Below are 72,089 nucleotides of genomic sequence, written 5' to 3' on the forward strand. Positions count from 1 at the left end.
GTGGTGACTGGCACTGGCACTGGACACAACGTTCCCGTTCGAGGAGAATTTCAGGGAGGGATTGGGAAGTAGGTAACCGATGCAACTGCTCAATAAAATGGTCCACAATTGTTTGTCTCCTTGTTGCAAACTCAAATTGGCGATGGCTGCTCCGATGACACAATACACCACGAAGATTTGGCAGAAAAAGACGATTTGCGTTTTAGGCACACGTTCTCCACACCACACCCACAAGGGTTGTTTTTGTAAATCTTGCACAGAAGAACTAGGGGAAGAAGGACTGGTCGACGTAGCTGCGTCTGCTGCTGTGTGAAAGGGCATGATGGTCACTTCTTCTTTTTATAGTCGATGACTTGCGAAGCGTCGATCCAAGAATCGAAACTGGGTGGATATCCTTTCCAACGTACTTTGACTTCTTTGACACGTCGTTTGCCCAGTTTACGGGTTCTGCGTTCGAGAATGCTTTCGATGTCGTACACGTCGTCTTCTTTTTTGGTGACACGTTGTAACTCGGGCAAATAAAACGTTCCTTTGAGTACTTCTCCGTTCATGTCTTCCAATTTATAGACGGCAGGATGACGGCCATGCACTCGTCCAGTGACGCGAAACAATTCGGTCGTCCAGTTAGGTAAGTAACCTTTGTCGAAAGTGCGTTTGGTTTTGCCAATGCGCACCCAATCTCCTACGGCCAACTCTCCACTTTTCTTAGGGACAGCCCTCGTCGGGGACGTACCAAACAGGCGCTCAAACACCAGCACTTCGTTGTCGGGAGTCACGTCTTGCGGGGCACGTCCGATGCTTCGATGGTAAGATTGGTTGTACGCTTGCACCAGGTGCGGTAAGATGTCGATGTACTTCAGAGTGTGGTGATGCGTAAAATATTTCCACATGCGTTCTTTCAAAGTGCGTTGAAAACGTTCCACGATGCTGGCTTTGGTTTCGGGATTCTCGGTGGTAAAAAAATGAATGTCACGTTTCTTTAATTCTTTTTGGAAAGCTTGATTCAGAAATTCGGTGCCTTTGTCCGTTTGCCATCGAAGAGGGCGACGACCGCTTTGTTTCAACACCCGTTGCAGGGCTCGCACTAACTCGCTGCTGGATTTGGAAGTCAAGGGTACGACCCAGGCAAATTTGGAAAAGACGTCGATGACACAAAACAAATATTTGTAACCACGATTGTAGCTGGCCAAATGAGAGACATCGGCTAAATCGGCTTGCCATTGATGATCGATACCTTCCACTCGGGTGCGACTTCTGGCAAACTTGCGTCGAATGGGTTTGTGTAAAGTGTAGGTAGCTTGTTCTTGTAACCATCGTTGCACTTGAGGTAAACGGAGACTTTTCAGTCGCGTTTTGGCAGCACGATACAATTTTTGAACTCCTGCGTAACCTGCAGGATGGGAGGGATCGTAGTAAATGCTAGCTAAGACTTTTTCCATTTTTTGTGTTGATTGGTGTCTTAATAAGGCACCCACTCTTGGAAGAGGCTACTCTTTTTCTCTTGGGGTATTTTCTTGGATTGCAAGGCTTTGCGTGTGCGGCCAGCAATAGGTGTCGAAGAGGAGGAGGATGTCTGAGCAGGGGATATCGGTTCTTGTTTCACTTCTGTCTTCACTTCTGTCTTCACTTTCTTTTTCTCTTGTGAGGAAGAAGGGGTGGCCATCATCTTTTTAATCCATCCAATTCTGGAGGTAGGTGGTGTTGTTAACTTGCGTACTTTTTCTGGTGGAGTTTGAAACCCTTCTTCTTCTTCTTCTTTTCCTTTTTCTGTCTTGGTCACGGGTACTGGTGGTACTGGTACTGGTGATGGTGCTGGACTTTTCATCAAGGTCTTAAAATCTTTCAAAGTGGGTAGAGCTGTTTCGTCTAAAGCTTTCTGGTGAAAGAGTTGCAGTCTTTGTAAGAGTTGACCGTACTTTTGCGATTTTTCTGTTTCGGACAAATCTTGGCGATCCAGCAAGGATTGCAATTCGTGTTGTAACTGGGACATCTCGCTCAAATTGGGATTGGGAGGTAAAAACGGGGTGCGTTGTTCTTGCCACCGATGGTATTCCATCCATCGTTTGTAAGGCACTAAAGCTAGTTTTCGTCCTTCCATGGGGTTGTCAGGGGTGAATTCTGAGATCTTGGGACTTCCGAAGGCCTTTTTATCTTGCTCCCACCAGTCCTCCCAACATGGTTCCCAAGACTCCTTTCAGTATGGGGCCTAACAAGAGAGGTAAAATGCCTCCACGTTGGACCAACATCTTCTTTTTTTGACGAATGGGAATTTTCTTTTGAACCATTTTCCGAAGAACGTGACGATGTTTGCCTAAGCATTGTTTCTGGTGTTTGGACAAAGGGATAGTGCCTTTCAAAACGTTCAAACAACATTCGCACACGGTATCGATGACCTCTTTGGAGGCCGTTTGAATGAGTTTTTTTCGTAGGGGTGGAGAAGCTTTGGACAGGACAGATAACAGGTCCCCATGTTTGGCTAAACGTGGTGGTAGTCCTTTCCTTTTCTTTCCTTGGGGTTTTCTGGAGGGTGACATCTTTGAGTCTTTAGGAGCACCTAAAAACACTGATACCCTACTCGGTCACAGGCCTTTTTTATACTGGAACGCGTCGCCACTGATTGTCTTTACGTTTTATCAGTTTGAGGACAGGCATGACACGTCGTGCAGGGGTACGTAACGGACTAAATCGAGCCAGTTCTTGCTTGGACAAATCCAGTAAACTTTGTAACATGCCCGATCTTTCTTGAACTTTGATTTTGGGAGAAGGTACTTTGTGAGCAGCAGCCACTGCTGCTAAATGGGAAGGTCCTGCCACTGGGGAAGCTCTTTTGGGGGTCATCAACGGAGAAGTTCTTGGTGTGATCAACGTCTCCAAGTACTCTTCAGTTCCTGGTGACATCAACGGAGAAGTGGACAAACGTGAGGCTACCGGAGACGTTGTGGCAGGTCGTGGCTTGCGAGTGTAAGGTTGCGTCCTGGCTGAAGTGCCTCTCTTGCGACTAGTTTTCTTCTGTGGACTTTTCTTTTTTTGAGGACTTTTTCTCTGTTTCTTTTTCTTGGGGCTTCTTTTCTTTTTCCGGGGTGATGGTGGTGGTGTCTGGTAAGAGGAGGGTCCTGCCACTGGAGAAGTTATTCTTCTTGGGGACTTGGTCTTTTTCTTTTTCTTCTTGGGGCTTCGTTGAACTTTTGTCTTGGGGATAACTTTGGGGGCATTAGGATCCCATCTTAAGAGTGAGCGAATGATGACCCCTCCTAGAGTACCGCTCCCTCCAGGTTTCAAAATGATTTGTTTTTTGGTTTGAGTGTCGATGCGGGGATCGGCCAGTTGGACCAAAGCGACTTTGTTTCGATCGAAAAAGCGTTGGGTTTGATGAGGAATCTGAATGATTCCTTGGAGTAATTGACGTGCCGTCACCGTGAACCATCGTAAGACTTCTTTGAGACTAGCTTCTAAGACACGGGCTCGTGTTTGTGGATCTTTTTCTCGGCTGATGCCATACAAGGCACGAATCAATTTGACGGGAAGATGTGACTGAAGGGACGTCATGTTCACACTGTGTGAGACAGACGAAAAAGGGTCCGAGGTTTTTATAGATTTTTTTCATGGGAGGAGTGAAATGAAGTCGAGGACGGAGACGTGTACAGGACAGGTCCTCCGTCTTGGCACCAGTGGTGAAACAAGTGGGTACGAAATCGCAAATCCTCGGGGGTCGTAGGTTTCAAATCGACGAGTAAATAGGCGTGTGGAGTTTGAGTGGCATCGTCGTACGCCTGAGTCAGCCAAGGCGTTCCTAACTGTTTGGCTAAGACTTGCACTTGCGATTTATCTCGAGGGCTTTTAAACAAGACCACGTAATGCGCATTGAGACTGATGGTGCGATGGGCTTTACTTTGTTGAAACAAATTTTGGGTGATGTAAACGACACTGGCATTACGGTGATGCCCTTTGCGCGTGAACCACAATTTAATTTCTTCTTCGTCTTCTCCTAACATGTCGTCGAAAATGACCAAATGGGTTAGACGGGAGTCAGAGACGATGCCATCGTCTTCTTTAGGAATGCCTTCCACAAACACGATGGAATCGCCTTGACTTTCACGCAAGAGGCTGTACGCCGATTGCCACTCTTTGTAACACCACACGATCCGTTGAGGTGGCCGATCGATCAAATGATGTTTATGTTCGATCAAACGTTTGACGAATTCGGTTTTGCCCGAACCGCTAGGTCCAGCAATGAGCATGTTAAAGGGATGGCGAAGATACAAAGCCTCCCAACTGGCACGATCTAAGTGTTCGTCGATGACTTTGACAGTAGAGGAAGAGGGAGCAGAGACAGCAGAGGTAGCCATGGTATGAGAAATGTCACTTGTGACACGAAAAAACAAACAAGACAAGAGTTTATATACTTTTTCAGAACACGTTTATTGAATGTTTTTTTCAAATATGAACACGAAAGACAAAAATACATACAACCCAAATAGTGATGTACAGGAATATAAAACACAGCAAAGCGATCAAAGTGGAATATAAACAAGTGTCTGTACAACATGTTTTGGTTAACCAAGATGTCCTAGGGACAGTGTGTAATGTTCTTACAGTTTCTACATGAGGTATTGTCACACAAGTGTCCTCCCGGAATGACCTTTCAGGCATGTCCATGACAGTCCTGTCCTGAAGCGAGTGGTTGTTCTCGGTGACGGGTTCTTCTGGCACCGTCACTAACACGGGTTGAAAAGTAACTTTTTTCCTTGAACAACTCTTGTGCATACTGGGCCACTTCTTGGGTCCAAACCTCAAAACCCCCCTTTTTCCAATCACGAACATCTGTCCAATGAGGGTGTAAGTCACAAGCTACACACACATCGTCATACACGTCTTGGGTCGCTAAAAGTTGACGAATCTTTTTTTCCTGTTGAGGTCGAGAAGTATCCAGATGAAAACGCAAGGCTTTGAACAAAAGGAGTTTTTCGTGACCATTTAAGGCCATGGAGGTGGTAAGTACTGATCGTAAAGAGTCCACAAAGAATCGGCTGGTAAACGAAATCCCAGAAAACAAGTCACTAAGACACACACCACTTGTCGTCCAAAATTGAATGGATACAGTTCTTGTAATAATTGATGGTAATGATCCACGGTTTGAATATGGTCATTGAGTTCCTTCCACGGAATCTGTTGGATGACATGTGACATAAGTCGTGGCATGGCAGCCTGTTTTTATAGTCTCTTTGTTTCGGAAACAATACACGTACTTTCTAGCCAGAGATCTTCGTTCTCCAGTAGGGAATCTAAATCTTGCATACTGTAACCGAAACTTCAGAGTTCGTTTAGAAGTTTCCTCTTCCTCTAAGTAGATTCCACGTAAAATATGTTGATAATCCTTTAACTTGTCTTCCTCAATGTATTGCTGTAGGTGAATCTCGAAGTAACCAAAATAATGAACGTTTCGATCATTCACTAACTCAAAGTGTTGAACAAGGTCTGACCACTGAAACAATTTCTGACGAATCAGTTCTCTTATACCATTCAGGTACCAGTGGTTAAAGATCTGGTGACGTAACGGATGCAATTGTTCTTTACGTTTGACTTGTATTTTCACCAGCTCTCGGTAAATGCGTTCTCTCAACTCCACAGGCAAAGCACGAATGTTCTCTAGCAAAGTATCCATGAATAGGTCATACTAAATCCTCTTTGGTCTGACACAAGAAATGTACTCTTTGCACAAACATGGTTTCACTTCAGTGTCGAATTTAAATCGTTGAGTCACTAATCTACACATTACAATTCGTTCAGAAGTTTCCTCTTTCACCAAGTTGACATTGTGTTCAAGATGTTGGTAATTCGTTAACTCTTCCTCTGGAATTCGATGCAGTACGTTTACAATGATGTAACTACAATCGTCCATACCAAACCAATCCTTTTTAAAACTAGAGGATCGTTGATCAATGTCTGTCCGATGGAACACTTTCAATTGAATCAATCCTTGTATAGCCTTCAGGTACCAGTGGTTCAAACACCGGTGACGTATCGGATGCAATTGTTCTTTACGTTTCACTTGTATTTTGACCAGTTCTCGATAAATGCGTTCTCTCAACTCCACAGGCAAAGCACGAATGTTCTCTTGTAAAGTATCCATGAACAGATGATTATGGTAAAAAGTTACTTCAATGTCTCGGTCCCACTAAGGGTAAGTAATGACAATTCGGTGACCATCGAGCATGTTCAACGAAGGCCGAATCTTGCGGTTCCCAGTGGTGAAGTGACACACCGCAACTGAAGCACTTGACTTTATCTCCTTCGCCCAAGTAGAAAAATCCGGCTCTGGCTAATTCTTCGGGGGTCGGTCCTCCCAGATACTTTGGCCATTTTCCTTTGAACGATTGAAGACGATTTTCAAAGTCGCAGTATTCCGACGAACGCACAGGAAACGAATATTCGTTTTTCACAGGTTCGTTTCGATGAGGGTTGAGTGAAATGGGTAGGAGTTTGCTCAGGGCTGGATGACATCCGTAGGGAGGTAAACGTGAAGGTCGACATTCCCCTTTAAAACGAAACCCAGTAAAATGTCCAAGAGGACGAGCAGCATCGCTTTCGCATCCCACAGGTTTGACACGCACAGCATCACTTTCCATGACAGGGGTAGGGGTACTAAAGTTCCCATGATGCTTTACGGCATCCCTCAGGTCACAAGGTACAGCATCGGTCCCATCGCAAGGCTCACAATCGCACTCGTCTGCAAACTCCGTTACGCAATTACAATGGTAACCACATGGACAATCGCAGTTTCCTTCCGGACATTTTCCGTCGCAATGCCTGGGTCTTATCCATCCAATATTAGTCACACTAGAGGAAGATACAACTTTTTTACAATCCCCAAACTGGAACGATGTCTTTTTCAAAGTATTCATCTTGTTCGCTCGGTCTTGGTAGTCACAATGAACTATCGATCTTGACCATAGCCCCCTTTTTATACTAGTCGCAATGCAGTCTCCAGCTTGTAGATCTTTCCTTTTTTACGTTTTTTATGTCTTGTTTCGGAAGGTACCGTCTCTAAGGTACCGTCAACATTGTACCGTAGTGTAATGGGTGGAAAGGCCATAGAAAGGTAAGGGCAGTGAGGAGACCATCGAGTATGTTCCAGAATAGCTGAATCTTTATAGATACATAGATCCATTCGTAACTTCAGTCCGCAAGCGAAACACTGTACCTCGTATCCCAATCCTGACTCAGGTCCCAAGTAGACAAATCCTGTTCTAGCTAAAACATGCGAAGAAGGTAATCCTTCCCTATCCGTAGGCCATTTCTGAAACGTGTCCAATCGACGGGCACAATCACAATAGTCAGGTAAGAAGACTGGAAAATGGTAGGGTTTGAACTTGGAGTTCTCATCGGGTTTCTCACTCAATTCTTGCTGTGGCGAAGTCATCTTTCTGGTGGGGTAACTATCCTCTTACAACCAATGTTTTATACCAACGTGTCCATACGGTAAGGTGAAATGATTGGGAAGTCGAACTCGCTTCTGGTACACGATTTGATAAACTTTTTCCAAAGGTCGACTGACGATGTGGTGAGTGGGTAAACGTACAATCTTGTTCGGTTGGTGAGTGGTCACTTTAAAGTTTCCATCCTCTCCCGATTGCAAGGCTTCTTTCAATACCCCAAAGTTGACCACTCGACTGGTACGATAATTCAGAGTCAGTCCTTTCACTTTGCACGTCGTGTGCACTTCTCCTTGTTTGTCCCGGTATTCGTAGCCGTAATTTTTGGGACCGCCACTGACGAAACTTAGAATCTTGTCGTCGGGATGCTCGTCTGTCCAGGCTCCTAAACGGTCTCCTTCGATGTTAGGGTGATGTTGAATCGGGTGATGGATGTAAATGCAACTGTCCGTGTCAAAGTACAGGACGCGTTCTTCTAACAGTTCTAAAGCTTCGTACAATTTTAAGCGAGCATGGGCTGTCACGTAAGCCGCAATGATGACATTTCCAAAAGGGTCGTCTTGCACAAAGTCCAGATCTTCTTCGTAATTGACCAAGATCAAATTCTCTCGAACGACGTCCACGTGTTTCATGTATTTGGTTTTGTCGTGAATCATCTGGAAGTAGCGGGAAGGTTCTGTCAAATATTCCGTCTTGGGTAAACACGGTCGTTGTGCCATTTTGCCCCACAAGCAATTTAACATCACTTTGGCAAACGATCGCCTGCCTTCGTTTTTCTCGATGTGGTCTAAAGTGATACCTTCTTGTTCGTAATATTTCTCTTTGAATTGTATTTGGTCTTTGGGAGTGTGACACCAGGAAGGATAGCCGCTGGCTTCTTGTTTCAGTTTCAAAAAGGCATCCACGTAGTCGGCGAAAATGCCTTTCTGCGTGGGGTCACCCTTGCGGTATTGTTGTGTCTTGGGAAAGTGGCAAATTTCGTACACTTCTAACAGTTGGTATCCCATGTCCAGAGCTTTGAACAATTCTACGCTGACCCAGGTTCCCGTCAAGGCACGTTCTTCCTGGCTGTGCTGACAAGGTTGGTCTTGGTTGCACGTTTCGGCACAAGTACGGCACAAGGGAAACATCAGTTTGCCTTGACAATGGTGAGGTAAGACGGGGTGGTATAGGTTCGTGGGAGGCAAAACTTTGCACTTGATCAAGCCTTCGTATTGTCGAATGTTTTTCAGGTCGATGTGTTCCGTCAGCAATTGCGGGTGCCCTACAGGAAAACGACAATATTTGCACACGTAGGGATACAGCGAACACACGTCCAAGTATTTGATTTCTTCTCCTTTCTCTTCGTCGGCTTGGTACAGCAAACAGGTGGCATTGGTCCTTCCTCCGTACAAACTATCCCTCGGGTTCAGCGGGTCCACGAACTGGTAACTTTCCACGAGGCGTTTAAACTCGGGATCGGTTTTCATACGGTGATCGTACTCGTGTTCCCACATTTCCACCACTTGGTATCCTTGCTGTTCCAACTTTAGGCGCCGCTGACAAGTGTCCTGGTACAAGTCTTCCATGGTTCGTTGCAAAAACTGATTTTTAGTGCCACGGTCAGGGTAACAGACGGGACATCCGTGAAATAAGCAACCGTTAAACTCGTACACGATCTTGGGGTTTTCTAAGTCCCAGCCATCGACCGAATACGTTCCGATGGTCTTTTCGCCCCCTCCGTTGCGGGCATGCTGAATCCACTTGTCTTCCTTGTCGCACAAGTAATGTAACCAACGTAGGGCTTTGACCGAGTATTGACGTTTGACAAAGTGGGTCGTTTGAGGACTGATGACAGCCACGGTCTTTTCAGGCATGAATCGTTGTCGATACACTAAGGAACACGCTTTGGCAATGGTGCAAGCTTCTTTCAAAGGATCGACCCCTCCGTGTTCCATGAACAGTTCTCGAAATTTTCCACAGCAACGCCGTAAAATGTCCACGTCGGAACGACAATACTTTAGCATTTCTTCCTGAAAGTCGAAAGGGTCCGAGGCGTGAGCCTGGTACCAAGCGTAGAAAGCTTCTCGTTGTTCGGTACGCATGTTGTCGGGGTCGTAATAGTGAGCCTCAGGCAAATGGGGTAGAACGGCATGTTGATTGGCTTCCGTATTGAAAAAGTGTGGAAAGTACCCTTTAGCCATTTCTGTCATTCCAAACGTTTTAGGCATTCGACTCAAAGGCATGGCCAAGTAACTCATCGAATCTGTAAACTGCACTTGTCCCACTTGCATGAAAATGATTTTGGCTCCGTTCAAAGTCACTTTAGGACGCTCGGTGCCTTGTTCCGTATAGTGCCTCAAAAGAAACTGTCCATCGTATCCGGAGAAATTGTGAGCCATCACCGTGGCATGACGATGACAATCTCCGTAACGTTCGATGTCCTCTTGGCTCCACGTCTTGTCGACGGGGTCTAAGGCCCATTGGGCAAAATCGGCTAACGTGTTCGGTCCCCGAAAGATTTTTTCACGCCCTCCGGGTATCTTGCTGCAGTGAGGGCAATGACTGAAGATAGGTTCTTGAATGCACTTCTCGCACGCTCGATGAGCCACGCAGAAATTAGGAATGTGAATGCCAGTTTCTTGCATGCATTCGAAATCGAAAAAGATGAAATTGCCTTTCTTCTTGTGACCGTCCTCTTTCTCTGGTGGGGGTTGGTATTTTTGCACGTAACATTGGTGTTCCAAGTCCACGATGTGGTGACAAATGTGACATTTTTTCTTTCCTCGACATACGTGTGCCTTGGTATTATTGGTACGTATGACTTGTTCACACGTAGAGCACAATCTCAGCAGTTGACAAGCGCATTTCTTCTGTGAACCTTGCGTTTGCAGATGTTGTTGGTAACAGGTAGGGCTGACAAACGTGCGCAGACAAGTGGAACAAGGCACTGGTTCTTCGCTCAGACAGGGTGAAGAGGCCAAACATCCTGTGCATTTCGATCCACAATGCTTGTGTTGCTCTCGATTGTTATAACCATGGTCACATTTCTCACAGTAATAACCGTATTTCAGGAATCCGGTGATACTGGTAATGGTATCGAAATGTTCATCGTGATAATAGACATGAATGTATTTTCCGTCCTTAAAGTCTTGGCCTCGAAACAACAGAGGTCCGCGCACTTCTTGAGGGTGCACTTTCAAGGTGTAGCGTGGAACTAGGGCATCTTGCAATTTTTGCATCTCAGGAATGCCACAGGGTGTGTCTTTGGACAGGCCAGCTTGTTGCAACAGGAGTTCTGCTTCGTTTCGTTGCTTGGCTCGATGGGAACGTTGAATAGTGTCCCAGGTTCTTTTCCATTCTACCGTGTCGTTCTTGTCGGCATAGGTTCGTCCCACCACGATGGCACGGGCTAAACACATCTGGTCATGAGAGTTGTTAATTCGGACGAGACTCTTTTTGGTGTTGCGAAGGTCGTCCACCAATAACATCTTTTTGCGTCCTGTCCCTTGAGGAGGAGAGACGTGGGTCATGTCCAGTGTGGCTTTACCATCGGTGATGTCAAACTGATCATTAGATTGTTGTACGTGTTGAATCTTGTCCATGACTTTGGAAGCAGTCAATTCTGCAGGGGTGCTAAACTCGATCCAAACAGGGGATTTCAAACCGTCGTGTTGTATGGAAAGTCTCAAACGATCGTCTTCTTTGGGTTGACATTGTCGCTTGAGTGCAGTGAGCAAAGAATCCCACACCTCAGTGATGAACACTTCTGCTTTCTCTAACGGCACTTCAGCCTTGAAATCTTTAAACTTCACCGTGTATTTGTAAGCCGTGGTTCTAAATTTTCTAGAGGAGCGCTTTTCCGTCTCTCGAATGTGATAGTACTTTTCAGGGTTGACAAAGGGTGGTGAACTTGGTTTAGAGGGTTTGGATTCTGGTTCACTCATGTCCTCTTCAAAATCACTGGCATGAATTTGTGCCAAGATTTCAGCCCTGGTACGAGGCGATAGATCACGTTTCTGCCTCTTACTTTCTTCTTCTTCTTTCTTCTCAAATGAATGGGATCGTTTCATCTTGAAAGCAAAAAGTCAAATGACTCAAGTTCAAACACCATAAACTACTTTATAGTCCTGGCAGACCAGCGTATATAAAAGGGTGTGTGTCTTGTCCTTTCACTATTCATTTCACTCTCAAGCCGAGCACAACGATGGAAGAGACTGACCAGATGGAACGTTTCGTCAGAGCTTTGCGAGGGGTCATTAGAAAATTCTCTTCAGACCAGCCTACGGACTACTCTCCTTCCTTTAGAGATAAAAGTCAAGATACTTGCTATATCTGTCAGAAGAAAGGGCATTGGTCTTCAGAGTGTCCAGACCGTCAAAAAAAAAAAAAAAACAGGGACTAAAAGAGACAAAAGTGAAGATACCTGTTATTATTGTCAAGAAAAAGGACATTGGTCTCCAGATTGCCCAAAAAAGAAACAAGAGGAGTCAGAAGAAAAGAGGAATTCTTCAGAAGAAGAGAGGGATTCTTCAGAGGAAGAGAGGGATTCTTCTGAGGAAGAAAGAAGACAGGTGAAGAAAAAGAAACAGGAGAAAAAAAGAAGAAGGGAAGAAAGCGAGGAGGAAGAAGAGGAAAAGAGTGTGACGGTGAAGAAATTCAAAAAACAGAGAGACTAAACAAGGAGAAAAGAAGAAGTCAATGAACTTATTATTAAAGTGTTGTGTTATAAATTGTGAATTGGATTGTAAAAAATGGAGAAAAGAATAAATGAATGATATAAGGTAAGTGTCTTTGAGTTGTGATTTTAAAATAAGAAGCTACACTCACGCACTCATACACAGACACGTACTATAAGGGTAACATGGGTGAGTTTTTTTGAGTTATTGGCAAATTGAAATTGTATTTCTTTTCGAGAAATGTGGGTGGCCCTGAAAAGGGCCTTTTTTCTTCATGGTGTAGGGGTGAGTTTAAGCAATCAATTTTAACTGCCTTAAGCCTTTGCCACGGCCAAGGCCTACTTCTGGACTGCGTAATGTTGATGATGATAATGATTGGGTTGAAATCACTAAGGGTGGTACGGTAGGCTTAGTCACAGGGTTGACATGTTTGGCTCGGGAAGGTCGTATTCTCTTCGGTCGTGATAAAGAAGTCTGATACATTTGTTTCAGACTTCTTAACTCCGCTAAAATGTCCAACAGTACCGTGACCGTTTGATTTTCACCCTCTTGTTTCTTTGCTGCTACTTCTTCTTGCTGTTGTTGCTGTTGTTTTTTTCTTACCTCTTCTTCTTCTTGTTGCTGTTGCTGTAGGAGAAAAGCCTGTTCCGCTTCCTTTTGTCGTTGTATAAATTTCTCCAATTCTTCTTTCTGTCTCTGTCTAAAATTCTCCACTTGCGGTAATGAAGAAAGTAACGAAGGTTCCGGAACAAATTCTTGCGAGGAGAGAAAATCCACAAAATCCCAATTCACCTCTTCTGAAAGTAAGTCCGAGTTCCCTTGGGCAGTCTCCCCTGCTGGTGCACCCCAATGGACCGTTTTCTGAGTTTCCGTCATGTTGAATCACTGTCGCATAGACTGACTGCACACAAGCGCTAGCGAATCTATATTGACTACGTGACGTCACAGACTGCTCTCTTCGGATTGGATGCGAGCTGACTGAATTCTGTAACGCGTGTTCGGATTGGTAAATGAACTCAATCCGTTTCAATCCTTCCTCCGCCTATAAATAAGCGCCGTTCAGTGCATTGATTCACCTGTTCTCGTCGCTTCAAGATGTGGACTACAGTTGAGTCATCCACCCTTGTGTCTTCCATGATGTTTCGGACAGACTTGCTCATGTATGTCCGATCGAAGTGGACCGTTGTCCACAGGACCAACACCAGCCTGTGGATACGTAGGATCTACGTCGAAAGACAAGGATGCCTGAAAAGAGTGCTGATGTACGGACCAACAGTAAGACGCAGCCTAAGGACAAGAAGAAGACCAATGCGGTGCCATTTATGTTAATGAATACATTAACATAAAACCCAAAGGCCCTTTTCAGGGCCAGCCATATTTCTCGAAAAGAGATAGTCTTTTGAATTGCCTACCCCTTTTTTAAATTTAAATTTAAATTTAAATTTTAAAAAAACTTTTAAAAAAAAAAAATCCCATGTTAAATTTCCCTTGTACGTATAGTATCCCACGATTTATTCCCATGTTAAATTCCCTTGTCCGTAAAGTGTCCCACGATTTATTCCCATGTTAATTCCCCTTGTCCGTAAAGTGTCCCACGATTTTTCTCCATGTTAAATTTCCATTGTCCGTAAAGTGTCCCAAGGGTGTTTTTAATGCTAATTCCCATTGTCCGTAAAGTGTCCCCCTTCACTACTTACGTATGTACAACGAAAAATAGTCAAATAGTTCTAAGGCAAAACCAAGTTATTATTTTGCCTAATTCTGTAACACTGCACATGGGCAGAATCTTTATTAAAATTTAATTTCCTCTAGTGATCAAAATTGTAAATTTGTGTTAGAAGTTGAGGTTGTCAATGAAAATTATTCTTCCATTGAAAAATGCATTAATTAAAGTAACTGTACTGATTCCTTTTTCCTTCATCAGACCAAGATAAATAAGACCGATGTGATAAATAAAGGTTGACCAAACTTATTGCTATGTTGAAGAAAAGAAATCAAAACGTTTAATCAAAGGTAAAATGTAATAAAAATTAAACAGAGGTGAGCAATAGTACCACAATGTCAGTTTACCGATGTATTTTGTTCCAATGGTACGTACCAGGGTGTTTTGCTACGGTAGTAGATTTGTTACGAATATAACGACATTTTAAGGATCCTATTCTTTTAATAGAAAAAGAGTTTAAAATATTATTAATGGTTTTGCAAAAAATAGTTGTATTTTTCATAAATTAATTTGGACTATAACAAAACCATGAATTATATATATATATATATATATATATATATATATATATATATATATATATATATATATATATATATATATAGAGAGAGAGAGAGAGAGAGAGAGAGATAGATATAGATACATATATATAGATAGATATAGATACACACACATATATATATATATATATATATATATATATATATATATATATATATATATATATATATATATATATATATACACGTTTTAGGTGCGTTGTGGGCAGTCATCCCGAAAGTGGGTTTACGGGAAGGACATGATATAGTTTACATTTCAAATCAAAATACATATACATAGGTTGTATTTCTTACATAGTAATTATGTATATGTTGAAAATAAGTATATACACTTATGTTATAGTCCTATTCATGTTTTCGGTTCGTGGGCAGATATATATATTTCATGGGCAGTTTTGACCTTTAGGTTGAAGATGACAAAGTAACTGCCCAAAAATACGTTCACGAAGAACAAACATATAGCATTCTGCCCGTGAATACGGTCACGGGAACAATATATAGCGTACTGCCCACGAATACGTTCACAAGTAACAAATATATAGCATGACTTTCCGGTGTGCGCGCGCAAAATGGTTGTCAAGACACGACGATAAACATTAATCTATTAAAGCATCCTTTGCAATGGCCAGCGTACATATAGCGGACGTGAGGTTCGTTTTTCACAGCTTGTTTGAAATAAATGGATGATTATATATCCAGTGTAACAACTTGTCTTGACAGCTTATGGATGCTAATGTTTGACATTTATTGTGAAGATGATTGTTCACTGCTTGTTGATGAATTCGTAGCTTCTGTTAATCGATGCTATAGCTCAATTTAACTGTCATACACTGATATGTTTAAGTCTGCTTGCACAGTTAACTATGCAGAGTTATGGAAATATAACAAATTGGTTTTAATAACTTTCAGAGTTTGTTTTACTATTACTCAATATTTGTTTCAAGTACTATAAAGGCTGTGATAGGTTGGGTGGCTTAGATTACAAATCAGGCCCTTCTCACTTGGGGGGGTGGGGGTGGGTACTGCCCATTATGAATATTACTGGTCCTAGATGTCCAACCTGATATTTATGACATATAGGTTCAACATCTTACTGCCAGCAGAAATGGTGTTCTGTAGTATTTTTCCCAGTCAATAGTTTATGGATATATTATGTCATGTACTATGCTTGTTTAATTCTCTCATCTCAGTTCTGACGTTACCATTGAATGCTATAATGTTCCCAGACATCCGGTATTCTTGGTTATTAAAATTATATATATACACAGATAACTGAAGGTGAGTTCTCATTATTCCCTAACAATTGTAATTAGTGGGGCTGTAGCAATTGATGGTCTGAGAATTCAAGTTAACTGGTTCAAAACTTGGGTAAACAACAAACTGTTTTCTTCCTTTGACAGGCATCATAAAGTTTTGCATCTTTGTCTCTCTGATGACTGTGGTACACAAGTTACAGACTTTGCCTTAGAATGAGCCTGATTTTTGATACTTGTTACTGAATGGGGTGGGGTAGGGAAGTAACAAAATTATTAAAGGTGGAATGTATGCAAACCATGCTGGAAATAGATATGTGCCAGCAACTGCAATATGTAAGCTTCAATCAATTTGGAAACTATAAGCTTTATCCTGTAAATATTAACAGTTCACACCCTGTATAAAAGGTGATTTTGTGTTTGATTAACTGGAACTGTTAATTTATTATGTTAAGGAATTTATTGTTTTAACCCTAGTAAATGTAATATAATTAGGTCAAAAGTTCCAGTTTGTTTATTGTTTCCAGAGTTGATTATTGTAACTGGAAGAACCTGTTTCTAAGTGTTAAATGAAACGAAAGAGATATTGTTTACTCAAGTGATATAAAGTAAAAGTTTAAAATGAACTGAAAGAAATATTGTTTATTCAAGTGATACAAAATAAATGCAAAAGTGTATATTCATTAAGAAGTGTATTGTCAATTGCAAATAAATGAAGATTTATCTTATTTTGTTCTTTACTTGTGTACAAAATTATACCTGGATTGGGCAATAATTACTTGGACTCCATTTGGAAAAGAAAAATCTATATGTCCTAAATACCTAATGTTCATATCATAATGCTCTTTTAATGGATGATTATGCTTTTCAGCTGACGTTACCATATTGCCAAGTGAACTAATAGTATGGCCTTCGGTGTGGCCCACTAATCACATTTGTAAATGAATTATGCATACAATAGAGAAATAGCTCTTAAAATATCTTATGAGTTGAACAATGTGTGTACAGAAATAAACATGAAGCAAATCTTTGAACTTGTATGCCACACATGCAAGTGAATTGGTGGTTTTCATATGTAACTTGTGTACTCTTATGGCTTTTGTCTATATTACTTTTAGCCATTTCTATTCACACACCAGAACACAACCTTTTTTGTCTGATTCAGGTACTAATGCAAAACTTATTTCAGCTGTAACTGAAGTATACAGAATTTTTCCTGACGTTGAGGCCTACTGTGTAGACAGTATAGCTGTAAGTCATCAAATCAAATGGAAGACAACAGTGTGCAGTTGAAGAAAATGATATATACCCAGTACCATTTAGAGTTATCTTAAAGAAAAGTCACAATGCACACTGATACAAGTAGTTTTAGAAAATGCATTTGTTCCACATACATTTTAACTTAACCCAAAAGTTCAGTCTCTTGCCTAAAATTCAATCAGATGTATGCATTTATTCCATAAAACACAAAGATATAATGAACCAAATCATTTTCATTATTGAGTTAGGTAGTAGGCTATGTTAAAGAGTGCAATCACTTTATCGATTTTTTTTTCCATTACATTTTTATTTATTATAAAATGACATTTCTTAGTGGAGTGCTAGCAACTGTAACTTGAGGAATATTTTGTACATGCTGGCCTAAGTGTCATGAATATACTGTGCTACATTTTGCTTTATTAGGTATAATACTATCATGAGACTTGCTTGATTAAATCCTGAATTTGTCAGTTACACTTACAAGTCCACTGGTAGAATTTAAAATCTGTGACAGTTTGGGAACTTTTTTTGCAGTAACTGCAAATCACTTTGCCTTCACAGTCAATGAATTCAAGCCATTGATAATTGTCAAACCATTGTGACTGAAAATGTGATTGTCTCTTAGTTGTGTCCTATTTGATAATTTTGCTGCCACAGAGTCTGGATTGTGTCTCTGAAGAAATAGTTCATCTAGACTCTGTTGCAGTATTACATTTTATATGTTCAATTTAATGAATTTTCTTTCTTTGAATCATTCTTATGTCATAACTTGCGAAAATAGTTTAGTTAACAATATTTATTCAAACAGAAAAGATAACCTCACTTGACAAATCATCCTACTAAAGTGATCATGGCATACACTTTTATCTTTGAAATTCAAATATTGCCCACTCGTTAATTAACATAACTAATATTGCACATTGAAGGTGATCATATGTATCATCAGTTTTAAAAAAATAAAGACATAATACTATCATTTAATCACTGCATACAGGAAACAGACACTTGTGTCTGTAAAATGCCTTTCATTGGATTACTTTGGTTTATTAAAACCAAACAGCAATCCACTCAGGATTTTCTAGGATAGATACAGAGAATATATTATGGTCATTCAGAACGCTATCAATACATCAGACCAGATTGTTTTTATTATTATTTAGGCAAAATAACTTAGTAAGTCAGATGGCAAACATGAGGATGGTGATAGGTTATGTGGAATTTGCATTGAATCATCTGATCCCAGAAGATTTGATACAATGTCACTGGCTGTGGTAATCATCAAGTGCAGTTGCACGGCACCATAAGACTTATCAAGATACCATAAGCTAGAAAGATGAAGAAAAAGAAAAACGATGACCCAAAGACAAATCCTGCAAACTGTGTGCAAAAATGATTCCACAGATTATAGATGAAAACTTTACTATATTTAGCTTCAAGATATTAATAAATTCGGATTACTTCCTCCAGTCTGCTACAGTAATTCATGCCCATTGCACTCATAAATTGATTATAGTCCTTGCAGTATTTTGTGTGGGCCACAATATTTTAATTGATGCAGCTGATGCTCCATTCTTCAGTTCAGTGTTGATTCAAACATAGCAATGTCCCTTTGGGATGTGTGCATAAATAAAGAATGCCTGTCCCTTCATTACCACACTTGTTGAATTTATCGTGTCTCTCTGAAAACTGTACCATGTGAGAAAGAATTTTATAAACAAACTGGACATAAGTATTGCTAGACATATACTCAGACCTGAGACTTCATAAAAGACTGCTTACTTGTGAGGCATTATTAGTGCTAGGGCTTGAGGTAATAACTTGCTATATGTTTGGTAAGGCAAAATAAGGGGCCTTATGACTTAAATTGAAACTGTGAAAAAACAAAAGGTTCAAATGCAATAAACTTTTGTTTTTCCTCATTTGTTATATTACAGTGCCATGAAAGGTCATTTCTTTTATCTTTTTAATCCCTTGCCAATTTTAAGTCATCATCACTAACCAAGTCTCTAAATCAATTCTTGGCATATTTAGCTAAAATGGTGTCTACTGTTCCATTATATCATTGATTGTTTAGCTTGCTTGTATGGAGCTTAACACCATTTTTCAGGACATCATAGACTTTACATGGCAGCCAACATATTTATTGGAAGAAATCAACACACATAACGCTACTGGCAAGCTTTCTCATATACACACATTGGTTGGACTAGAGAGAGTTGATTAGTGATGTGTATGCCTAGACCATTCTATAATCCAGGGCCCCATGATTGAATACAGCTTAAAGAAATTAACCCTAATTCAATTTCCTTGTTGCATTTAAATCATAACACCCACCATGCAAAGTGACACATGTCTCAAGATTTTCAAATTTGTATATGTTTTGCAACTTTTAATTCTGAGTTGATGCATGTGGATGTGGAAATTCAGTTACTGAATACTTAGCTACTTATATAAGGAGCTCTCACACTGGTAAAAGCATGCAATTGGGATTGTATTTGCAAGAGGGCAATTAATTGTTCAAAATACTGTTTTAGCTAACTACATATGCGAAGGGTTGATGTATAAAAAAGAGGATCAAGAAATCCTAGCTGGTAAAGATAATTGTATCCAACTTGACAGAAAGTGAGAAGGCCTTTTAATTTTGTACAGCAGTTTCATTAAGGAACCAACTATAATACCATTAGAAGTTTATGAGCAGCAAAAACCACATTTAGGACCAACTAGACATCAAAACCATATGCATAGTTCCATTTACGGCCAACCAGACATCAAATAGGTCATCTAGTGAAAGCACAATGTCAAAATGACCAGCCATCTAGGAGAAGTAGCAAGGAAGGGGTTTTCCAGATGCCCATTAAAACAGCCATATTGGAGGTTAGATTGGCACTATTTTCATTTACGTCCAACTAGACATAAGAAGTCTTTCACTGATATGACGATTCATTCAGGAGAAGTAGTTATACCAAGATTTTCAGGATGGCCACATTGGTGGCCTTATAGGATGTCTGTACAGCACCATAATTCTCATTCAGGACCTGCTAGACATCAACATAAGTATTTTGTACACATGTTGACACGCTGACACAATTATCCATTCAGAAGTAGCGATAAAAAGTTTCTTAATATGGCTACTGTGGCAACCACATTGTATGTGTGAGTGGCACCATCTTGTTTTTTCTTCCAGATATTTTCACACAAATATCATATTTAAAGATAACATGAATTCATACAAGATCTTGTCAGTTTATTTCATAACAGATTTTTCCCTCATATTAATATAATCTTTTGAAAACATTTATACATTATAGTTCTAGAAATTTTTCATGCTCTCAGAAACTATTAAAATCACAGCAGAAAGTGTTATGTTATATCTTTATTCAGCACTGAAAAATATTTATGAACTCTTAAAGTTTTTTCCCCTATATTAACTTAATTTAATGAAGATTTTCAGACTATAACCTTTCCATTGGATTTATTTTTTCAAACATGGCGTAAAAAGTATGTTATAGTAACCAATTTTTACATTGCCTTCACCATTGCAGAAATCTCTATAATCAATTTCCTAGTAAAGAAAAGCCAAGAAAATAAATGGACAGTTAATATTCACTTCAGGATCACAGACCTGAGGCAAATATGTCATTGTTAAATCAAACATTTTTATTGTGTTTCCTTAGACCTAAATATATATATATACTTGCTGTTACTCTAAACGAAGGCTGGTGATCCAGTTGATAACCTTTTGGGGGTTTTAAGGATGTCTTTAAAATTAAGGCCTTAAAAATGTTGAGATCTTATATTAAAAATGACAATTTGAGCCTTGCAGATTCATGTCCACAGGTGCCCAAATAAAAAAAAAAGGGGGGGGGGGTGCAAGGGGCAAGCTTGTTGGTGTGTTATAAAATAACTGACTTATCATCGGTGTGCTGACAGGTGATGTGTAATTAAATCACTGTTGTAATATTAATAATGAGTGAGTCTGCACAAAGGAACTTCATACAGCTAAACTAGCTCAACAACTAGAGGCAATTAAGAAATATATCCACATTCGTGATTCTGTCAAATGGCAGATACAACAGCATCAGGAAGCTCAAGTGGCATTTACAGAAGGTAAAGAGCCGCTATACTTGTTATCTTTTTAGGGATGTGCTTGGATTTTGCCCTCAAGCTGGAGCAGTCATAGGATATATAATAAATCGCCACGGTCGGAATTTATCCCCAAGCTGGGGTAATCGATGGGTAAAGTCTTATCCACAGTCGGGGTTTTATTCAAGCTTCAGGTGCAAGTTTTTGTGCATCTCCATGCCCTTGCATAAAACACAGTTACACGTTTTTTTATATAGATATTTTTCAGTTGTAGACAGGAATAATAAGTATTTGCGAGTGTTTGAAATGAATGGGTTCATTATGAATTGAGTGGCACTACATTTCAAAAGCAAAATTGGATTGAAATGCAAGAACTGTAGTACGGAATTAGTGTTGGTTCTGGATCGTAGAATGGAATTGTGTGTGTGTGATTGGATTTTTAACGTAGCTTGAATAATTTTTCAGTCATATTGCTACGATGTCTGCAGTGTGGCAGTTTATAGTGATGTATAGCACTGGGGCATCATGCTGCAAACATGTAGTATGATGTTGCACCCAGTCACATTATCCTGACACCAGGCCGATCAGTCCTAACACTAACCTCTTAATGCTGAGCATCTAGCGAGGTAGCTGTTAATACCATTTTTGTAAGTCTTTGGTATGACTTGGCTGGGGTTTGAACCCATGACCTCCCGCTTCTGAGGCGGACGCTCTAACCACTAGGACACCGGAGTGGTCAGAATGGAATTGTAACAATTACAATGGAAGCAATTTGTATTATGCTTGTTGGGGCATTCCTCACTGATGGCTGTCAGTGACATCATCATGGGAATGTGTAACAGCCACATTTTGTAAGAACAAGGTGTAGTTGGTGAACAATACAGACACTTTTCTGCCATTTCCACTGGCATCATCTCATATGATGTTATTTAAAAAAACTTCCTACAACATACTCACAACATATAAAACCTATATGCAAATCTGATGAAAGCTGCTTGTGTTTCTGAAACACATATTCCATACTGGTGGCAAGAATGTCCAAATCTACATTACAAAAATGAAAACATTACCATCCATCTAGGAGTTGCAAATGTATGAAATCCTCTTGTTGGGTAGTTTTACTAACAGGCTTTACAGCAGGGCCTTCCATTAGATTTAAATGTGGCAGGTAAGTTGACAAAGTAGGGTGGGGGGTTGGGGGGACCTACCCCAATGGGGATAATTCATTTTTTTTTTAAAGTAGCATGGTGTAAAGTAAAAGTAGATGGGCTGATAAGGAATCCACTGAATTTACAGACTAAAGGTTCAGACATTTGTTTTTAAGAGAAAAATGAAAGAAGGAAACAATACAACAGATATTTTAATATGACTTTAATGTTTATTTTCTAGATTTAATTAAGATTATGAATCAGAATCAGTCTCCAACTCCACTGTAAAGTTTATCTATTACTTCTTCTGCTCAGGCACCTGCAAATTAAAACAAAATTGTAATGCTTAAATAAAGTCATATCATCTCAGCACTAGTTACATATGCAGAAGTCATGTTAATCAGCATTATAAAAATGTATGAAATTTTCTTCACTGCACTTGTGCTTCCCTTACTATCGTTAAGCCATGATACATGATAACTTTGCACTTACTTGTCATTTCTGGCAAGTGGATGGTGCAATCAATTTGCACAAAGATGAATTTATTTCATCCAAATATTTCATGTGAATAAAAATTCCAAATGGAGGCACTTGTCCGATCAGACAAGATATATGCATATTGTAGTTAGCTGGACTCTAGCTCTGATAGTCCTGGGCAATAGGATAAGTTGATTTTGTTATCAGTTTAGAAATGCATCCGCTTTGCAAATACTATGCTTTAAAAGACGAAACTGAATCCAATATTGATGAAATAAGAGTCATTTGGATTACCTTGTTTTTTATCATTCTGCGTTGGTTGGGTGCATATTTGAGGGTCTCTGATATGGTCTCTTCCATTCCATTTGCCTTTGCTTTGCCATTAGTTTTCAAGCAGGCTTCTGCATGAGTAATACAATGTTTTAAAATAAGTTTCACAACAAAGGATGCATTGCATTTTTCTAAATGCCAGCAATAATCAATGGAATATTTTTAAAACATGTACTTTGAAATGTGTCTCAAGTTACTTTATCAATTCATTTAAAAATCTCTGGCAAGTCACATGAAAAACACAATTTAAATCAAGCCATACTTACTTATCAAAGACTTTCTCATTCACATCCTTTACCTCACACAATAAATATCAGCAACACCAACATTAAATTCACACAATCAGTACAAAACCTAGGTGTTACTCTGGACAGTACTCTCACATTGCACCAACATGTCATGAACATATGCAAGGCTGCGTATCTTGAGCTGAGACGCATCAGCTCCATTCTCAGATATCTTTCAGTTGATGCCACTAAAACACTTGTGTGTTCATTACTGCTTTCAAGACTGGACTATGGTAACTCAATTCTGTCTGGTTCATCTTAATATCTACTGCAGAGACTTCAAAAAGTTCAAAACATAGCTGCTTGGATCATACTTAGAGTACCACAATCAGAGCACACCTCCCCGCTGCTCTGTACCCAACACTGGCTATCCATTCGATCCAGAATCAAACACAACATTAGTTCTCTGTGCTACGTTTCACTGACAGACTCTAGTCCAACATACCTATCCGACCTCACCTATGTGTACACACAAGCAAGATACTTACACTCCTCTTCCGACAATCATATACTCATTATTCTCACTATGAAAACAAAGTCACATGGACAGCATTCTTTTGCATACCAGGGCCCAGCAACATGGAATGAATTGCCCACTGAACTTAGACACAAAGACGCAGTGATCCCATTCAAGAGTGCTCTCAAAACTACTTATTCTGACTACAAAAACAAACTTAATGACTTAATAATGTTAACTACCTTAAATATTCTCAGCATGTTTTTTATGTTTTCTAATTTCATGGTGTTTGTTTTTGTAATCATATCATTGTGTATGTTTTTATGTTGTCTAATGTTGCAAAGCGCTTAGAGCTTCTGAAGATTAGGCGCTATACAAAGTCCTCATTATTATTATTATTATATTTAGCTTGGATGAATATTTTTTAAATCAGTGGCCATAACTAAAAAATGGGATTTTGTTTTATGATCATAAAAGTATGTTGGACACCATCCATGATGTACAATGCTGTCTGACATTTCTATGCACCTAAGGTTTCCATCTCAAATATTAAAGCAAAATGCATACCGAATTTGACAGATTGATGAAAATAAAAAAAAAGCAATGCTTACCATTTGAAAAGAGGCAATTGTCACTAGAATATTCTATTCAAAATGATATTAATTTTGGACACAGGGGATACCACCCCCATGTTTTCCTGACTCGTGATATGTCGGCCTATTCTGTGCACAGCTTTAAAAGATGTAATGTTTATCCATCGAGCTATAGAAATGAAATACATTTACTGTAGACTGTTTCTGTCAGCAGTTAAGTTGAGTAATTAGGTCAGGTTTATAGCTAGTTTACAAAATTCAATGTAGAATGCCAATAAATGACAAGATGTATTTTTGCAAACTAAAGTGATCTTGAAAAAAGATTAGTAAAGTTTAACATTTTATAAAAAATAAGCTATTATGTGGAAAAGAAACAACAATGAAATAGGATGCAATGTGTTTACGTCTAGTTTTGGAAGGTACCGTCTCTAAGGTACCGTCATAATTGTACCATAGTTTAATGGGTGGAAAGGCCATTGAAAGGTAAGGGCAGTGCGGAGACCATCGAGTATGTTCCAGAATAGCTGAATCTTTGTAGATACATAGATCCATTCGTAACTTCAGTCCGCAAGCGAAACACTGTACTTCGTATCCCAATCCTGACTCGGGTCCGAAGTAGACAAATCCTGTTCTAGCTAAAACATACGAAGAAGGTAATCCTTCCCTATCCGTAGGCCATTTTTGAAACATGTCCAATCGACGGGCACAATCACAATAGTCAGGTAAGAAGACTGGAAAATGGTAGGGTTTGAACTTGGAGTTCTCACTGGATTTCTCACTATATTCTTGCTGCGGCGAAGTCATCCTTCTGGTGGGTGGCTATCCTCTTACAACCAATGTTTTATACCGACATGTCCATACGACAAAGTAAAGTGGGTGGGAAGCCGCACTCGCTTCTGCTACACGATTTGATAGACTTTTTCCAAGGGTCGACTGACGATGTGGTGTGTGGGTAAACGTACAATCTTGTTGGGTTGATAGGTGGTCACTATCTCTAGACTGCAAGGCTTCTTTCAATATGCCAAAGTTGACCACTCGACTGGTACGATAATTCAGAGTAAGTCCTTTCACTTTACACTTCGTGTGCACTTCTCCTTGTTTGGCCCAGTATTCGTAGCCGTAATTTTTGGGACCACCACTAACGAAACTTAGAATCTTGTCATCGGGGTGCTTGTCTGTCCAGGCTCCTAAACGGTCTCCTTCGATGTCAGGGTGCTGTTGACTCGGGTGATCGATATAAATGCAACTGTCCATGTCAAAGTACAAGACACGTTCCCCTAACAGTTCTAAAGCTTCGTACAATTTTAAGCGAGCATGAGCTGTCATGTAAGCTGCAATGATGACATTTCCAAAGGGGTCATCTTCTACAAAGTTCAGATCTTCTTCGTAATTCACCAAGATCAAATCCTCACGAACGACGTCCACGTGTTTCATGAATTTGGCTTTGTCGTGAATCATCTGAAAGTAGCGGGAAGGTTCGGTCAAATACTCCGTCTTGGGTAAACACGGTCATTGTGCCATTTTACCCCACAAGCAATTTAACATCACTTTGGCAAACGATCGCCTGCCTTCGTTTTTCTCAATGTGATCTGAAGTAATGCCTTCTTGTGCCCAGAATTTCTCTCTGAATGTCTTTTGGTCTTCGGGAGTGTGACACCAGGACAGATAGCCACTGGCTTCTTGCTCAGTTTCAAAAAGGCATCCACGTAGTCTGCGAAAATGCCTTTCTGCGTGGGGTCACCCTTGTGGAATTATTGTGTCTTGGGAAAGTGGCAAATTTCGTACACTTCTAACAGTTGGTATCCCATGTTCAGAGCTTTGAACAATTCTACGCTGACCCATGTCCCCGTCAAGGCCCGTTCTTCCTGGGTGTGATGACAAGGTTGATCTTGGTTGCACGTTTCAGCACAAGTACGGCACAAAGGAAACATAAGTTTGCTTTGGCAATGGCGAGGTAAGACGGGATGGTATAGGTTCGTGGGAGGCAAAACTTTGCACTTGATCAAGCCTTCGTATTGTCGAATGTTTTTTAGGTCGATGTGTTCGGTGAACAATTGTGGGTGCCCTGCAGGAAAGCAACAATATTTGCACACGTAGGGATACAGTGAACACACGTCCAAGTATATGATTTCTTCTCCTTTCTCTTCGTCAGCTTGGTACAGCAAACAGGTGGCATTGGTCCTTCCTCCGTACAAACTATTACTTGGGTTCAGGGGGTCCATGAACTGGTAACTTTCCATGAGGCGTTTAAACTCGGGATCGGTGTTCAAACGGTGATTGTATTTGTGTTCCCACATTTCCACCACTTGGTATCCTTCCTGTTCTAACTTTAGGCGTGGCTGACAAATGGCCTGGTACAAGTCTTCCATGGTTCGTTGTAAGAACTGATTTTTAGTGCCGCGGTCAGGGTAACAGACGGGACATCCGTGAAATAAGCAACCGTTAAACTCGTACATGATCTTGGGGTTTTCTAAGTCCCAGCCATTGACCGAATGCATTCCGATGATCTTTCGCCCTGTCCGTTGCGGGCATGCTGAATCCATTTGTCTTCCTTGTCGCACAAGTAATGCAACCAGCATGGGGCTTTGACCGAGTATTGACGTTTGACATAGTTGGTCGTTTGAGGACTGATGACAGCCACAGTGTTTTCAAGCATGAATCGTTGTCGGTAGACTAAGGAACACGCTTTGGCAATGGTGCAAGCCTCTTTTAAATGATCAACCCCTCCGTGTTCCATGAACAGTTCTCGAAATTTTCCACAGCATCGCCGTAAAATGTCCATGTCGGAACGACGATACTTTAGCATTTCTTCCTGAAAGTCGAAAGGGTCGGAGGCGTGAGCCTGGTACCAAGCGTAGAAAGTTTCTCGTTCGGTACGCATGTTGTCAGGGTCGTAATAGTGAGCCTGAGGCAAATGGGGTAGAACGGCGTGTTGATTGGCTTCTGTATTGAAAAAGTGTGGAAAGTACCCTTTAGCCATTTCTGTCATTCCAAACATTTTAGGCATTCGACTCAAAGGCATGGCTAAGTAGCTCATCGAATCTTTAAACTGCACTTGTCCCACTTGCATGAAAATGATTTTGGCTCCGTTCAAAGTGATTTTAGGACGCTCGATGCCACGTTCCGTATAACATCTCAAAAGAAACTGTCCATCATATCCGGAGAAATTGTGAGCCATCACCGTGGCATGACAATGACAATCTCCATAATAATGTTCGATGTCCTCTTGGCTCCACGTCTTGTCGATGGGGTCTAAGACCCATTGTGTGAAATCGGCTAGTGTGTTCGGTCCTTGAAAGATTTTTTCACGCCCTCCAGGAATCTTACTGCAGTGAGGGCAATAACTCAAGATAGGTTCTTGAATCACTTCTCGCACGCTCGATGAGCCACGCAGAAATTAGGAATGTGAATACTGATCTCTTGCATGCATTTGAAATCGAAAAAGATGAAATTGCCTTTCTTCTTCTTGTGACCATCCTCTTTCTCTGGTTGGGATTGGTATTTTTGTATGTAGCATTGGTGTTCCAAGTCCACAATGCAGTGACAAATGTGACATTTTTTCTTTCCTGAACATACGTGTGCCTTGGTACTGTTGATACATAGACCTTGTCCACACATTGGGCACAATCTCAGGAGTTGACAAGCACATTTCTTCTGTGAACCTTCCATCTTCAGATGTTGTTGGTAACAGGCAGGGCTGACAAATGTGCGCAGACAAGCAGGACAATGCACTGGTTCTTGCCCTTCGCTCAGACAGGGTTGAGAGGCCAAACATCCTGAGCATTTCGATCCACAATGTTTGTGTTGCTCTCGATTATTATAACCATCATAAGTCACATTTCTCACAGTAATATTTGTATCCCAGGAATCCAGTGATAGTGGTAATGGTATCGAAATGGTCATCGTGATGATAGAGGTGAATGTATTTTCCATCCTTAAAGTCTTTCCCTCGAAACAACAGAGACCCGCGCACTTCTTGAGGGTGCACTTTCAAGGTGTATCGTGGAGCTAGGGCATCTTGCAATTTTTGCATCTCAGGAATGCCACAGGATGTGTCTTTGGACAGGCATGCTTGTTGTAACAGAAGTTCTGCTTCATTTCGTTGTTTGGCTCGGTTCGATTTTCGAATGTTCTCCCAGGCTCTTTTCCATTCTACCGTGTCGTTCTTGTCGGCATAGGTTCATCCCACCACGATGGCTCGGGCTAAACACATGTGGTCTTGAAAATTGTTAATTTGGACAAGACTTGTTTTGGTAATGCGAAGGTTGTTGACCAATAAGGTCTTTCTGCATTGTCCGGTCCCTTGAGGAGGAGAGACGTGGGTCATGTCCAGTGTGGCTTTTCCATCGGTGATGTCAAACTGGTCATTAGATTGTTGCACGTGTTGAATCTTGTCCATGACTTTGGAAGTGGTCAATTCTGCAGGGCTGCTAAACTCGATCCAAACAGGGGATTTCAAGCCGTCATGTTGTATGGAAAGTCTCAAACGATCATCTTCTTTGGGTTGACATTGTCGCTTGAGTGTGGTGAGCAAAGAATCCCACATGTCGGTGATGAACCCTTTTGCTTTCTCTAACAGTACTTCAGACTTGAAATCTTTAAACTTCACTGTGTATTTGTAAGCCGTAGTTCTAAATTTTCTAGAGGGACGCTTTTCCGTCTCTCGAATGTCATAGTACTTTTCAGGGTTGACTAAGGGTGGTAAACTTTGTTTAGAGGGTTTGGATTCTGGTTCACTCATGTCCTCTTCAAAATCACTGGCATGAATTTGTGCCAAGTCTTCAGCCCTAGTACGAGGCGATAGATCACGTTTCTGCCTCTTACTTTCTTCTTTCTTCTCAAATGAATTGGATCATTTCATCTCGATAGCAAAAAGTCAAATGACTAAAGTTTAAACACCATGGATTAATTTATAGTCATAGCAGACCAGCGTATATAAAGGGTATGTGTCTTGTCCTTTCACTATTCATTTCACTCTCAAACTGAGCACAACAATGGAAGAGACTACCAAGATTGAACGTTTCATCAGAGCTTTGCGAGGGGTCATTAGAAAATTCTCTTCAGACCAGCCGAGGGACTACTCTCCTTCCTTTCAAGATAAAAGTCAAGATACTTGCTATATCTGTCAGAAGAAAGGGCATTGGTCTTCAGAGTGTCCAGACCATCAAAAAAGAAAAAAAAGGGGTTAGAAGAGACAAAAGTCAAGATACCTGTTATTATTGTCAAGAAAAAGGACATTGGTCACCAGACTGCCCAAAAAAGAAACAAGAGGAGTCAGAAGAAGAGAGGGATTCTTCAGAGGAAGAGGAAGAAGAAGAGGAAGAAAACAGACAGGTGAAGAAAAAGAAACAGGAGAAGAAAAGAAGGGAAGAAAGTGAGGAGGAAGAGGAGGAAAAGACTATGACGGTGAAGAAATTAAAAAAACAGAGAGTGAACAATGAGACAGAATAAGTCTATGAACTTTTTAAAGTGCTCTGTTGTGAATTGTGAATTGTAAATATTTATAAAAGAATAAATTAATTATAAAAGGTAAGTGTCTTTGGGTTTTGATTTTAAAATAAGAACCTACACTCACGCACACTCATACACAGACAGGTACTATTGGGTAAAATGTTTTTTTTTAGTTATTGGCAATTGAAAGCCTATCTCTTTTCGAGAGACGTGGATGGCCCTGAAAAGGGCCTTTTTTGGTGTAAGGGGTGAGTTTAAACAATCAACTTTAACTGTCTTAAGCCTTTGCCATGGCCAAGGCCTACTTCTGGACTGCGTACTGTTGATGATGATTTCGTTGAAATCACTAAGGATGGTGCAGTAGGCGTAGTCACAGGGTTGGAGTGTTTAGCTTGGGAAGGTCGTATTCTCTTCGGCCGTAATAAAGAAGTCTGATACATCTGTTTCAGACTTCTTAACTAAAATGTCTAACAGTACCGTGACCGTTTGATTTTGACACCCTTGTTTCTTTGCTGCTGCGTCTTCTTCTTCTTGTTTTTTTCTTACCTCTTCTTCTTGCTGCTGTTGCTGTAGGAGAAAAGCTTGTTCCGCTTCCTTTTGCTGTTGTATAAATTTCTCCAATTCTTCTTTCTGTCTCTGTCTAAAATTTTCCATGTGCGGTAATGAAGGAGAAGGTGACGAAGGTTCAGGAACAAATTCTTGCAAGGTAAAAAAATCCACAAAATCCCAATTCACCTCTTCTGAAAGTAAGTCTGGGTTCCCTTGGGTAGTCTCCACCATCAGTGCACCCAAACTGATCGTTTTCTGAGTTTCCGTCATGTTGAAAAACTGTCGCTTAGATTGACTACGCACAGGCGCTAGCGAATCTATATAGACTATGTGACGTCACAGACTGCTCTCTTCGGATTGGACGTGGGCTGACTGAATTTTGTAACGCGTGTTTGGATTGGTCAACAAACTCAATCCGTTTCAATCCTTCCTACCCCTATAAATAAGTACAGTTCACTGCATTCCTTCACCTGTTACTCAGCACCCCAACATGTGGACCGATGTACAATCTTCAACGCTTGTGTCTTCGATGATGTTCCGGACGGACATATCAATGTATGTCCGATCCAACTGGACAGTTATCCACAGGACAGACACCAGCCTGTGGATGCGAAGAATCTTATGTGGAGCATCAAGGATGCCTCAAAAGAGTCTTAATCTATGGTCCTGTAGTCAGGCACAGCCTAAGGTCAAGAAGAAGATGTCACAGATGCCCTTTATGTTAAGGGTATATTAACATAAAACCAAAGGCCCTTTTCAGGGCCATTCCTATCTCTCGAAAAGATCTTGACTTTCAATTGCCTACCCCTTTTTTTATTTTTTTGTTTAAAAAAATAATAAAAAAATAGAGACCCCTCCCTGTTTCAATTTTCGCCTGTTCCATTTTCATAGACCCATCAGGTCGGGACCTTATTAAAATAGGGTCCCGACCCTGTTCCATTTCCCCTAGTCCCAAGACAGTCCCACGATTTATTCCCCATGTTCAATTTCCCTTGTCCCTAGAGTGAATAGTTTTTTTTCTTTCTCCCATGTTAAATTCCCCTTGTCCCTAGAATGGATATTTTTTTTTTTTCTCCCATGTTAAATTACATAGTCCCCAGAGTGGATATACCCTTTTTAACATGGAAGTTCCCTAGTCCCTAGACCGTCCCTATTCACTACTACCATTGTCATTACCAGCCTGAAACCAAATTTAATGCCATTTGTATAAATTCATTTCAAATAAATATTATGATATAGTTGAAGTGTAAAGTCAAGCAAGTATTCTGTTTGCAGATTTTACATTTTAGATATTATAGTAAAGTCATATTTTCTCTTGTTTAGTAAACTTTATTGCAACTGGTTCCAAAATAGTAAATCTTATTTAATGTTCATTCACCAGAATAGGTATTAATACAATCCCGAATTAACTGTATGGTACTAAAATATACCCTGATCTTGTGTGAGATTGTAATATACAGAACTATACCTCAAGACAACAATAATATATTGAATTTATATTGTATCAAGACTGTCATGGTTATGAACTCCAACTTTATTCAGGTTTTTTCATAATAAATGATCATCTTGTGCTATGGTTGAAAAGAAATCAAAGTTCAGTTTAACTCCATTCTCTCCACATTTGTAAGTTGTTAAGAGGCATACTCATCCTCAGTGTTATAGTAAAATGTAATCTTATTTGGATCAATCTTGGTGGTGTAATATATGAATGGAGAAAGAATATTATCATCCAGATTAAAATATGTTTTATTCAGACTCTACTAAAATTTTTAGTTGGATATGGGTTACGGAGCCTGATGTGTACGAACAAAGCAATGTGTACCATGACCTTTTTAATTTAACATTTTAAACTCCTGCAGAAGAAAGAGATTTTTTAGATCCATTAATCTGTATTAACAAAAACATTTCTTCAGTATGATTTTCAATTACTTAGTATTGACAAAACTCATATTTTAAAGTTGTTGTTTTTTTGTGTTTGGTTTGGCCTTTTATGGTAAACCAACACAAGTAAGTTATTTAGTGCCAAGGCACTTTAAGTATAGTGCCTTGCCCAAGGACACACCATGGTAGCTAACCCAGGTTGGTCTGATGGTAGAATTTGAACCTACCTTATTTCACAGGTCCAGAAAGCTAACCACTGAGCCACTACAGCTCCCCATCTTATAGTGGAATGCTGGTATACTTTATGATCAAGAAGGATGGGTTGGGGTATGCATGTTGCATCTGAAAAAAGTGATGGAATTTTTGTTTACATAATATTTTAGTCATACAATATGAATCATTTTCTATAGATTTAAGATGTATCAGATCAAGTTAAGAAAAATCATATATTCTGTTTCCTGGGAATGTACTAAAATTCACTGTTATTGTTTGATTTTTTGGTAGTAAGCTTACTTGGTATTTTTTTCTTTTTAACTTGAATACCTAATTTGTTAACATCCTATTCTAAATCTTCAGAGTTCTGTCTATTAAGTGACAACTGTTGATACATGTAGGGAAGTTTTTGTTTATATCTTTTGATTTTTGTGATTCTGGAAGTTGCAGTATTTGTTGTTGTATTATAACCATTTCAGTAATTTAATGAATGCAGAGTATACTGCTCTATAAATGAAATTTAAGTGAAAATAATGCAAAAGTATGTTTCACTGCAAATATAAATTGTTTAAAATAATATATCATTTATCATATGACTATTCAATTGTGGTAACTAGTATTCCATCCAATATCTATATATTAAAATATGTCTTTTCATACAGCTGGTGATCATTTAGATACAAGTCCAATTGAACATAATCAAATTATCAATGCAGGTGTTTTTATTAGTAGTAGTATTGCAAGTATAAGTGTTAGTATTAAGATTTCATATACAGGTATGATAAGTGTATCATAATGTTTAAATGATGCTCCTTGTTACAACATAAAATATGTTCATTGAAACAAATGGTTCACTGGTAAATTGGCAGCAAAGGTCTTCACTGAATTATGTTGCATAAACTATTTTACAATAAAACATATATGATGCATCTCAATTATGATGAATGTGAGGAGGAGGATTAATAATAATGCAATTTAAGTTATCTTCATAACATAAGTTCTAGCAGATGTGTAATTTTTATGTGGTTCATCATCAGTTTGAAACTGGTCTGTGATTTCTGGATCTGGACATACCTGGTCCCCTGCTGTTGTGCTGCTATGGTCTTTACAGTTCATTAGGATATCAGTTACACTTGGTTTACATTTAGAACCCCATGGGATGGAATGCCCAGTTTGAAACTGAGAGAATGGTTAATTATCCATAATATAACTCCTGCAGTTATTATTAGGTTTGATATCAAGGTCTTTCTTTAAAAGCTTTTCAACTCAGGTTCTGTTCTACCATACAGATAAATAAAGTCAAATTCAAGGCTTTCAGATTTGTCCAGTTTGTTTCATGTGTTGCGGCAGACAGACTGTATATTGCCACTGTACCATATAAATATCAGTGCTTAGTCTGCTCTCAGTTGCTGTGGTTTGATTAGTTACAAGTGTCATCACATGTGACTAATTATTGACCAATGTAATGAAACTTGTATAATTAGAAGGCTGTATTTAAAAACTCTAAAGATCTTAAAAAGAAAATTGGATCGGGGTAAGTAAAACCTTTTACTTTGACCATTTGGCTAGAAAATAATTTTCAATAAGTTTAAATTGGATAATAGTAATATAATAATTAATTACACAAATCAGAATAAAAGCTATTTGCATATCCCCTTACAGCTGTTGCTTTTTCATAGTACTAAGTAGAATAAAGTATAGTTAAGACAGATAGCTTTAAGCTAGAATTAAACTCAAATAAATTGCAAGAAATCAAAACAAACCCAGGATTAAAACTAAAGAAATATCCCGTCATATATACCTTACATCAAATAAAGAAACTCAAGATGGATAACAGCAAAATTAATGTCACATCATCAAATAGTTATCTCAGCTGCCTGGTCAACCTAAAGGCAGATAAACTAAGGCAAACTTACTCCGAAGCAGTCTCATCCCCCCTAAGAGAAAAACGACAGATACAGTTCTTAACGCCAATTTTCAACTCGACCCCAACTGACTCGATGAGTAGACTCTACCTGTCACCAAGCGTAAACGAGAATGTGGACAATCTACCGAGTAACCGCAAAACTACATCCGACATGAGTACCCAAACTGAGGAACAATACTCAACAAGCACAAAAACAACCCAGACCACGCTGGTTAAAAACACTAGCAGCCAGGGGACTCAAACTGAGAACCTACTAGATGAAACAGAACGCCCTCACCCTACCACAAATAAAGCAGTCACACACGACTCAACAAAAGGTAAGAATAATAGGAAAACCAAATCCCAAATACCAGTTAGAAAGAATAAGGAACACACTAACTGTCAGAATACAAGACCCAGCAAGCCGGTTATGGACAACGAAACAAAGTCAGCTAAAGAGACAAACACCAGGGGAAAAAAGACCAGTCTGCAAAATATCCAAAACAAGAAACACCCCGCTGAACTGACTCTCTTCGTCAAGGGAGTAAATTCCAAAATAACGAAGTTAGCCTTTAAAACCATAGCATGGCAATTGAACAAACATCACCAAGGAGAATTCACGCTTAAAAGCACTAGAGACGACTTGCTGATAATCAAATGCACCACTGAACAACAGATTGCCAAATATATGGAAATTGAAAGAATAGACCAAATAAATGTTCAGGTCACTAGACACAACAGAACAAAACAACACATAGACCCAAACCCCCCAAAAACACACAACAAAGGAGTCATATACGTATCAACTCAAAATAAAACCAATGAAATAGTAGACTACATAAGGAGTAAAGGACAGGAAGTAGAGAAAGCAATCCGCCTAAAAACAAGAAGGGGAAAGGATAGCACTGCAGTGGTACTCTTTTTTAAGGGCGCCACCCCAGAAACTATCAAAATAGCTGAAAAACTCAAGGCTAAAAAAATTTTTGCTTTCAAAAACAAACCACGGTTCTGTGGCAACTGCAAAAATTGGGGGCATTACTCTAAGAGTTGCGGAAACCTATTCCGGTGCAATCAATGTGGTCTTCACCACCCAGACCGGAAAACATGTAGCGCCACCAATCAGCACTGCGCTAACTGTAGTGGTAACCACAAACCAAACCACGCAGAATGCCCCAGGGCTCTTAGAGAAGCCCTAATAGTCGAATATATGATCTCCCATGGGGTAAACTATAAGCAGGCCAAAACAAAAATCAGGATACCAAAAACAAAATAAATAGGTAGCACCCTCACTGGTAGGAAACACGCATAAAACGAAAACAACAGTAAATTAAACAAACTATTAAGACTTTTTGCACAAGAGATGGATTCCAGAGCAGAAATCAAAATATGGCAATGGAATGCACGCGGCCTTAGGGCCCACGCTGACCAACTAAATAATAAATTCTTGAACAGGAAAGAAAACCAGATGTTATATGCATACAGGAAACCCACCTAAATGATACCTCACGTATCCCAAACATCATAGGCTACAACACCAAATACCTAAAGCATCGATCCCCCACAGCAAGAGGAGGGGGGTTAGCAACCTTTGTTAGAGATGGAATTACATCAGAAATGCATAAATTAACAGATAGTAGACCGCCCAATGACTTCGAAATACAGATAGTCAAAATAACCGCTCAAACTAAGCAGGTACTAATCGTTAACCTCTATGAAACAAATGAGCAGCGCAATTTAAGTGCAGACGAAACAATCAAAATGATTAAAGACTGTGGAGAATGGGTGGTAATATGCGGGGACTTCAATGCGCACAATGAACTATGGGGGAGTCAAAAGACGGACATTAAAGGAAAAATTGTAGAAAAATGGGCACAAAAATGCAACTTAGTTTTTCTAAACAACGGAATGCACACCCGGATAGATGACAGAACAGGCCACACATCAGCAATAGACCTATCTCTATGCACACCAAGATTAACAGGCATTTCTGATTGGCAAGTTGATGAAAGCGACCCTATGGGAAGTGACCATTACCTTATAAATATAGAAATACAAATTAGAATACCTCAAAATAAAGCGTCCTTCACACCAAGATGGAAATACGAACAGGCCAACTGGATTAGGTTCAAACAGATAGGTGACTCAATCGACCCAGAAACCATATATCACCGGGACATTGACACCTTTAATGACAAATTAATAGAAACCATTAACACAATGGCCCAAGAAACAATTCCTAAAACTAAAGGAGTAGCACCCAAACCCACGGTGCCCTGGTGGAATAATGAATGTAAAATAGCAATTAAAGAGAAAAAAAGAGCTCTAAACAAATTCAAAAGAACTAAAAATAATAGGGACTTTAACTACTACAAGGAAAAGGAAAAAACTGCCAAACAAACTATTATGATAGCTAAACAAAACTCATGGAGAGAATTCTGCTCAAAACTAGATATTAACACAAAATCGAAGGAGGTGTGGCAAAGAATTAAAAAAATGAGAGGCAAAACTAAATCAATAACCCCCAACATACCTGGACAAAACAACAAACATAAGGCAGAATTATTCGCAAACTATTTCGCCAACATGTGTAGCAATACCAACTTAGAGGATAAGTTTAAAAATCATAAAAGGCAATTTGAGGAAAGCAACTCTGACAACATAAAGGAAGCAGGAAATAATGACGGCCCACTAAACCTTCCGTTTACAGAAGCCGAATGGAGAAAGGCCCTCGCCGGCAAAAAGACCACATCCCCCGGGGAGGATACTTTGGGGTATGAAATGTACAAGAACCTACCCAAAAAACTTGTCACAATTGCACTTAACCTCATTAATAAAATATGGGAAACCGGTACCATACCTATAAGATGGAAAAAGGCAGTAGTGGTCCCGATTCTTAAGCCTGGAAAACCCTCAAGCGATATAAAATCATACAGGCCCATATCACTAACAGACAATATATGTAAAATAATGGAAACTATGGTAAACAACAGGCTGAAATACCATTTAGAAAGCAAAGGACTACTAGCTAATACACAGAGCGGGTTTCGCAACTACCGAAGCACAATAGACCAACTCATGAGACTAGAAACCGCTGTCAAATTAGCATCTAGAGAAAAATTTTAAAAATCCAGATATGTTACAGCCATCTTCTTAGACATGGAAAAAGCATATGATCTAATGTGGACTAAGGGACTGATAAGTAAACTTAAACCATACGGAATAACTGGCAATATATACAAATTTATTGCTAACTTCCTAACCGATAGAAAGATACAAGTCAGACTAGGACAAGACTACTCCGAACGATACAAACTGGAAAATGGCACGCCACAATGAAGCGTAATCAGCCCAACTTTATTTAATATAATGATAAACGACCTGGAAACAGCGGTAAAACCCAACCACCTTGACTTATCCCAATTCGCCGATGACAGCGCCGTATGGAAAACTGGCAACCCAGCCAGCAGAGAAACGACCAAGCACTTACAAAAAGGACTAAACGATATAGGAAATTGGACAGATAAATGGGGATTTAAATTGTCACCTCTAAAAACAGTAGGCATAGTTTTCAATCCGGGAGGTGGCCACCCCCCACCCACTCCAAACTTAACCCTAAAGGGGGTACCCATCAAATTCGAAAAACAAGCGACACTCCTAGGTATGGTATTCGACCACGAACTCACGTGGGCAGCTCATATCCAAGAACTCGTAACGAAGTGCAAACGAGACATCAACCTCCACAGAAACCTCAGAGGGGTGAATTGGGGGGTTGATCAAAAAACACTCGTTACCCTATATAGAGCACTTATAAGAGCAAAATTGGACTACGGTTGCCAGGTATATGGAGCGGCGAACGCCACATTACTAAAGAAACTAGACACAGTCCAATCAAAAGCGCTAAGGGTATGCACCGGCGTCCTAAATGGTACCCCCACACAAGATATCTTAATAATAGTAGGAGAACCCCCGCTAGACCTAAGGCGGAAGGAATTGATGCTGCGATACTCGACTCGAATATCAATACACCAACCCAACCACCTCACGCTACAAGCCCTCTTAGCATGCGACAAACCATTCGATACAAAAGGAAAAAATAAAAAAATACCTAGTGGGAAAATAATTATAGAATTAAAAAGGAAATTTCAAATCGCAAATATCAACCCAGAAAAAATAAGGTACTACCCAGACCCCCCGTGGACCTGTCCCACACCACAAATAGATCTTAGCTTACGTAAACTAGGACAAAAACAAAATGACCCGATAGGACTAAGAGCATCAATACTAACGTACATTGACAACAAATACGAGACATACACGCAAATCTTCGCAGATGGATCAAAAACCAAAAATCCAAATAAAACTGCAGCAGGGATAGTGATCCCAAAATTAGATGTCGCCGTTGGAAAAAGACTCCCAGACCAATGCGCTATATACACGGTAGAATTCATGGCAATACTAATGGCATTAACATACGTCAAAACATACCCCACAACTAAGGCAGTCATTCTAAGCGACTCTTACAGTGTACTACAGTCGTTAGCAACAGACCAATCCAAGAGCAGACCTAATATGATTAATCATGCAAGATCGCTACTTAAAGAGATTGAAAAAAACAACAAACACGTTGAATTCGTATGGATACCCTCTCACATCCATAATCCCAGGCAATGACAAAGCAGATGCAGAAGCAAAAAACGCCACAAACAAACCAAAAGCCCAAAATATAGCATACAGCGTCACTGAAATCAATAACATGGGACAAGATCAATGACATGTGGCAAGAGCTATGGGAAAAATCGGATGCAAACAGTCTAATACACACGATGATGAAAAAAGTAAGTAGAAAAGTCGAAAGTCCGACCTTCAAAAATCCATACGATATAACAATAATAAATAGAATAAGAACAGGTAAAACACTATTGGCAGGATGCGCAGGGAAACACATAAAAAGGGGACCAACCGAAAACTGCCCCTACTGCCCAACTCCAGAAACAATCGCACACTTAATAAATATATGCCCCAAATACAACCAGGAAAGGGCCGAACTAAAATCTCAACAGGAACAAATAGGAGAACGGTGGACATACCCGGAGTTACTTGTGGCAAAAAACAATAACATAGGAATGACCTATAATAACATCATGACATTCATTAACAAAATAGGCAAAAGGGGACAAATCTAAACCGAATGAAGGGTTGGGTATAAAGAGAGACCATGTAAAGAAATTAAAACCAATAAACCTAAAAGATCGAACCAAAAAAGAAAAAAACCAATCAAAATATTACAAATCACTGTTTGGGAATTGTGACGGCCGGCTCGGGCTAGTGGGTTCACAGACTGACACCGCCGCTCATAACCCGAACAATAAAAACCAGATAAGGACGAATATTACAAAATCACTGTTTTGGAATTATAATGGCATGCTAGGCCCCGTAGGTTCAAAAAAAAAAAAATAAAAAAATAAAAAAAGGAAAAAAAAAAAAAAAAAACAAAAAACAAAAAAAAAAAAATATTAAAAAGTAAATCAAAGACCAGTCAAAATATTACAAATCACTGTTTGGGAATTGTGACGGCCGGCTCGGTATCGTGGGTTCACAGACTGGCACAGCCGATCATAACCCGAACAATAAAAACCAGATAAGGACAAAATATTACAAAATCACTGTTTCGGAATTATAACGGCATGCTAGGTCCCGTAGGATCAAAAAAAAAAAAAAAAAAATATAAAAAAATAAAAATAAAAAAAATATACATTAAAATAAATCACAAATAGCTAAGCTAAACAAAAATAACAGGTAAATAGCCAAGTGGTCAAAGCGAAGGGAAACAAAGGCAATCAAACCACCTCCCTCGAAGAAAACATCTCACGGCGAACATGGCAGTATCAAAAGGACGAGAAGACCAAAATAGAAACGAACACGGGATAAGGCAGAAAGAGCTGAAATAAAGAAGAGCAGGAAAAGGCACAGGATGAAGTTAAACGTCCTAAGGCAGTAAAAGAAGAAAGAACAGGACACTTGCAGACCTTGGGGAATGAAGGCAGAAACAATGAAAAGAGTATGCCTCAAATAATCAAACCACCCCCACCCCCCAGTATGAAAAGAATTGCCTTCCCGAAATCAAACAAAAGAAATAAGGCCACCCCCCCCCACATCTACTTATAAGTGTGAATGAGAAAGTGAGCGTGAATGTGTGTTGTCGGGATATGTGGGAAAAGCAGAAAAACGAACAAAAATGTCTATAGCCATCACACAAATATAGCATACACACTCCCTACCCACCTTTTTTTTCTTTTCTTTTCTTTTTTTTTTTCTTTTTTACAAACAAATTTTACCACATAGGGCTTTCATTCTGACCCACGAAAGCCCTCTTTTGACCAACAACTTACTGGCCCTGAAACACACTGATTGGTTTAAAGCCACACGTACGAAATACTTAACCAAATTGAGATCTCCAAAACAAAATAAAGGGCTACTAAAAGCCTACTAGATGTGAAAAAATTTTCGGAAAATTCAAGTACGCAAAGTACACAAAATTTAATAGACCTTACAAAAGATAGGAAAATTCACAACTCAGGAATATCTGAAGCGTATGTGACAATCACATGTTTGGCAAGATAGTACAGGAATAGCCCAATAAATATAGGGAACTGGGCATTGATTGCAACGAAAATTTCATAATACTGCTGCTGGTGTGCTTCGGTTACTGCCTGAAATGAGAGAGGAAGGAGATGCAGGATGCAGAAACAGACCACCAACGGAGTACAACGATGGAGAAGGTTGCAGCGATGAGAGCCTGGGCGGGACCTTTTGGGGCACCTGGGCTTCGGCTTGCTTGCTTGGGGGCATTGTATAAGTTAATCGCTAAATTCAAAAAGTACACAAACGTGTACAAACTAAACAGTCGCACATACCGAAAGGTGCACGTGACTTTAATCCAATGAATGAATGAAATGTGTGCTAGAGGGTAGGGTTAGCAGTTATACTCCCAATTATGTTTGTGATGAGCAAAAGCAGCTGCACAAATTTGAGCTTTTAGTTTGGTTCTGGTAGGGTCAAAGGATGCAGGTACATTTTACATTCATTTTTTACTAGAAATAGCTATTTTCAATATTTTTCTGTGACAAGGCAACTAAAAGAATCAGTATGTGCCTTATGCATGAATAAAGTTCACTAGTACTATAACAAATTAGCATACTTTTCATCACCCCTCTACCATCAAGATTTTTTTATATTTACCTCTGTAGCAGACACAAATAAAAGTCGGCAGCTCATTTGCAGACTAAGTTACGCATATGATCTCCAATGCTCATCTAACTGTGACAGGCAGTCACCAACAAGCCAACCTATTTCCATGCCTAACTCAAAGTAAATCTGAACCACATTATAGATTTAGCTTATGTGCAAATTTATAAATGCTAGGCTTGTGATAATTAGGTTCATGCCTTCTACCTTAAAAATTAGAGGGATGTCAAAATACGAAACTATCCAGTGAGACCTATGATGTTAATTTTAATCCCTATGGGATTTGTGACATAAAAAACCCAAATGCTTTATGTATTAAAAGGTAACTAATGGGGGCAGGATCTGCAGTGAATCAATGGTTAGTATGCTAGACTCCTGATAAAAATGTTTGTGTTAAAATCCTGTTATCAAGTCAACCAGGTTACCTACTGCAATGTACCCTTGCCTTACTCCAATTCCCTCAGTACTCAGTAAACAACTAGTGTTGCTGTACATAACAAAACCAGTCCATATTGATTTTACATATTTTACTAAATCCTGACAAAAATAATTCTCTAAATAAAGAATGATTAATATGTGATGGTCTCACATGTAATCAAACTCTTCCAAGCTTTTAATGATATGAACCGATTTATCAATGTTTATCAAATTTGCATGAAAAACTATTTCTTATTTGTCATCAAATATGTTCAATGTTTTGATCATATAAGCATTTCTGCTACATTAGATCAAAATAATCTTTTTGTCAGAAATAGAGCCCTTATAGTATTTGCAAGGTCAACCAATCAGATGCAGAATTTGAGTTTAATATGAATGAATATTTTTTTTACAAAATTGCTCTTTTGCTATATCTTGATGAGATAAATCTATTCACCAAGTCTGATGAAATTAATGAGAAATAGTTTTAAGAGCAGTAGCAAGAATGGCTAGTGAGATGTAGAACCACCACATTATATGCATAGATTTTGCTTATAGCCTCAGACATACAAGCAAATAATTAAACAAGTCAGATCTAAATTGGATCATAAACACTGTTGTGCAAATCATAAGAAACTCTGCCAATCAGATGCAAGGTCACTTCACTACCATACCTTTATCACACTCATAATAAGCATCATTGTGAAACTTGACTCTATAAGCCCAATGGCCAAGCATGATCAAACTTGAATCAGCAGTAGTGGTTATAACCTCATGTATTTGTATGCATCTTCACTTCTTCAATCTAGATCTCATTTATATAAGCATGTATTCTACGTTTAGTAAAAACTGCACTACATGTATAAATATTGCATGCGGTGGTAACATACTCAGATGAAAGATCACCTTATTATTATTAATGGTTAACACTCATCAAACTTCAAGGACAACTTAATGATTTTAGCCTATATTGTGGAAGTATGGCTTTTAGGCTGGTTAAAAAACTCAACTAATCTTATACATGATCACATGTATATACTTGGATTTTGCTCATTATTAGATTTATCCAAGATGTTGATTTAAGCCCAAAACCAAGTTTTATATAAACAAATTGATCAGAACTATGGACTCCAAAGTAGCTAATTTCTTACTGTTGAAAGACAGAAGGGGATGTGAAATAAATAACACACTCTGGACCATTACATAAACCCACTTAGCCTTTTGACCAGTTGAGATAAAATATCAACAATAATGTTAAATAAGATTGATAAATTATGTTTTCTCACATTACCTCTAGCCCTTTTCAACATGGATGGTATTTTTCTTCCACATATGTCAGCTCTTAATTAGTGGCCCTTTCCCATCATGAATGTTGTAGGTGAAACTCTCAGAATTAGGCTTTTTAATTTATATCTGTAGAAGAAAAAAACTATTGGTCTGCATATATCAATGTCACCATTTCTGTATTAGATTAAAATACCATATGTGTGTGTGTGTGTGTGTGTGTGTGTGTTAATTTTAGAATTTAAGCAAACTTGTCTCCATGTGTTTATTTTAAAACTGATGATGATAACACATAACAGGTTCAATGGATAAAATGTTATTTCTTACTTCTTACAACTGCTCATTATATCTGAATTTACATTCAATGTTTGTTTTAATTAACATATTTGGGATATTGGGCAAATTATTTATTTTGTAGTTTATCATTATATCATTTACCAGTCTTTTATCATTCAAATATGTAATATAGTACCATTATACTGACTTCATATTCTATATGATATCCCAGCAATACATATTAAGCAGATAAGTGCAAATAAAAATGTTCAGAATGTAAAATTTACTCCAAGCTCAAAGAAGATCAGCAAAAGATAATATCCAACAAATTACCAAACAAAAAGCGAAGTCAACGCAGTTACCTTTATTATGACGTCTCCAACACCAACGGTACTGTACAGCTACGTCTTCTGAGTTTTACCGTCATCTTGTCTTTCAAACCAGAATTAATTTCTTGAGCTCTTACAAAATGAAGAAACTTTTAAATACTATAATTTAAGCAGCTTCTTTACATGCCATCAGATAAATTATGGCACAGTGTTATGTCTGTCAGCAAAACGCAACTTCACATTTGGACGGCGCGCTGTGTGGGCATCGCCGACACAGCAACTGACATGAATTCTCTATTAGCAGACAATGATTCGGAATAAATCCTTCGCAAATCTAACATTCTCGATTTTTCATAGTTCCACTTTTCATTGTTGTATCTGTTTGATTGTACAATTGCTAATGATGTTCAATGAATCAACTTCAATTCATCTGCTGTCTGAAATCCCGGTTCAGTTGGTATTTTCTTCCGCGCATGATGCCGTGTAAATAAAAGATACGGTCGACATTCAAAGTGGTTTAGGTTAATTTATTATTTTTCTTTATTAAGGTCATTTGCAGAAAGTGTTTCGCTAGGGTGAGAAAAAAAAATATAACAAAAAGAAAACTTTCTTTTCCAACGCTAATACTGTATATATTTCAATTTGTGATTGATGCTATAAATTAAAAAAAATGATAATAAAGCATTTTAGCCCGTGGCTTCGGCACGGCACTCGTTTTTGTGGGTTTTTTAAAATGTTGTTAGTGTTGTTTTGGGGTTGTTTTTTGTGTGTGTACCACACTAAAAAACATACCAGGTATTAGGCCTAACGTAGGAAAAGAAATTATCCTCTATTTATTACTATTCTTACTGTCAAATGACGCAAAAGTGATCAAATTGCTATTAAGATTTTGTTTTGTATAACACTTACCGCTCGTTTTCCTCGAGATAAAGCAGCCACTTCAAAATGATTATAAAATCTGTGACAGATGAAAAACGTGGTTTAAATAATTCATAATCGCCTGCCTTAAAATACTGTAGGAATTTGCTAATGTATTTCATGGCCCTCGTTTGAATAGATACCAACGATCATGTATATCGACCAAATTTTGTATATTCCTGCCCACAATCATGTATTTTGTATTAAACCGTATATTACACGAGCGCTCTGTGGCAAACTCGGGGGGGGGGGGGGGTCTCTATTATACCCAGAGGCGTAGCTATGATATTTTGCGCCCGGGGACGAACTATAAAGTTGGCTCCCCAGCCCCCTCCCCGTTTAATCACATTTTTGAATATTACCCTTGTTTACTTATTATAATGTAACGTTGTAAGCCTCATTTTGGCGCCCCTGTACCTTGGCGCCCGGGGACATATGTACTCCCCTTCCCCCCCCCCCCCCCCCCCCGCTACGCCTCTGATTATACCTGCTGTATCAGTTGAGAAATATATTGAACAGATCAGGCCCCAATACTCTCGCTCTGAAAAACATTAAAATAATTATATGCAGAATATCGGTAGGTCTCCCTCTTGCCGAAAATGTCAGCACCATATATATTTTGCAAGTAATGTAATGGGTATAATAACACACACACACACACACACACTTTTTTGGGAGTGGGGGGGGGGGGCAACGGACAGATGCCCCCATTTCCCCAAAAAAATAAAAAGTATTTTATATTTGTGTATTTCCCCCTCAGATGTGTTCTACGTTTTATTAAAACAAAATTTTATATAAAAAATTTAGTTTTTAGAATTTTTGATGGGGTATTTATGTTTCCATAGTGTTATCTAAAGGGTTGTTCGTCCGAGTCTGGTTTCCCTCACCTTGCTCGAAGTTCATTCCCTTGAAATGTTTTGTAACCTTTGCTATATGTCGCCTAGGTCTCAGTGTTTGCTATATGTAATGGTGTTATATTGTGTGTATGCTATATTTTCTTTATGTTTGAGACAGCAAGTATAGATCAAATATCTTTCCCAGTTGTATTTCTTCCTTTATGATGTTATATTGTATCTTTTAATTTGTTTTATGGTTTTCTAATTTTGACGATGGAATGGTGTACTATTTAGACTTTGTTTAAAAAAAATAATTTCCTATTTTATTATTCGAGTGATAATATGTGTCGTTCCTCATAATAGTCTTTAAAGATGTTGATAGGTAGGTTACGCTCGATCCAAGGTTCACGCTTCTTTATTCTCTATGTGTTTTTCCTGGGTCGCGTTAGGCCTCCTTTATTTAGTTTATCTGATTATGCTTTATTGAAAGATCCAAACGTATTTATGAGACCACATTATTCTATAGTGGTCAACCATGCAGTGCGGGAGAAGTTAGTAGGGTTTTAAACTAAGTGTTATACAGTATGTATTTGTGTCTTTATTTTGTCTGTTTATGTTCTACATTGGGTGTTTTCAAAGACTCATGATGGGCCTATACACTTCACTGAGCACTGTGACTTAGTCCCATGATGTCATCGCCATTTACTTCCCCCTTATATTTTCCCTGTATTTCTTCCTATATATGTCTTTAGAATTTTCTTTCAGAGAAAGAAGAAAAAAAATTAAATTACAAAATTCTTTTATTTTTTTCTTTCTTCCTTTCTTCCCTTTTCTCTTTTAAAAAAAAAGTTATATGGGTTTCTTTGAAATAGAATTTGAAATTTTCTTTGAAATATGGCTGTTGTGGGGTGCGAGGAGGGGGTATGGGTATGGCATCAGCTCGCAATTGCGCTACGCGACCCTTCGGTCTATAATACCTATTCCTCCCTCCCCCTCTCTCCCCCAATTCCAACATCAATTGCGTTATATCAACCTGACGGTAAGTATCTATTCGTCGTAAGACGTACTGAGTTCTTGTTGTGGTTAATATTCTTATTTTTACCACGTATCTTATTTAAAAATCTTTATCACCTGTCCACAGGATATCATCGTAGTTACTATATAGTCTATACATTTTAGAACGATTTTGTTTTCGTAGTCTAAATCTATGAATAAAATGTTATTTTTGTTATACTTATATTTTTTGCAAATTTTTATTATTAACTTTATCCTATTATGTTTAGATTTATCACATTGGACAATCGTATGTAGTTTGGTGAAGTTCGCTGTTTTACATAAAGGGCATTTCGGCATTATCCTCAGCATACGATGTTTGATTGTTTCTTCGCCTGTTAGCCAGGTGTTGTGCAGGTATTTAAAAATTATACTTTGTGTTTTGACAGATCTTATTTTCCCCAATTTTTCCAATTTTTTGTCCAATTTACCCCCTCAGTTGTCCTGCTCTACTCTACATTTTATATTTTTGGTTACCTCCTCCCTAATCCAAGCGTGACTTTTACTTATTAAATTTTGCATAAATCTGTTTTGTCTCTATATTTTAAAATTAGTTCTCATATGTTTGCGTGGCACTTCGATTTTTTTATATTAATTTGTTATTTTTGTATATCTCTGGTCGGTTTCTCAAGGTGAAGCCGAACCAGTCGATGTACGGTGCTTCTCACGCTGTAGCCGGGTCTGAGTGCATTTTTTTTTTAATCTATTGATTATGTTAGTTAATTATAGTAGTAGAGGGCTCGGCAACCCCAAGCCCCCTCTACTTTTGGCCCTATATAATGTCTCTTTTTTTACATGATGCATTTTATGATTCCATATATAATCTATTATTTCGTTGTCTGTTTTGTTTAAAATTGTATTATCCATATCTATGGATTTAATTATGTAGTTAATATTTGAGTATAAATAAGTCTTGGCCACTTGGGCCCGCTCCATGATAGGTAATGGCGCCATGGCCAGATTTTCACATTTTCTCTTATTTTATTGATAATATGTTCATAATTTTCTACAGCTTCTTTTTTTTATTACCAAAGTAAACCCCTAGAGCCTTTACAGTGTCTCTCAGTAAGTGTGTGTGTGTGTGGGGGGGGCGATAATCCAGGGTGGTTGCCCCTCCAGTTAACTATTTTTAAGATTTCGTGCTTGTTGTGGTTTATTTTGGAACCCGACGCTTATAGCATTTCCCCTCTCTTATAAAGATGTTGCAATCATATGCATGTTAGAGCATTTTTTAATTCTTTTTTAGGTTTGGTATTTGTATGCCTTGTATAATCAGGGGCGGATTAAGGCTCACTGGTGCCCTAAGCACTGACAAATCTTGGCGCGCCCCTCTTTTCCACGTACACCTGAGAAGATAACCCTAGGGTGTACCATGATCAAGAAACAGAACATCATGATCAATTTGCACTAGTTGTATCAGTTTTTTTTACAAATCTTCATTCTTTTTTCTTTCTTTCTTTTCAACCTTTTCTCAACTTTGTGGTGCCCCCTTTGGCCCTGGTGTCCTATGCACGTGCTTAGTCTGCTTAATGGTTAATACGCCCCTGCTTGCACATCTGGGTTGTTTCTTATCGTGTGACGTAGGATTTATATTGCCATTACGTATTCTAGCATTGATAGTGGACATCCTTGTATCACTGATCGTTGTATTTCAAATTCTTTCGTGCATTTCCCGTTTAATTATCCCAGTGTGTAGGATTTTGGTCCATTTTGGAAATTGGGTCCGAAACCAAATTTTTTAAAAACATTCTTTATACAGTTTTGTTCAAATCAGTCGAAAGCTTTCTCCTGGTCGAAGAGTACCATAGCACTCATCATACCAGTTTCATTTATGTAGTTAATTATAGTTTTAATGTTTAAAATATTGTTTTGTATATCCCTCCCCCACAAGTTTGATTTACATTAATTATCTTGTTTATCCTACCCTTTACTGTATTTGTTAAAATCCTACTTAAAATCTTATAGTCCGTGTTTAAAAGTGATATAGGCCTCCAGTTTTTAATCTCGTCTCTATTCCCTTTCCCTTTGTATATAATTGTGATAACTCCCTCCCTCATAGATTTAGTCATTTTATTTTTACTTAAAACTATATTATTATACAAAGCGTTTAAGATCGGCGTCAGTTCACCGTGGAACTTTTGGTAGAATTCCACGATGAGTCCATCTTTCCCTGGTGACTTTTGTGAGTGTTGATATACTTTTTGTGATTTCTTCATCTGAGATGACATCATCACATTGGTCTCTATGTACTGCTGATGTCATCTCACAGTCGACATTTTTTAAGTAGCTGTCGATTGTGCTGAAGTATATGTTCTGTGTGGTGTGTGGTGTATAGTTCTTTATAATATTTGGAAATATTATTTAGGATATCTTCTTTTACAGTATGGGTTACATTGTTTATTTTGATATTGTTTAAAATTGTATCACCCCCTTTTCTAAATTCTTCTCGCTTATATACGTTTTTTGCCTCGTTGTAGATCTCTGTAAATTTTCCCGCCCTTATTATTCTCCCCTGATTTTCGTCTTCTTCAACGATTTTAATTTTGTCTGTCAATCGTTTTTTTTTTTCTTTCTCCATCGTCGTTTGTTGTTTTGCTTAGTTCTAATTTGAGTTCGTGTTTGTCTTTTTTTTCTGGGGTTTTTCCGCCCTCTATTTGAGTACTGAATATTTATTCCTTTTATTTTGTTTTTTAAAACATCCCAATCAATTATTATATTAATATTTTCTTCATTTTTGACGGTTTCAATTTCTTTTTTTAATTATTATTTCGACATATTCTTTGTCATTTAAAATCTTATTATTTAGTTTCCATAGTCCTGACCCACATTTTTCTATCTTTTTCATTTTTAGGTCAATAGTGAGCATGAAATGGTCTGATAGCTTTTGGTTGGTTATTGCAGTATTAATATATATTAATGGATCATAAAAATTTCCGTAAAATTTATCAATCCTGCTAGACTGGTTTAATTTATAGTTACCCAGTTGAAATCTCCCCCATGATTAGATTTTCCATCGAATATTGTTGTAGGTAGGTGTATAAGTTTTCTTTAAAATTAGTTTCTTATTTCTATTAGCTGGCATGTACACATTTATAATATGCCAATTAAACATTTTAACACGTAGCAACCGTCCCTTAAAAAATTCCCCCCTCCTCAAACCTTTCCCAGCTTTTTAAAAATATTATTGTTGCAACCAACTCTAATATCATTATTTGCAAAATTGTTGCATATCTTTATTGCGTTAAGTTTGTCTTCTACTAAAATTTCGAACTCTGGCTTAATTCTATAGTGTGTTTCTTGTATCATTATTACACCAAAGTTTGTTTCTTTGGCTACTTTGTCTGCTTTCGCTTTGTCTATCCCATTGCTGTTGATAGTAGCGATCCGGAAATTTGTTTCTTCCATTTTTGCTTTACTCCCAGGTGCCGCATCACTTTTATATAGAATTTAATTGTATATATTTCAGTTAAAGTTATTATATTCCATTTGTTTTTGTACACACACACCAGCACGCTCGACAAAGAGCGCTTGAGTAATATACAGTTTGATACATCCTACATGGTAGTGGGCAGGAATACATATATAGGTGGTTATCCTTCTCGACCGAAGTAGTAACATTGTTCCAATGCTAACACTCGACGTCCTCGATTTGTGCTTCATCGTATTTGCAGTCTATACACTTAAAGTTACAATGGAAAAGTGTACATGAACATATTTATACCATAGACAGAGCCTTGAAGTACTACTTTTTTCGGTCTAAAACTGTCCCAAAAAAAAAAGAAAAAAAACCCAGCATGTAATAGTTCATTTCGATACAGTTGCACAGAGCATTTGACGTTCATTTTGATGTCAATATATATTGATATCGATTAAGTGCGATTTGTTTTCAAAGCTGCTTTATTGCTGGTAGTGCTTCTGTTTTCAAGTTCGATATATAATATACCCATGGAGCAGTAGTAATACAGAAATCAGAACAACAACCATCATCATCATCATCGGGAGTATTATTATCGTATATGTTGGTCACATCGATGATCATTAATAAAAAGCGGTTGAAATATGAACAATATTCCATCTCTTCAAATAGCAAATAACTAAGCAAAGTGTGTGTGTGTGTAATTTTTAACGTAGCTTTAAAAAAAAATGCAATCATATCGCTACCATGTCTGCATTGTGACAGTTTATAATGATGTCTAGCAATGTGGCATCATGCCACAAACATACAGCATTTTGTCCCACCCAGTCACATTATCCTCACACCAATATCTTAATGATGGGCGCCAAAAGAGGCAGCTGCTAGTACCATTTTTATGTCTTTAGTGTGATTCGGCATGGGTTTGAATCCGCGACCTCTCGCATCCAAGGCGGACGCTCTGTACAGACACTGCACCACCTGAGCGATCGCTTAGCAAAGAATGTACGATACTGTTTCCTGTTGTTCATAACAACTCGACCTGGAGACCCACCTGACGGAAAATGAAAGCGCATTATAACGTTATAATATACGAATCCGGAATTTTTTTTGATTATTATAATTTTCAAGAAAGTTAGTGCCTTTTAGCATTTGACAAAGTGTGCTTGCAGTTGCATACTAAGGGGAGGGGGAGTTTACAACATACTTCGATGCTGACTACTGATTTGAAGCATAAAATTAAAACTAAACAACAGCATAACATGTTTATATATCTTATTAAATACGTCTTCATTTGTCTTTCCGTGCGCCAAAATGCCTTCCTACACGAACATGTTCCATATAGGTAAATAAGTTGTACCAATCGTAAACAACCACCGATTTCGACATATATGATATCAATTTATAGGTTTCTCATCAGTTTAAATCGATCTGTGCAAAAAAAAAAAAAAAAAAAAAAAAATAATTAAAAAAAATGTGTGAAAATGAATAATAAAAAAGTTGCTATTTGCGACTCATTGTCGCTTGCGACTTTACCGATCTTCGTATCCTTGATGCTTCCATCCTTCCCGTTTAGGGATGGTAGCACCTACTTGGATGCTAATACTATAGATTTGAAGCATATAATTAAAGCTGTACAACAGTAAATAATATGTTTATGTATCTTCTTATTAAGTACGTCTTCATAATGTATGTTCGTGCGCCCAATGCCTTCCCCTACGAACGGTTTCGATATACACGAATAAGTCATACCAATAGTAAATAAACACCGATTTTGACAAATTTCATATTAATATATAGGTTTCTCATCTGTCTAACTCGATCTGTGCCAACAGACATGTGTGAACATGCAGAATACAAAAAAGTGTACTTTTTACTGAATATTGGGTTCGACTTTACTGATCTTCATATCCTTGCTACGTTCATATACCGTTCCCGTTCTGCGATGGTAGCACATACGTCCATGCTAATACTATAGATCTGAAGCATAGAATTAAAGCTGTACATAATTATAAAATATGTGTATGTATCTTATTAAGCACGTCTTTATCTGTCTTTCCGTGTGCCTACATCTGACCTATACGAAAGTTTTCCATATGGGCGAATAAGTCATACCAATCGCAAAGAACGATTTTGACACGTTTGATATCAGTTGATAAATTTTTATCAGTCTAAATAGATCTGTGCCAATATAAATGGGTGAAAATGCAAAATAGAAAAGTTGGTATTTTTCACTCAGTATCGCTTGCAACGTTACCGATCATCGTATCCTTGCTACGTCCATCTGCCATTCCCGTTTTGCGATCGTATCACATTTTTTCGATGCTAATTCTATAAACCTGACACATATAATAAAAGCTGTTCAACGGTAAATAATGTGTATGCGTCTTATGAAGTACGTCTTCATTTGTACGTCCTTGCGTTTAGTGCCTTCCTAACCGAATATTTTCCATATAGGCGAATAAGTCATACCAATCGCAAACAACCAACGATGTTGACAAGTTTGATATCAATTGATACGTTTCTCATGATTCTAAGTCGATCTCTGCCAATAGACATGTGTGAAAATGCAAAATAAAAAAGATTGTTCTTTTTACTGAATATCGGGTGCGACATTACCGATCTTCATATCCTTGGTACGTGAAACTACCATTGCCGTTTTGCGATTGTACCACATATTTCGATACTAATACTACAAATTTGAAGAATATAATTAAAGCTGTACAACAGTAAATAATATGTGTGTGTATCTTATTAAGTACGTCTTCATTTGTCTGTCTTTTCTCCTAATGTCTTCTATACGATCGTTTAACAAACAGGTGAATAAGTCATTACAATAGTAATAAACACCGATTTAGCAAAATTTGATATCAATTGTTAGGTTTCTCGTCAGTCTAAATCGATATGTGCCAACAGAAATGTGTGAAAATGAAAATAAAATAGTTTGTATTTTTGACTCGATATCGGTTGCGACTTATACGTGCCTCTACCATTGCAGTTTGCCACGGTACCACATATTTCAATTTTAATATTATAGATCTCAAACATATAAGGAAAGCTATACAACAATATATAATATGTGTATGCATCTTATAAAGTACATCTTTGTGTGTCTGTATGTCCGCTCAATGTCTTCCTCAATGAGCGTTTTCCATATAGGCAAATAAGTTATAACATTAGTAATTTTTTAAAAACGCGATTTAGACGAATTTGATATCAATTGATAGGTTTCTCATCAGTCTAAATTGATCTGTGAAATATATAAATGTGTGAAAATGCAAGTAAAAAAGTTGATATTTTTTACTTGGTGTCGCTTGCGATATTACGGATCATCAACGGATCATCATATTCTATATTCTACCTACGTGCCTCTACCCTTGCCGCTTTGAGATGGTACCATATAATTCGATGATAATCATTTGAATGTTAGTGCTCCTAGATCTTTACAACACGAACGTTTATCTTAGAGTCGAATAAGTCATACCAATCGTAAGCACACACAGATTTTGACAAATCTGGTATTATTTGGTAGGTTTCTCATCAGTCTAAATTGATCTATGCCTACAGAAATGTGTGAAAATGCAACCTAGAAAAGTTTATATATTTTACCCAGTATCCTTTGCGACTTTACCATTACCAATCTTCATATCCTTGTTACGTGCCTCTAGTATTGCTGTTTTGCGATGGTAGCACATACCTCGATGCTGATACTAGTGATATGAAGCATATACTTAAGCAATAAAACAGTAAAAATTATGTGTATGTATCTTATTAAGTACATCTTCATTTCTCTGTCCGTGCGCCTATATCCTTGCAACATGATCGTTTTCTATAAGGCTAAATATGTCATGTTAATCGTAAAAAAAGCTACAAAGATTTGGACCTATTTGATATCCAGTCATTGGTTTCTCATTAGTCTAAAACGACCCGTGTCAATATAAATGTGTGAAAATGCTACCTTGAAAGTTGCCTTTTTTGTCTCGGTATTGCTTGCGACTTACCGATCTTCATATCTTTGCTACCCGCTTCTACCCTTGCCGTTTTTTGATGGTTTGTATATAACCAAATAAGTCATGCCAATTGTAAAGAACCACCGATGTTAACACATTTGATATTAGTTTATAGGTTTCTCATCCTCCAAATCTTTCTGTTTTTAAGAAACGTTTTTCTAATTCAACTAACGGGTCATCACGCTAAAATTACGCTACTGACAAATGTCACCTTAATATCCTACATACTAAACTTAGACAAGCAGGTAGTCTCCTGAAATCCGACCTTTACATGGTGAATTTAGTTAACTCTTTCACGTGTGCATGTGCTTATGATAATGAAGAAGTTGAACACTTTGTCTATTGCCCCTTACCTAATGCCAAAGATCCCAGCTCTTTCGCTCTACCTTTCAATACACTTCTTGGTTAAGTCTAGATTTATCATTGAAAAGTGACGTGACTACTCACCTACAATAAGATGTCTTTCTGCTTGTGTGATGACCCGTTAGTTAAATTAGAGAAACGTTTCTTAAAAATAGAAAGATTTGGAGGATTTCGGATATCATCAGGCAGAGAGTTCTAAAGACGAATCGTATATGGTAAAAGGTCGTGTGAAAATATAAAGTTTGGTTGAGATTGGTGTGATACTTTGAGAGTAACGTAGACGATAATTAGATGCCTCATATCTCCTTTGTGGAAGAAGTTCGTTTAAATAGTTAGGTACTTGAGTATTTATAATCGAATACATAATGCATAATCTCTTCCTTTTCCTTCGTTGTGCAAACCAAGCAGTTTCCGCATAAAGAGACTATCTAGAAGAATTAATGGGTATAGATCTGGAACGATCCGTGCATCTTCCATCTGATTTTCCCCCCTTTATTCTGATCTTTCCGAATCTTCAATAGAACAATTATCCCAGACTCCAGAAGTATATTCTAAGGTTGGACTTATGAATAGTGTATATAATTTAGCTGAAGTCAACAATTAGTCTGCATTTAGACGGTAGTGTTTTATCTCCTTTCTTATACATCGGTATGTCATACGCTAGCTTGCACTGTGTTAGGAACACGCTGGCTGGGAGTGATTTATTTAAATGTATTTGCAATGGAACATACATTTCTTCAACTATACTTGTACAAGTTTATTACTTATTGGATTGGTTCCAGCGGTTTTGTTTAGGTCAAGACTAGTTACTACATCTATAATTTCTTGTTTATATATAATGATGGCAGAAATAAAAGTTTCATTTCTAACTTCAAAATGCGGTAACTGTTTATCATAATTTTTTAAACGTGTAACATATCAAACTTCCGAGTTCAACAGGTCGCACTTCTCCTGATCACTTGTTGCAAATTTAGATGATCATTTCGTACGTTTCAGTGGAGGTAATAGGTTCCATGTCTTTGTAGAATGTACTTGTTATCTCATTATTTTCCAATAAGGTCGAGGATTTGATCCGATGGCAGGGGTTGAACCTGCATCCTTTCGGTCGCAGGTCTGAGACGCTAACCACTGAGCCAATGTTGCTCCTCTTAAGATTAATATACCCATATGATATTTTCCAGTATCATACGTAACTATATGATACGTTTAATAACACCCAGTAACTCAGCAAATGCCGGCATGACGACATATGAATTGAAGGTGTAATGACGAATGCAATTTAAAGTCAATTATGTAACCTATTTTTATGCTTTTTATTGAATATCATTTCTGTCATGTGATACACATAACATAATCTTACATTTAAGTTTATTTAAAATGAAATTTATGAAATTCGTTAAATAGTTTCAATCTTTTGCGACTCTCGTGAAAAGATCCTTCATTGCTGTTCATGTAATTTTACATGTCATTATATTTCTTTATTGATTTGCACTTTGGTTACAAAAGAGACAACTTTTGCAATTTAAAACTTATTTCATCTATACTACACTAGTATAGCTCATGAAATGAAGGCAGTTTACTTGGCCTCTAATTCATCTATAGGGAATGATACCTGCGGGAGACTGCTCTATCTGACCAGTGTGTAACTATGGAAACGGTAATTTAGTGACCTCTTCTCCAGCCTCGAGCTTTAGGTTAAGACTGAAATTCGCTGTCTTATGTAATGTTCTGTATCTGTAGTTTAAAGCTGGGAGAATTATACAAAGAGAATAGCAAGTAAACCCTTCTGTAAATGGAGCAAACTCGCACTTTTACACTGTAAAACTAATTTATCTTACAATCATTTATGAATAATTAAAAATTACTGAGTAGTAACTAAGAATATATAAATTCTTTAGATGGAGACCCAAATTTCATTTTTTAAATTATCGTATTTTTTATGTTTACTTTCCAGATACATTTTTAAAAAAATTCTCAAGAAAATATGAAATCTGACAAAAGATAACGAAAGTCTTATTATTTTGATTTTTTGTAAAGAGCAAAGAAAGAAAACTATTAATGACATAAGCTTTCATCATGACATATACACACTAGCCTCCACAGAAGTACCTTTATGACAGTACGGTTAAAATAGAAATAAATATGCATATACAGTTGTAAACTTTCCCGATTTATGACTAAACATTTATACTGTGATAGGGTATTCTTAGTAAGTAAAATGTGTATTATACAATGAATGAATAGGAGGTATTCGATGAATGGACTGCACGCATTTCAGGTGCAGTGGCTACTCAAGATTATTTACTGATGCACAAACTAGTTATAGTTGTCATACTGGTTGTCATTCCAGGGATACTGACAGTCAGTGATTTCCACCTTGTAAAATCTTTCCTCTAGGGCGGACAATAATAATAGTTTCTGAAGCTGATTTTATTAGCAATGGTTTGCAAAATAACAACAAATATCCTTGTGTTTTATCAACTCATTATGGTTCCGCTGCTTTGGTAGAACAAAAAGGAATGTTCTTTATTGTTTTATGAATTTTATGCCCTGTGACAATGGCCAACATTTTGTAGGTCACGATCACTTTGGCATAAACTTATTTTATGCATGGCAGTTGGAAACTACGAAAATCTTCTTAGAGGCGAGCTGTATAATCGGCAGTTACATTGTTATTCTGAAAGAGTTCTGATAACTAAATAAATAAGTAAATAAATAAAAACACCATCTTTTATCATTAAAAGTTGCCAAGTGTTGTTTATACATTGTACGTGGCGTAATTCGTAAGTTTACTCGGCATATTTTCAACTCGGTAACGCCTGGTAACGGTCATACTTTTACCTAAATATGTGGGTCCTTTGAGAGCATCGTAAATGTATGGAGGAAAAGAAATAATTGTATTTTATGCTCATCTCAAAAGATTTGTTTGTATTTCTGCGAAATAGTCATGCCTAACCAGATAATAGCACAGACCCCCCCCCATTGTAACTACAAAGCCTTGAGCAAGTGCGAAGTTACCAGTTAATTTTATTGTTTGTTTCTATTTTTCAAGTTGTCTTCGTGTGTGCGCGCGTAAATTGAAAGCTTGTTATTGCCAGTCAATATCGTCAATCATATTTGCTCCATTATTCCATGCAGATAAGAAAGGAACTAATTTTGTGTTGAATTTGTGCCCCCCCCCCCCCAATCCCACCCCGCCCCGGCACGGTACAATAAACAAACACTTGATTGAAAATAAAATAAAAGAAACTAACCTTGCATTGTTATAATGTATTCCTTCTTTTTTCATCATGCGAAATTTACAGAACAAAATATATCAACGAACTCCGTAAATGTAGCGGATGCCGGCATGCGTATGCATCCTTACTGTGTGTGTATCGCTAATGTCAGATAAAAAAAATATCGCAAAAGAGACGAAAATATCACCAGATTGCTTGAAGGCGCCTGCCATTCACGCATGATAAGTTTCAAGGTGCAAACGGACCAAGATTATATTGTATCCAGGTTAACTATACGACGATATCTCGCAAATAAAAAAAAAAATCATTATTTTAAAGAACATACAATGTGAGTGCAAATGATAATCTTTCGCAGGTATGAGTTACGAAAGTATCATGGGGGGGGGGGGGCACCAGACAGATGACCCCCACCACATAAAAAATAAAGTGTTTTCATGTACTCTTGTATACCCCAAGATGTGTGTGCTTGTTTAAAGTTTAAAGGAATTTTGATCAAACTTTTAGTTTATAATTAGTCCTAGTGTTTTCTAAAGGGTAGTAGTCTGAAACATGGGTCTTATTCCGATTTTCAGATTTCATATCCTTGATTTTTAGTGATCTTTGTCAAGAATTTTCTATGTTCCGTGTATGCTATGTGTATCAATGCTATGGTGTGTGTATGCTATATAGTCTGTGTGTAGGGACAGCAATACTATGTCAAATTTGTCTCTGTTGTCTTAATATATATTTTTCTATGGACTTTTCAAATTTATTTGTTTGTCCTGGTATAAATTTAGTTGCTTTTGAATTAATTTGCAATTTAGAATTCCGGCGAGATGAACGGTATACTACCATTTGAAATTAAAATAAAACCTTTTGTTTTATGTGATTGACTATGGTGTGGTGTTTCTCACATTAAAGTCTATTTTCAAAATGAGGTAGGCTGTATTCGAGTCAGGGTCCGCACTTTCTTTCTTTATTTATTTGTGTTTCTCCCGATTCGAGTTAGGCCTCCTCTCTAGTATTTAATTTATAATGTAAAAGAAGTAAATATCCAACCCAAAACCCCTTAGGAAGCTTTATACATTTACTGGTTTGGTTTTAGCATGAAAAACATAAGTGACATCTACAAAAATAATAAACTGGTAAAAAGACTAGAAACAACAAGGACCTTTAGAAGTATAAAGGAACTTTTATGTAAATATAGGGAAAATGAGGAACTTTGGGGAATTGAAACTAAGGAAACATATAATTGGATAAGGGAAAATTTAACCTCTAAAATTAAAAATAAAGTAGAGGAGGAAATATCTCGGTTAATTGGGACAGACCTTAGAGGTACTGGACCAACATCGGCTCTCCAAAAATACAAAGCTTGATATTCAAATATCTACACGACATATGCATACATGTAAATTATCTCATGTGCAAATGTGCGAACTTCACAAAATATCATGCGATGGCACAGTGCGAGTTTAGGAAACAAGACAGGATACAATTAATTATGGAGATATCCAAGAAATAAAAATACAGAAGAAACCAAGTTTTATATCAAGACGGCAACTTTAACAAAACTTTAATAGGAAAAATAACAGATAACATAACTAAAACCATGATGGCGTGTGACCAAGTCATAAACATAAAAAAAATGAATAGGCAAATTTTTTTGTAATCCTTTCAAATTAATTAGAAAAAAGAACTTCTAGGAAGATTTGTGAATGGGAGGGACGGGGCTGCAAAGGGTGAAAAGAAGGGGAGGGAGATGGGGCAATGGATAATCTCCCCTTAAAGGGGACCATCACAAAGTGAACCCTTGCCCTCATACCCCCACCCCGGATTGGAATCTGCTGTAGCCGCCACCCTTTTAGATTCTTATAAATTTTCCTAAACAGCTTCAGTTTCTTTTTATTATCCATTACAATTAAAATTAAATAATTAAATAGACTTTAATTATATTACGTAAACTATCACAAATCCTAATTATCGGGACAGAGAAACTATATGGGAAAAGAACGAGATAATGACGTCATGGGGCTATGAAAGAGTCGGGAAAAACACCTCATATAGGAAACTTTACATACATACACGAAAACAAAGGATCTAATAAGTCTCTCTTCTAATTCTATTTGCTCAAAATGTGCAGCTGTCGCACTGCACGGTAAATCCCCACTGTGTGTGTGTATGTGTGTGTGTGCGTGTGTGTGTGTGTGTGGGAAGAACAACCATTTTTAGAGATTTTGGCAGAAATCCAATAAATAATTTGAGACGGCCTAACTCTAGGTGGGAGAAATACAAGCAAATAAAAAAGTGTATGGACTCCAACTCGAGTACAGCGGATTTCAATTTACAAATCCAATATGTGAATAATGACACAATATATTTGCACACAGAACACATTAAGTTTTTTTTTTCTTAATTAAATTATAATACACCGTTACTTAGCCAAAATTCAAAAATATATTAAATAAATAAAAATAAACCTTTTCTTGATCCGATTATAAGGTCCTAAGATTACTGGGGAGATTTGGGAAAAAATAAAGGCTATCCCAACATGGAAGCAAAATATAGCATACACAAACTATAGCATATATATATAGCACACACGGGATATAGGCGACCTCTAGCCAAGGTCAACCAAGAGTATAGGGAAGGGATTTCAAGTCAGGTGATGGAAAGATGGAAACCTATTCGGAAAAACAACCCTATAGATAAAACTAGGTTTTAAAAGAAATACCCCGTTAAAAAGGAGAATTAAATTTTTTTGACCTAAATTCTTTTGCATAATATAAAACATACAACACATGGGGGGGGGATAAATACACATAAAACACTATAATTTTTTGGAAAAGTGGGGTGGGGGGTCTGTCTGGTGCCGGCCCCCCCCCCCCCAGTACTTCGTCTTGTGGGGATAAATGTACGTCATTTCCTGCTGGCGTCCTCTATAGGTGGAAAATCGTATCTAAGTAACAGTGATGTATACTTTTATTTCGAGAAATTAAATTATTTTTTCTGTACACTTTATAGGTTTTTTTTGGTTCTTTTTGTTCAAGTATAACTACTTTTAATCATGTTATGCAAATCTGGTGTATAAAGAAAAATGTTGGTGCATGGCCGGTAACTTTTATACGTCATGGCAACGGAAAATAAATTCCGCGCATGCGCATTTTGTGTGGGAGCACCAAAAAAAAACCCACACAAAAACAAGCAATTTACTAAAACAAGCCATTACGTGAGAACTTGGCCTGAAAAGAGCAAATATAGGTACTATAAAATATTGCTAGTCTCGGATTTGACAAGCCTTAGTTTTTTATGCTGATGAAACATTTTTCAGTAGAATTTTTTTTCCTACAGTTTAAATGCCTAATTTTACTGTTTATAATCATACATGTTCAAATGTACTGGTCACATATAACAATATCGTCGAAATATTAACTGATACCATGCTGGATTTATATAGAATGTCTAAATAATCATAAAACTAAAGGTGTAATTGATTATAACCAATATATATTTTTTGCAATAACAAGATAATGAGATCCGAACATTGACCAAACAGTACTTAGAGAAATTCAATATCGATTAGTTCATCCTCAACCTCCAACTGATATACTTTATTGCAAGGGGTAAATGGTACCGTATTGAAAGACGTGTTAGGATAAAAGATACCGTTGTTAAAGAATATCCTGACCGACTGAGATCTTAACATCGTACATCATAGCTGCAAACAGTGCAAGCCAATATACACATTTGCATTATGCTCACGCAAGAAATATTGTATCAACCAAATGGGTTTCTTGACCGAGCGATGTCAAGCCCTTGCGCGAATCCCGCTACGAGTCATAGGTTTCCCCGATTCAAAGGAATCCTGTACAACTACTTCTGCAAACTGGAAAGTCCAACGCGTCCAATCTATCAGTAATGTTACTCTAATTAATACATGACCACAAATCCCAACTTCCCAATTGTATGTCAATGTCACAACTGCAAAGCTTCTCTTCGTTAACTTTCCGTAACTTACCGCCAGTATTTCACGCCGTGAAACTATACAACTCAACAACCTAATACAGGGAACCGTTTTTACTACGCCACCTTAGGCCTTTTAAATCATGATTTTTAGCTTCATTTCGCCTGTAACTTTGTAACATATTTACCACCACAGCAACAATAAATGGCGCCCGCCGACGGCGGAACAGTCCTTTTCTGTTGATTCCATTGTATAATTTACCAATCTCCAGTCATAAATACTGCACCTGGAGTCACACGATCAATTCACGCAATTAGATTTGAATAGGGACTACTGAGTGACAGGGATACTCATGCGGCTCTTACCTGAATTCACCAAAAGTAAACCATGTCATCTTGAAACTCACTTACACTTCACTCCGTAACGTTTGCCCCTAGTAATTGGCTAATTATTTTGGTCTAAAGACTATAATCCCAGCACCGACTTCCCATATTCAAGCAAGTATATAAGGAATCCTTAAAATGGAGAGCGGTAAACAAATGCGCATACTCCAAAATATATTACAATATTATACATACCTTGGAATTTTATTAACTATTTTTGTTTACATATTTTCATTGTACTCGTGGATGGGTAATGTGATTTTGCGTTCTGCCTTGCTTATAAAATGTATTGTCTTTGGTCAACAAAAGTTGATTTAGAGAGGATAAGAAAAGAAGTTTTGTTAAACGATGATGGAATTAAATAAACACTGGGGACAATATCGTACGTTGCACATAAATCGCAGAGATTAATTGAGATTTTGCTTAACGGTCAATCAGTCCGCACTCGAAGTAGGGAAATAAGCGAATAGTGCAAAAGCCGACCATTGTCTGATAATCGACGTACATCTGCCACAGCCATATATTGTAAAAATCCCATTACTACAGGTAAAAAAGAATTAACTACAACTGCTTCTTTGGGGCGTCATGTGTGACCAGTGTATATTAGTACTGTGTTAGAAAAATATTGCGACAAACCAAAGTAAAGAAAACAGTCACTTTTATCAATCAGTCCATATCGTTTTACAAATTATACTGAATAATTGACTTCAGTAGAACTCAGAAGAATGTATTCCTGTAAGCACATCACGATTGCGGTGTTTGTACATTTATATAAAGTGGGATCATTTTACAAGCAAAGTATACATTTAAAAATTAACACTACAAATGAGACAACGCTTAAGTACATACGGATTATAATCGTGAGATGGCAAAGAATGGTTCATATGTTGAGAGGTAACCAATACACCAACAAAATAAGAGTTTGTAAGAACATCTTATTTCCTTCTTAGATATACTTAGCCATAATGCAAATTGTTTCCTAATATGAAACATGTAAACATATTCCGACCATGCTGGAAACAAAAATAGTAAATTTAATTTAGTTCAGCGTAAACTGTAAGTTAGTTCTTTCCTTTTGGCATGGTGTCTGAATAAAAAAGTATATTTCTCAAATTTGCTAACCACTACACTGTCATTATGTAATTAGATACCTAATTGATGTACCATGGTTGTATACATATATCTATAAATATATATAGTTTTGTGGACATGTACGGTTGAATAATACCATCCCGTGTTTGTGTAGGGAAATGCGTACATCACAATCGCACTCGTAAATTTGAATCAATACCATCTCATGAATGGTTAGGGGCCGTCCATTTAGTATGTACGCATAGAGGGGTGGGGGGGGGTAACCCAAATGCATAGGCTTGAGCATGGAGGTATACTGATAATATATGTACGCATTTAAGGGGGGGGGGGGGCGCTGAAACCTCGAAAATAAGTTGTATAATACGTAACCTGTTCGACTTGGTTCAGTAGGCTTTTGCATTTTAGCGGACATAAGACAAACTTGTCCCACCCAGTCACACTATCCTGACACCAGGCCGACTAATCCGAACACTAACCTCTTAATGATCGGCACCAAAAGAGGCAGCTGCTAGTACCATTTTTATGTCTTTAGTATGATTCGGCCGGGGTTTGAATACGCGACCCCTTGCATCCGAGGCGGACGCTCTATAGACACATTGCACCATCGGAGAAGTCGCTTAGTAAAGAATGTACGATACTGGTTCCTGTTTTTCATGACAACTCGACCTGGAGACCTACCTGATGGAAAATGAAGGCGCATTATAAGGTTATAATATACGAGTCCATAAATACATAAATATTTTTAAATTATAATTTTCGAGCAATTAGTGTCTCTTAGCATTTAACAAAGTCTGCTTGCAGTAGCGTACTAAGGGGAGGGGGGTTACAACATACTTCGATGCTAATGCTACTGATTTCAAGCATAAAATTAAAGCTAAACAACAGCATATAACATGTTTACATATATTATTAAGTACGTCTTCATTTGTCTTTCCGTGCGCCAAATACCTTCCAACACAAAGATTTTCCATATAGGTAAATTAGTTGTACCAATCTTAAACAACCATATATTTCGACATATATAATATCAATGTATAGGTTCCTCATCAGTTTAAATCGATCTGTGCCAAAAAAAGTCGAGAAAATTAATAATAAAAAAGTTGGTATTTATGACTCATTATTGCTTGCGACTTTACCGATCTTTATATCCTTGATATGTGCATCTACCCTTCCCGTTTTGCGATAGTAGCACATACTTGGATACTAATACTATAGATTTGAAGCATATAATTTAAGATGTACAACATTAAATAATATGTGTATGTATCTTATTAAGTACGGTTTCATATGTCTGTTTGTGCACCCGATGCCTTCCTATCCGAACGGTTTCCATATAGGTGAATAATTTATACCAATAGTAAACAAACACAGCTTTTGACAAATTTCATATTAATATATAGGTTCTCATCTGCCTAAATCGATTTGTGCCAATAGACGTGTGTGAAAATACAAAATAAAAAAGTTCCACTTTTTTCGGAATATCGGGTGCGACTTTACCGATCTTCATATGCTTGCTACTTTAATACACCCTTCCCGTTTTGTGATTGTAGCACATACTTCGATGCTAATATTAGAGATCTGAAGTATAGAATTAAAACTATACAATATTATAAAATGTGTGTATATATCTTAATAAGCACGTCTTTATTTGTCTGTCCGTGCGCCTAGATCCGACCTATACGAAAGTTTTTCATATGGGCGAATAAGTCATAACAATCGCAAAAACAACGGTTTTGACACATTTGATATCAGATGACAAATTTGATTTTAATTGATATGTTTCTAATCATACTAAATCGATCTGTGCCAATAGACATGTGTGAAAATGCAAAATAGAAGGTTTTGTTCTTTTTACTGAATATCGGGTGCGACTTTACCGATCTGCATATCCTTGCTACGTGAATCTACCATTGCCGTTTTGCGATTGTACTACATATTCCGATTCTATTGCTATATATCTAAAGCATATAATTAAAGCCGTACAACTGTAAATAGTATGTGTATGTATCTTATTAAGTATATCTTCCTTTGTCTGTCATTTCGCCTAATGTCTTCCTATACGATCGTTTTCCATACAGGTGAATAACTCATAACAATAGTAAATAAACCCCGATTTTGACAAATTTGATATAAATTGATAGGTTTCGCATCAGTCTAAATCGATCTGTGATAGTAGAAATGTAAGAAAATGCAATATGAAAGTTTTGGTATATTTGACTCTGTATCGCTTGTGAATTTAACAATCTTCATAACCTTGATACGTGCATCTTCCATTGCCGTTTGTCTCGGTATCACACACTTCAATGTTTATAGTATAAATCTGAAGCATACAAGGAGAGCTATACAACAGTATATAATATGTGTATGAATCTTATTAAATACATCTTGATGTGTCTGTATGTCCGCCCAATGTCTTCCACAGCGAGCGTTTTCCATATTGTGTATTGTTCCACTTCCTATTTTTACACTACCTAATTTTGACCTAGTTTAATAAACACCCATTTCTACAGAGGACACATCTGTCGCAGCCTCGACATTTTTTTACACTTATCAGCATTGAGTCACTCGGACAAAAAGATTTGTCAAAAGTCATATCATTATTATTAATGAAGTGAAACAAGGACACATACGATGAAAAAAATAATACATTTCTCCAATTCACTTTTTTCCAACCAGGAAGTCCTCTTAAAATCTTTACCAACTATTCTGACAAGGCAAATACAATTCGTTCCATACCAATCATCCAGTCTGCTACTCAACATGTGTTAGCTATGTGACTCACAGCTGATAACTGCATCTCCATCACCTTTTTAGAATTGTCATTACTGATTTTCTGACTTGGTTCTTGGGTATTTTACTTTGGAGTAATGAACATGAAACACACGTTTATGGTATATTTCATAAATAAATCAGCATCCTCTACATTACTGCTAATTTAAATAAAATTACGTGTATTACTATTAGGATGTTTCTCTCAAAAATAGGCAATTTTACTTTAATAGTAAATTTTCAAACGTCCATTAAACTAATCTTGATATTTAACTTATTTTGACAAATTAATTCTTTCTAAATGTCTTCTGTCTCCTATTATTTGCACTATTAGAGAAATAAGTTATGAAGTATGCAAAACAGTTTTGTACCTTAAACAGTACATGTACATTAAAGAATTGGGGTTCTGCATATTCACAATGCCGTTTAATTATTGCAAGGATGTTGTACACTAAATCCAGTATTCTTTTATTATAAGTAAACAATTGTATTATTATACCATCATGATTTTCCCCCAATTTTATTCTTTCAGCTTTTCCAACAAAATATCTGTTCCAAAACAAATTTTTTGATAAATATAGGAACAAATTCTGAGTAAACACCATTTTTCTTTTGTTGTCGTTGTTAATGGTAGACTGAGAGAAGAAAATGCAGCAGCATATAATATGAACTTAAGTGAAGTTATGAACTTACTAAGCCTGGATTTAAATAAATGGTATCACTTGTATTTCTAATGACAGCCACAATCCTCTTAGTTTGGGCTCAAGACCAGCAATAGTGAATAGAGGTATTTCGAAAGACATATAACAGCTCACTCATTATAATGTTACTAATTAGCATTATTGAAAACTTCTTAGATATCAAAATAAATAGTATATATGTATGGTGCTTGTTGGCGACATTGGCAGATTATTCACTCCACATCCTGGTTCCCGGGCAGTTTTGATCTCTCACAATAATAATCACGGGCATAGTGGCTCGTTACAAAGAAAATCAACAGATTTGGGTTCTAACCTGTAACACTATTAACATATTATATTGTTACAGGTTAGAACCCCATCCCTTGATTTTCTTTGTAACGAACCCTGTCATCATGGGCAGTAAATTTGAAACATACTACTTCCGGGTCAATCTATTTTTAAGGTGCAATATATACTAGTACATAATGGGAGGTAACTCAAGTTGTGCTATTCAATTCAATTCATTAATGAAAAAATGGAAATAAATAGGTAAAAAGGCAATTATTTATTTTGCAGATGAATATTTATCGAATATTTAACATTCAGCAGCATAAATATGCATTTATTTTATTGATAATTGTGGCAAGAGTGCAGAAAAGGACGACGTGCTTCGTGGGCAGATGGAAATCTGCCCACGAACTTTTATCTGCCCACGAAACCGTCTGAGGACGACAAAACTGCCCACGACCCACCTTAAATAATAGTATATATATATATATATATATATATATATATATATATATATATATATATATATATATATATATATATATATATATAATTGCTTTTCTTTGACTTGATTAATTGGTATACATGCTTTCATTAATTTTAGCATGAAGGAAAACTAATTTTCAGACATTTGTATGACTTGATGATTTATTTATGCTCCACGTAACCCAATACTTCACTCGCTGTAGATTATTTCTGTTATCACGCATATTGATTTTATCAATGCTATAGATGATAGCTCCATACGCTGTTTATATCTCCCCTAGGATACAGGAAGACACCAGATTCAGATTTGCATGAGTAGCTATAGAATCCGAGACCCATTGATTATGACAATCCACCTGCCGAGCTAGGCTAGATAGAGTCAGATCTATCGAGCACGTAGTGTTAGTCTCAGGGCATGGATGATATCCATTGCTGAGAAATGGCATAAATGATTGTTCTGATCAATGTGAACAAACACACTTTGATGAAACAATATGTATTTGATGCGCCTAACTTCACCGTGTAATATCGTATCACAGAATATCACCCACATTTGTAATATCATGTGTGTCAGCTACACTTCCACCGGTAAGTTTCAGTAATCATGAAAAAAATATCTTTCTCTAAGAATAAGAGAGTATTGCATGTAAACGGGGAAACATTCTCATTTTCAATAAGTTACAACATTGGAAATCTCAGTCTGCCTGTCTGTCTGTTTGTTTGTCTATGTATCTCTCTCTCCGGATTATAAATATTGCTTTGAAGTCCTCTTATCTTATCAATTTCAAACTAGTACATTGTCTATGTAATGAATTTTTACGAAAGTGTTACTGAATTGTTCCTTTTAAACTAGAACATTGTCTGTGTCATGAATTAGTACGAAAGTGTTACTACATTGTTCCTTTCAAACAAGCGCATTGTCTATATCATGAATTTGTACGAAAGTGTTACTGAATTGTTCTTTTAAAACTAGCACATTGTCTGTGCTAGGAATTCTTACGAAAGTGTTACTGGAATGTTCCTTTCAAGCTAGCACATTATCTATGTCTAAAATGTTTACGAACGAGTTACTGAATTGTTTCTTTCAGACTAGCACATTGTGTTATGAAGTTTTACGAAAGTAATACTGAATTGTTCCTTTCAAACCAGCACGTTGTCTCTGTCATGAATTTGTACGAAAGTGTTACTGAATTGTTCCTTTCAAACTACCGCATTGTCGATGTCATTAATTTGTACGAAAGTGTTACTGAATTGTTCCTTTCAAACTACCACATTGTCTCTGTCATGAATTTGTACGAAAGTGTTACTGAATTGTTCCTTCAAACAAGCACATTGTATATGCTAGGAATGTTTACGAAAGTGTTACTGAATTGTTCCTTTCAAACACGCACATTGTCTATGTCATGAATTTGTACAAAAGTGTTACTTAATGTTTTCTTTCAAACAAGCACATTTTCTATATCATTAATTTGTACGAGAGTGTTGCTAAATTGTTCTTTTAAAACTAGCACATTGTCTGTGCTAGGAATTCTTACGAAAGTGTTACTAAAATGTTCCTTTCAAGCTAGCACATTACCTATGTCTTGAATTTTTACGAACGAGTTACTGAATTGTTCTTTTCAAACTAGCACGTTGTCTCTGTCATGAATTTGTACGAAAGTGTTACTTCATTGTTCCTTTCAAACTAGCACATTGTCTCTGTCATGAATTGTTACGAAAGTATTACTACATTGTTCCTTTCAAACAAGCACATTGTATGTGTGATGAATTTGTACGAAAGTGTTACTGAATTGTTCCTTTAAAACTGAAACATTGTCTATATCATGAATTTGTACGAAAGTGTTATTGAATTTGTCCTTTCAAACTAGCACATTGTATGCGTGATGAATTTGTACGAAAGTGTTACTGAATTGTTCCTTTAAAACTGAAACATTGTCTATGTCATGAAGTTGTACGAAAGATTTACTGAATTGTTCCTTTAAAACTAAAACATTTGTCTATGTCATGAATTTGTACGAAAGTGTTACTGAATTGCTCCTTTCAAACAAGCATATTGTCGATGTCATTAATTTGTGCAAAAGTGTTACTGAATTGTTCCTTTAAAACACGCACATTGTCTATGTCATGAATTTGTACGAAAGTGTTACTGAATTGTTCCTTTCAAACTAGCACATTGTATGTGTGATGAATTTGTACGAAAGTATTACTGAATTGTTCCTTTAAAACACGCACATTGTCTATGTCATGAATTTGTACGAAAGTGTTACTGAATTGTTCCTTTCAAACTGAAACATTGTCTATGTCATGAAGTTGTACGAAAGTGTTACTGAATTGTTCCTTTAAAACTAAAACATTGTCTATGTCATGAATTTGTACGAAAGTGTTACTGAATTGCTCCTTTCAAACAAGCATATTGTCGATGTCATTAATTTGTACGAAAGTGTTACTGAATTGTTCCTTTAAAACACGTACGTTGTCTGTCATGAATTTGTACGAAAGTGTTACTGAATTTGTCCTTTCAAACTAGCACATTGTCTATGTCATGAATTTGTACGAAAGTGTTACTGAATTGTTCCTTTAAAACTAAAACATTGTCTTTGTCATGGATTTGTACGAAAGTGTTACTGAATTGTTCCTTTAAAACACGCACATTGTCTATGTCATGAATTTGTGCGAAAGTGTTATTGAATTGTTCCTTTTAAACAAGCACATTGTCTATGTCATGAATTGTACGAAAGTGTTCCTGAATTTGTCCTTTAAAACAAGCACGTTGTCTGTATCATGAATTGTACGAAAGTGTTACTGAATTGTTTCTTTAAAACTAACACATTGTCTATGTCATGAATTTGTACGAAAGTGTTATTGAATTGTTCCTTTCAAATTAGCACTTGGTCGATGTAATGAATTTGTACCAAAGTACTACTGAATTGTTTCCTTTCAAATTAGCACTTTGTCGGTGTAATGACATTGTACCAAAGTATTACCGAATTGTTTCCTTTCAAATTAACAACTTGTCTATGAAATGAATTTGTATGAAAGTATTACTAAATTCTTCCTTAGGTAACGGAAACATACAGTTTAATGTAGATAATATCAAGCACATATGACCATATGATGTAAATTGAATATAGTCTTCAGGTAATTCAAGTTTCAGGTTGTTCAAGCATTCCGCACTGTCACAAACTACAAGAAAGTTTTAACATCATTAATGTACAAAGTGGCAGTCCTATAGAGAATAGAGGCATTCAATAAATGATATTTGACCTCTCAAATCTTCATCGGCATCGAGGCCTGGAGACATGGTGTCTGTTGGGAGCGGGTTGGGGTGGGGGTCGGGGAGAGTGGTGGGTGGTGTTGGGTGCCAGGTTTCGGAATTTGTTCAGTGAAATGATACATGTTTTGCATATATTGTTGAATTGCTCATAGCGGTATACGATGATTAGTTATCGAAAAGAAATACAAAATATCATACATTTATTTAATGTTCTCTTCTTCCTGTAGCATGACTTCCGTTGAGGCGGGCTCTAAGATGATGCTGAGAAATTCAAAACATTAACTGGGACCAATAATCTTTTGGGAAGCGGTCAGAATATTGACAGCGTTTAATATAAATGAAAGCAAGGCCATATAGCAATCATTATGGAAATCTGATGAATCTACAGTTAAATATCATTCAGAGAAAGGAGATAGTGTCACTGTAAAACATATTTATTGTAATCTAACAAATAAAACGAACAAGGAATCGAATATTTTGCGATGATCTCCTACCAAACACTTGTCTAGCATAGAAATAAGACTTACTAAATCATCTGATACCATACAATGACCACAGTGATGTATAAATGAGGATCAGAAATATCTGTCTTACGTAACCAGTCCGAGAAGAGTTAAGAATCATTATAATCTACTCAAAACATTTGAATCTGGTACATTATTTCGCCGTTAAATTCCAATGTTGATATCAACGTATGCATTGATTGTTAGAATATTTGCAGACAGTTAACTCAGATTGCCAAACAGCTAAACTTGCAACTTTCACATTGTTCGATTGTGTAGCATTTTTCAGGTAGTTTATAGGGCATATAACAATGGTAGTCAGAGGAATTAAACAGAATAACAAACGTTCACATACCCAATCATCCCGGAAAACGATCCACTACATGAACAATATAAAATGACAGTCCTAATATGAAAAGACTAATTAGTGAAATCAACGTAAAGAGCAATGTCTGCTTGCATACCAAGAATGAAGCTTATAATGGCTAAAAATATTCATAGAATTTGACTACTTCATATGAACCGACGCTAATTAAATATGAAGTCATCAATTATATTAGAGAGATCGATCAGATTTTCAGTGGTCCTACAGAATGGTTGAGGATGGCGTGAGATCGATGCTTCCGTTATTTCCAAGGTCCTCATGTCAGCAATCGTCGTCAGCTATAAGGGTTATTTAATGCCCTAATACCACAAGAAACGTTTGATTAATGAACACACATTCATTATACTCCAATTTCTAATGATTTGTACTACACAATGTGATCTAAAGTTCTAATACACATACAAATTTCTCGTATCTCAAATGACCATACATTTCCACGTTAAAATAGCTTCACAATACTTTTCACCTCCGTCCTGGTGTGCAGCGGATAGTGTGGTCATTGTTGACCCGGGCTGAGACCTATCAGGTCTGGAAGAATTGATATGATGTGGCACCCCTGGCTTTGAGCACATGGTCGTTGAGAACATCTTGGAGCCATTCCGTCCTGGTCGTTGACTTCAGCCCAGTGATGCTATGCTATCATTA

The 72,089-nt window shown here is 37.5% G+C and overlaps 1 protein-coding gene and 1 long non-coding RNA gene across 2 annotated transcripts in view; one reads left to right on the forward strand and one right to left on the reverse strand.

Annotated features, from left to right (window-relative positions):
- Positions 1–22,324: 22,324 nt before the first annotated feature.
- On the reverse strand, positions 22,325–44,504 carry LOC149782960 (uncharacterized). The gene is made up of 5 exons (XR_016414635.1): positions 43,847–44,504; positions 43,216–43,337; positions 32,371–32,485; positions 22,890–22,996; positions 22,325–22,437 (listed from the first exon to the last, which is right to left on the reverse strand). It is a non-coding gene; the product is annotated as an uncharacterized LOC149782960 (long non-coding RNA).
- A 27,158-nt stretch (positions 44,505–71,662) lies between these two features.
- Positions 71,663–72,089, forward strand: part of LOC149782961 (uncharacterized) — a 1,892-nt gene continuing 1,465 nt past the window's right edge. Inside the window, exon 1 of the mRNA XM_089935189.1 lies at positions 71,663–71,667. Within this exon, the coding sequence (XP_089791315.1) occupies positions 71,663–71,667 (5 nt within the window). The remainder of the gene's footprint in view (positions 71,668–72,089) is intronic.

This window comes from Sinohyriopsis cumingii, chromosome 15 (genome assembly GCF_028554795.1).
Source record: "Sinohyriopsis cumingii isolate HCF-2022 chromosome 15, ASM2855479v2, whole genome shotgun sequence".
Taxonomy (NCBI): Eukaryota; Metazoa; Mollusca; class Bivalvia; order Unionida; family Unionidae; genus Sinohyriopsis; species Sinohyriopsis cumingii.